At 45.2% G+C, this 56,260-nt stretch overlaps 2 protein-coding genes across 7 annotated transcripts; one reads left to right on the top strand and one right to left on the bottom strand.

Moving 5' to 3' along the window:
* Nucleotides 1-384: 384 nt before the first annotated feature.
* Nucleotides 385-19,517, top strand: ADCY6 (adenylate cyclase 6). Of its 5 annotated transcripts, none has more exons than XM_077170750.1 (22): nucleotides 385-498; nucleotides 5,432-6,281; nucleotides 10,107-10,256; nucleotides 10,642-10,763; nucleotides 10,858-10,969; nucleotides 11,123-11,250; nucleotides 11,791-11,949; nucleotides 12,024-12,165; nucleotides 12,287-12,415; nucleotides 12,696-12,721; nucleotides 12,942-13,089; nucleotides 13,322-13,419; nucleotides 13,607-13,694; nucleotides 13,837-13,953; nucleotides 14,217-14,375; nucleotides 14,676-14,854; nucleotides 15,773-15,808; nucleotides 15,891-16,020; nucleotides 16,331-16,594; nucleotides 17,370-17,574; nucleotides 18,374-18,498; nucleotides 18,715-19,517. In XM_077170750.1, the coding sequence occupies exons 2-22, from the start codon at nucleotides 5,433-5,435 to the stop codon at nucleotides 18,838-18,840; spliced, it is 3,492 nt and encodes a 1,163-aa protein (XP_077026865.1). In that variant the 5' UTR covers nucleotides 385-498; nucleotide 5,432; the 3' UTR covers nucleotides 18,841-19,517. The 5 variants fall into 5 exon arrangements, with proteins under 5 accessions (XP_077026865.1, XP_077026867.1, XP_077026866.1 ...); XM_077170752.1 differs by lacking the exon at nucleotides 385-498 and adding an exon at nucleotides 987-1,049; XM_077170749.1 differs by lacking the exon at nucleotides 385-498 and adding an exon at nucleotides 1,064-1,675 and having other exon boundaries at nucleotides 11,845-11,949.
* Nucleotides 19,518-21,560: 2,043 nt separating this feature from the next.
* Nucleotides 21,561-52,272, bottom strand: SPMIP11 (sperm microtubule inner protein 11). 2 transcript variants are annotated; one of them, XM_077170753.1, is made up of 5 exons: nucleotides 52,139-52,272; nucleotides 24,197-24,319; nucleotides 22,508-22,618; nucleotides 22,225-22,369; nucleotides 21,561-21,760 (listed from the first exon to the last, which is right to left on the bottom strand). In XM_077170753.1, exons 1-5 carry the CDS (start codon nucleotides 52,215-52,217, stop codon nucleotides 21,712-21,714), a joined length of 507 nt encoding a protein of 168 aa, XP_077026868.1. In that variant the 5' UTR covers nucleotides 52,218-52,272; the 3' UTR covers nucleotides 21,561-21,711. The 2 variants fall into 2 exon arrangements, with proteins under 2 accessions (XP_077026868.1, XP_077026869.1); XM_077170754.1 differs by lacking the exon at nucleotides 22,508-22,618.
* Nucleotides 52,273-56,260: the final 3,988 nt, after the last annotated feature.

Here is a 56,260-nt window from a genome sequence, read left to right as displayed (position 1 = left end):
CACACACACACACACACACCTTGGGCAAGGAAGCACAACCCTTTGGGTAAAAGGTATCTGGGGGAGGGACTCTGCATGTTGGCAAGTACTGAGGAGGGGTTCTCTAGAGCAAGTGTGGAAGCCGGCAGCCAGCAGCTTGGAGAGAGTCTCTGAGTCAGATTCCCTGGATCCCCCTCTGGGCTCTGGGCGCAACAGGTTCGCCTGAATCTGGTGCCACAGAGTGTTCCCGGAGGAGGAAAGACGTGATGTGCGGGGAAGCAGGCCGCACACACCTGGCGCCTTGTGGAATGAAATCTTAATTAATTATTAAACTCAGTTCCCGCGGGAGGGAGCAGGGCCGTGGCAGGCAGGCAGGGCGTGAATGGCAGAGTGGGGGCTGGGGAAAGGGAGAGGTCGGGACGAGGAGTGCACGCTGGGCACCGGTTCAGACCGAGGGGACCCCGGCGGGAAGGCGGCCGACCCTCGGTGGGCGGGGCGGGAGCTAATAGCCGTGAGAGGGTGGGTTTGCTGGCGCGCAAGGGGACCCCTGGGATGAGGGTGGGAGGGGAGTACTGCAGGATGTAGGCTGGGGGTGGAGGGACTGGGGGCGGGCCGGGCGGCCCCCTTCCACCCGGGGTCTTGATCCCAGAACAGTAGCCGCTTGTTTTCCCAAGACTGGGGGAGGGATCTGCCGGAGGAGGGGAGGGGGCGCGTGGAGGGTGGGGTCCCATTCTTAGGTCCTACTCAGCCCTACCCAGTTCCTCAGGGGGAGTGGGCAACTCTGCCCCCGCTTCTGGGGAGGGGGAGGGGGTGCCCAGACAAAAGGAGCTTGTGCCTTTAAGGCGGGGAGTCCGGGAGCCGGCGGGGAGGGGACTTCTGGATCCGGGGTAGAGGGCGGCTGCGCTGGACAACAAGGGAGGGGGCGAGGGCCGGACGGACGGCCGGACGGCGGGAGGGACGGCCGGGACGCGCGGGCACCGAGAAGGACCGCGGGACGGCCGGCCGTCCGGCCGGAGCCCGCGGGGGCGGCGGGGCGGGGGCCCGGGGGAGGCGCCGACCCCGGCCGGCAGGTGAGACCGCGGGGAGCAGTGTTAGGGGAAGTGGCTGCGCCGGGCACTCGGGTCTCTGTGGGGCTTGAAGACACCCGCGCAGCTTCTGAGACTTTTTTTTTGGTAGGGGGCGCCGAAGTCTGAGATGAGTGATTTAGGGGGGAGCCTGAAGCAGTTGGGGTTGGCAGAGAAAAATCACTAAGGAGCGAGGGAGGGTCAAGGACTTCTAGGTCCGGGGCTCTAGGCTCCCCACCCTCACTCTCTGCCAATCGCTTCCCTTCCTCCACCCGATTCGAGTTCCCGGCTTGCCCAGGGAGAAAGGAAAGCTATGCACTGGGGGAGGGGTTGCCCTGAGGTTTGTGCAGCGGGGCTGTGGGGTGAGCCTCCGAGTTTGTGACTATGTGCAGGGAAGGGAGAGGCAGCCGGGGCAGAGGTAGGGATGCCCATCTCCTTACTCCAAAGCTTCAGAATGGAGGAGGTGGTGGCGCCCTCCTTCCCCTCCCCCTCTCCCCAAGGCCTGCTGCTGGGTGGGCGCCGGCTGCAGACTTTATTCAGAACAGGCTCTGGGGCTCGACTGAAAAGCTAGAGATGGAATCAGGCGATGGTGAGACGTTTCCCTCTTGCCCTTCCCTCATCAGAGGACCCTTGTGAGTTGGACGAAACTGGTGGGGGTTTGTGTGGTTGGGGGTGGGGGTGGAGATGGGAGCCCTCTTTCTTTAGGGAGACCAAGAGTTGGGGAAGGGAGGAGAAGGCAGCGCTGGATCTAAGATACAGGCACTGGGGAGGCTCCTCCACATCTAGCAAGGCCTGCAATAGAGGCCCATTTCCCAGTGTGTTGGATGGTGCTGGCACTGAAAGGCCCCGCCTGGGCAGTGCCTTCTGCCATGAACTTTCTGAAGTCGTTTTAAATCTCTTGGAGCCTCTTTTTTATTTTTACTGTTTATTTTTTTGCCAAGGAGGACAGAGGCAGAGGTGATCTAGGGATGGGACTGATGGGAGGTGGCCAGGAAGAGGGTTTGGGTGAAGGCACTGGGCAGAGCCATCCTTGGGGCTGGGCGGGCTCCGGACTCTAGGTCTCAGAATGAAGGATCAGGATTTGGGAGGGACTTGAGGTCTGAAAGGCACTGGGCCTTGGACTGCCAGGCAGAAGGGGACACGGCTTCGGTTGTAGGCACCTGTGGGGCCTGGAGCAGCAAATCTATGAGAGACTGAAGAGACCAGGCCCAGGGGAGGAGGAGGTTGGAGGCAGAAGGCTAAGAGAAAATTCAGGAGGAACTCTGGGAAAGGAGGGGGGTGGGCTTCGGTGCTTCGGTTCCTGGGTTCAAAGTGGCAGGGTCCTGGGGCTAGGGAGATTTTGTGGCTTTGAACTTTGCTCTCCCCTATTCCTTTCCCTATCAGCCTGGCATGGGGTACCCGGAGTGCTGGTGGCCCCACAAGTTCTCCAGGATGGCCGGTGCCTGGTATAGAGCCCAGGATGGGATGGTTGTAGCAGGTTGGACAATTATAGAACCCTGATGCTCTCCCTTTGAGAGGTCACAGTGTTAGGGTATATGTTCCGCTGGAAAGTGGCAGCCCCTTCCTCGGTGGGATTGAGCCAAATGCTAGGATGTGCTTTTAGAGGACTGGGAACATGGCCAGAAATAGGTCCTTTGGGAACAGAGGTCTGGGCCAGTTGGGGGTGGGGGTGGGGTAAGGGGTGTAGGAACAGGGCAGGGGGCTGGCGAATGGGAGGAGGCTGAAGCAGAAGGTCATGGGGGTGGGTGGGAAACTCACTCACTCTGGGCTCTGTCCCCAGCAGCTCTGAGGACTGACAGTCGAGGACATGGGGACTGATAGGAGCAGGCGTCTGACTGGCTGGGGAGATGCGTGTTCTTGCTCGTGACTTTCCCATCTTTCCTTCTCTTGGAAACTGGCAGAAGTTTGCTTTGGAAGTGGTGTAGGATGGGGAAGAAGAACTAATAGTTATCGAGTGTGTGCTGCATGACAGGTCCTGTTTTTCTTTCCTCACAACCATTATTAGCCCCATTTTACAGATGAAGAAGCTGACTCAGGGAGGCTGGATAACTGGTCCAGGGTCATGAAACTAGCAAATCATCATTCTAAGGTGTGAAACCTGGTCTTTCTCTGAAGAACATGTTACTAATGAAGTATTTTGGAAAGTTAGGCCATCCTTAACATTTTCCCAGTGCTAGTGCATCTGTCCATTTATCTGAGAAGGACAGATGCAGATAGTGATGTGAAGGGTCTGGGGGCCTGCTACTCTATGGGATATAGAAGGGTGCTGAAAGCGCTTGGCTGAGGATGACCCAGGGATGGGGTGTCAGAGTGTGCAGAGTGGTCTCCAGCCTGGCTTTTCCTTTGTGGGCCTGTGGATATCTGCTTGGAAAATGCTCATCAGGCTGAAATGTTTACTCCTGTGGCCACCTGGGGCAAGTACTGGGTACACTCCCCCTTTTTCTCGAGTGAGTACAAATGTCAGTGCTGCTAGCTCAGCAGGTTTAAGTACCAGTTGCTGGTCAGGTGCAGTTATGGAGGCATGTGGCCCTCATCCCCATATTCTCTGACCTGGACTCAGCTAGGAGACCTGTTGGGGGAAATTGACATGAAGTCATCCCATCCCAGTTAGGGTCATTTCCCTCCAGGAAACCTGGAGTCTGGGGCTAGTTTGGTTATCCATAATCTCTGGTAACTTGTACCAGTCAAATAAAACTGCCATGGGTCTCAGTTCTTTTTTCTTTTTTTCTATTAGATCTGTCCTACATTAACTTCCTAGGGTTTTAGTGAGGATCAGATGGAATTAAGCATGTGAAGGGACCTTGAAAAATTTGAAGTATGGAACATGTACGAAGGAATAGTCTTCATCCATCCATTCATCCCCATGACATTTATTTAAATTCTGCTAGGCGTTGCAGATACAGCAATGAGCAAAACAGACAAAAAATCCTTGCCTTTATGGAGTTGATATTCCAGCTAGGAGAGACAATGAACAAATAAGTAAAATATATAGAGTGGCAGTTGCTGATAAGAGCTATGGAGAAAAATAGAAAAATAAGGCATAAAGCTGGGTAGAGAGATAGGGAGCTCCAGGAAAGGGGGTTTCTATTTTTATAGGGTGTTCAGGGAAAACCTCACTGATAAGGGGACATTTGAGGCGTGACCTGGAGGAGGTAAGGGCGTGAGCCCTGCAGCTCTTATTCCAGGCAGAGGGGACAGCCTGGACAGCACCAGGGTCCCAGGCTGGGGTATGAGGTGTTGAGGAACTGCACAGAGGTTAATCTAGCTCGGGTACAGTGAGAAGACGGAACAATAGATTACACTGCTAGCTATTATTTCATGTTAGCTGCTCTCTACCCATGCCCTTGAACTAGCTAGCTTTCTTTTCTCTCTCTCTCTTTTTCATTTCAGCATATATTTATTGAGTCCCTACATGAGCCAAGCCCAGTACTTGGTGCCTAGCGTAAAGTGTTGCACAAAATAGATATAATCCTAAACTCCCACAAAGCTTAGAGTCTGGGTGCAGAGACATACATAATCAAGGAATTATTTAATTATAATTGTGATGAGTTCCACGGAGGAAGTATACAGGAGGTAAAACAGGACCAAAACTAGATTGGGTGAGGGGGCTGGGAAATCTTCCTTGAGGGAAGTGACATTTAAAATGTGACCCGAAGAATTTAAAAAAAAGGAAAAAAAAAAAGTGACCTGAGGGTGAAATTGAATTTAGCTTGGTGAAGTGTACATAGAGTGAGTGAGTGAGTGTGTGTGTGTGATGGGGAAGGATGTAGAAAGAGATTCCCTTTTGTACAGCAGTCATCTTTTGGCAGTTCAGGCTGAATTCATTTGCAGATGTGATTTGTTTGGCTTGTGGTACTCAGGAAAAGTGTGAGTGAGTTATTGCCAACATTAAAAAAATCAGGAGATGTCATGTTAAAATCTATGTTTTTATTTTTAGCATCTGTGGAAAAATCAGAAAATCAGAACCACTGGGACTCCAGTGGCAGCAGTCTGGTGGTCCTGGGCAGTGTTTGCCCATATTCAGGGTGTGGACTCCAGTTCTTCCTAGCTCCCTGGACCTTGCCTGGGCTGCTGCTCTCCATGACACAGGCTCTTGAGTGTGTGGCGACTAAAAATCAGTGCCTTTTAGGGAAGAGGGGACTTTTTAAGTGAACTGGCCTTGGAGCCGGTCAGAGCTGGGTCAGAATTTTGGTTCTCCTGCTTACGTGACTACTTGGTCTTGGGCAAGTTCCATCACCCTCTATGTCTTGAGCTTCTCACCTGTGGAGTGGGGATTCTGCCATCTACCTCACAGTGATTTCAGGAGGATGATGTGTAGTCAGTGATAACTGCCGGTGGTGACAGTGGCCGTAGTGGCATCATTGATCCCATCTCATTCCTCCCAGCAGCATGTCGTGGTTTAGTGGCCTCCTGGTCCCCAAAGTGGATGAACGGAAAACAGCCTGGGGTGAACGCAATGGGCAGAAGCGCTCGCGCCGTGGGACCCGGACCAGAGGCTTCTGCACACCCTCGTATATGAGCTGCCTCCGGGATGCAGAGCCACCCAGCCCCACCCCTGCGGCTTCTCCTCGCTGCCCCTGGCAGGATGAGCCCTTCATCCGGAGGGGTGGCCCAGGCAGGGGCATGGAGCTGGGGCTGCGGGCGGTGGCCCTGGGCTTCGAGGACACCGAGGTGGCTGTGGCGTCAGAGAGGGCCCCCGACGTGGCACCTGGGAGCAGGCGCTCCTGCTGGCGCCGTCTGGTGCAGGTGTTCCATTCAAAGCAGTTCCGCTCGGCCAAGCTGGAGCGCCTATACCAGCGGTACTTCTTCCAGATGAACCAGAGCAGCCTGACGCTGCTGATGGCGGTGCTCGTGCTGCTCACAGCTGTGCTGCTGGCCTTCCACACGGCGCCTGCCCACCCCCAGCCCACCTACGTGGCCCTGCTGGCCTGCGCCGCTGCCCTCTTTGTGGCACTCATGGTGGTGTGTAACCGACACAGCTTCCGCCAGGACTCCATGTGGGTGGTGAGCTACGTGGTGCTGGGCATCCTGGCGGCCCTGCAGGTCGGGGGGGCCCTAGCAGCCACCCCCCATAGTCCCTCTGTAGGCCTCTGGTGCCCTGTATTCTTCGTCTACATCACCTACACGCTCCTGCCCATTCGTATGCGGGCGGCCGTCTTCAGCGGCCTGGGCCTCTCTACCCTGCACTTGATCTTGGCCTGGCAACTCAACCGTGGTGATGCCACACTCTGGAAGCAGGTGGGTAGTCAGGGAGTCATGCTTGGGGGTGGGCACCAGGCCTGGAGTGAGAAGGGGTCTTGTAATGGAGGGGTACAGGGTGGTTCATGGGTGGGTGCTGGGTGTGGGGATGTCTGGCTGTATTTGGGAGGAGGTGCAAGAGATGGAAGGCCAGGTTTTGGGGATCAGCTTCCATTAGGGATCTAGGGCAGAGGGCACTGCTGAGGGAAGGGAGGATCCCAGGAGTTCAACTACCAGAACTAGCCAGTGCTCTCACCATGGACTGCAGCTCTTTGGCCAAAGTCCCCTATAATAGTGCAGCCTAAAGAGACAAAAAGTAGAGCTGGGGGTGGGCAGCTTCCCACCCCTGCAGCTCCCCCTCAGTGCCCCTGGCAGGATGAGTCCTTCATCTAGAGGGGTGGCCCAGGCAGGAGCATGGAGCTGGGGCTGCAGGCGGTGGCCCTGGGCTTTGAGGACATTGAGGTGGCCATGGCGTCAAAGGGGGCACCCGATGTGGCACCTGGGATGCTTTGCCCAGGTCCGTGGTGGGGCTGAGATGGTAGTGCATGCTGTGTCCAGGCCTTGGCATCTCTGGCCTGAGTGACATCTGAGACTCAGGACTTAGTACCATTCCTGAAAAGCAGCTCTGGGTGGTGATCTGGAGGGAGCGAGCAGGGTTTGGATGGAGTTGGTAAGGGAAGAGGTGCCTCTCCTGTACCAAGGCAATCTGCTAGGAGGGGGACAGTGAAGAGCTGGGGTCAGTTCTCTCTTGAGGTGGGAGTGGTAGAGGGGACTGGACTGTGAAAGAGAGGCCCGTCAAGGGTGTGCTCTCATCCCACCTGGGCACCAGGGACCTGGCAGCCCAGGGCTGCCTTGAGGTTCTCCATCCATGTAGGCTACTGCCTCTGGGTCCTGAGTGGGATGTGAGGTGGGGCCTGGCAGCACCATGCAGAACAGAGAAATAAAGGCTTAGCTGCAGGCAGACCTGGTTGTCAAATGGGCCGCGTTCTTCTCTGTGTGATCTGGGTAACCAACCTCTCCTCTCAGAGCCTTAGTTTCCCAGTCTGTAAAACCAGGGTAAAAATAACACCTACCTCATAAAGTTGCTATTCGGGCCCCACCCCTTCCCAGAACTCGACCTGGCAATGTTCTCACCTGCAGGCAGGGAGGTGGTGGGGAGTGCCCTAGGGGATAAGGACCCAGTGAGGGGGCTTCTGGAAAATCTCTTTCAAAGAGACCCTTGAGCTTGGGAGCCTGCCATGACCTGTCATTTCCCTGCCAGGCCGCGGAGCCTAGGATGAGTACTGTTGGTCAGCAACAGGAGCAGAGACTAGGGCACCTTCCTTCGGGGGCTGTTATGTCTGCAGCCCACCCTCCCAACACACCTGCCTCATGGGCCCTCCATTGGTGCCCTGATTTGGAGGACCCTGTTCTCTGTCTTGCTCCAGGTTTGAGGGAGCCAGCCTCTGCCTTGCCCAAGGCCTGTGGCCCGTAGACCACCCTTGCCCCACCCACAAAGAGGAAGTTGCCTGGGGCTCCTAGGGTGAGAAGCTGGGTGCTCTGGCATGAGGCCCTTCCCTGCCCAGCCTGTGCTGCAGAACAGAACGTACCTTTTTAAAAGTAACTTTATAGCCAGTTTGTTTGTGGACCACGTGCTGCAGGACACTGTCCAACCTCTTAAAGGGCTAGGGTCCTTCTGCCCTTGCCAGTCCCCCAGCTTCTTCTCCAGGTTGGCTATCAAGTTGGAGTTGGGGCCTGCGCTGCCCTTCTGAGGAAGTAAGGAATTGGAGGTGGCACCTCCCTCCACCTTCCTTTCTGGCCAGCCAGGGAGTGGGGGTGCCTCTTCCCTGCTCTCAGCTTGCACAGTGCCCAGAGCTGGGCCCCGTATCTGACTGGGGAGACGTAGCTTCATAGAGGCCAGGGTTGTGCCAGGTGCCTGCCCATCCAAGGGCACCCAGCTCCAGCCTCACCCAGTGGGTCTTGGTAGGTACATTCTTGGGGTAGGTGGAGAAAATAGCCCCCTGCCCCTGTGCCAGTCCCTGGGCCAGGACTGCCTGTTCTCCTCTGAGCTGAGAATGATTCCCGGTGCCCAGTTGGGCCTGTGGGTTTCTGGATTGGTTGGGGGCTTGTAGCCTCCTTTCTAGCCTCCTCGGGCAACCTCCCACCCAGCCCATACACAGAACACATTCAGACACATCAAGCGGGTTCATCCAGTGACCCAGACCCAGCCTAGGGTTTTCTCCAGTCCCCTGGCATCCATTTTTTTCTCACAATTGGATAGTAGTGTGTGTGTATAGAGTTATTTCAGTCTCTCATCCCCCTTCCCCTTCCCTCCACCATGACTCACATTTTCCTATTGGGCTCCTGGGGCCAGGAAGGGAAGTTGCCTGGTTTGCACCCCCCCCTCCATCTCCCCCACTGGGGGCTATTCTTAGAACCCCCCTAGGGAGATAGTATGCCCCTTTCTTCACCCCTGCTGCTGGGAGGGGGCCTTGGCCCAGTCCTTCCTGGGCCTTGGGAGCTGAACTGGGAAGAGAAGCTGGGAAGCCAATCCTAGATAAGTCTGAGCTGGAAGAGGCTAGGAGATTAGGCGGAGCCACCCTTCCATTTTACCCAAGAGGAAACTGAGGTCCCAGAGATTAAGTGACCTGTACAAGATTGCAAGACTGGTTCCCATCTGGCCAGAGCTCAGAACTCCTGGCTTCCAGTTGGTGCTCGTTCCTTCCCTTCTCAAACCAGAGCCCTGCCCCGGCCAACTCTGAGGTGGAACCGCAAGTGCCAGGTTAACCCCTGAGATTCCAGAAACACTGAGGCCAACTTCCCTTAGATGGACTGTCCAGTCAATGCTGTTGACTCAGTTGATGAAGACTGGGGCAGAACACCCCGAGGAGGGAGGTTAGGGGGTGGGGCCAGGAGGGGCTACGTGTCAGGGAAATTATACCTTGAGGGTGGCCTGTCCTGTCCCCAGTTAGGGGGGGCTCTTTTTATTCGCAGAATTGATGACACCGCAGCCTGGGCTCTGAGGCTGGGCCTCAAGAGCTCTGGGAAAATGGAGTAAGAATCTTGGAAACTTGGAATATACTTAAACTAAACAGTAGGATTAGAACACATGCCTTGAAGTCTGACTGTCATGGACTCAAATTTTAATGGCAGCCATTACCAGCTGTGTGAGCTTGGGCAAGTTGCTTAGCTTCTCTGTGCCTGAGTCCCTCATCTTTAAAATGGGCTATTGTTACCTATATCATAGAGTCGTAAGAAATGCATTAGTTAATGTATAGAAGGCACCCACAGAATCCTGGCACATTGTAGGCAATCAGTAAACTAGTTATAGTCATAGCCACAGTAATTCTTCTTCTTCCTATTATTATTATTAAGAATATAAGGTAAGGGAGGGAGGGTAGTGATCTTATTCCCCATTCAGGTTATAGATTAGCGAGCTAAGCTCCTGAGAGGTGAGGTACCTTGCCCTGGGTCACTCACAGAAGGATGTAGAGTTCATTGCCCTGTAAGGAAAGCCATGTGCAGAGGGAGCAGCATTTGTCTTTTATTTAGGGTGTCATGGGCACTGGGCTGGACCCTCTGACCTACCTGGTCCTAGTTGGTGCTTCTGTTCCCAGGAGCTTTAAAGGATCTCTCTTCTACCTGGGAGTGATTCAGGCAGGGAGCTGAGGCCTGGAGTCCTATGGGGAATGGGAGGCATGGATTTCAGGGGTGAGAGGCATCTCAGAAACAGACAGGACACAGGACCCTGGCTTCCTTCCCGAAGGAGCGCTTTCCCTGGTAGCCTGGCAAGCTGTGCCTGGGTGGGGGGCTGGCCACCCATCTGCCTTTGTCACCCTCCTGCAGCTCGGTGCCAACGTGCTGCTGTTTCTCTGCACCAACGTCATTGGCATCTGCACACACTACCCCGCTGAGGTATCTCAGCGCCAGGCCTTTAAGGAGACCCGCGGTTACATCCAGGCCCGGCTGCACCTGCAGCGTGAGAATCGACAACAGGTGGGGGCTGCTGTCTGGGACTGGGATTCCCCCACCCAAATAACTTGCAGAATGAATCTGCTGCCTCATGCGGCTCTATGGAATACAGTGTAAAATGGTTCCCCTAGATTGCATTTTTTCAGAGGCCCTCTGGCATGGGAGCTCCTGTCCTGGGGGTGGGAGGGAGGTAGATCAGAGCTCATCGGAGAGATTGAAGGGGGCTGGCTGGTCAGAGAGCACTGGGATGTGTAGCCGCTGAGGGCCCTAATGGGGGAGCGTCAGGCCACAGTCCAGAAGGGAAGCTCAAGTCTCCAGAAAGGTCTGGGAGGGTCCCTAGGGATGTGGAGGGACCAGTAGAGACTGGAGGGCAGGGAATAGCGGTGCCTTGATGGGACCCCTGGTCTAGGAGCGGCTGCTGCTGTCGGTGTTGCCCCAGCATGTTGCCATGGAGATGAAAGAAGACATCAACACGAAGAAAGAAGACATGATGTTCCACAAGATCTACATCCAGAAGCATGACAACGTCAGGTAGGGTGGGGGTGGGACGATGCCGGGAGAGTTGGGGAGGGTCATCTTGGCATCTTTGAAGGACACATGTGCCTCCATCTCTGCTTGTCCACAGCATCCTCTTTGCAGACATCGAGGGCTTCACCAGCCTGGCATCCCAGTGCACCGCTCAGGAGCTGGTGATGACCCTGAATGAGCTCTTCGCCCGGTTCGACAAGCTGGCCGCGGTAAGGGTGCCAGGACTTAGGGCTAGGGCAGGCCACGGGGAGTGCAGCATCACCTGCCACAGCCTGGGATGGGGGGCAGTCAGCCCTCGTGAGGGTGGTGGGCCCAGCACGAGAATGAAGGGAACCCTACTCCCCATCTCTTGTCCCCTTCAGGAAAATCACTGCCTGAGGATCAAGATCTTAGGGGACTGTTACTACTGTGTGTCTGGGCTGCCGGAGGCCCGGGCCGACCATGCCCACTGCTGTGTGGAGATGGGGGTGGATATGATCGAGGCCATCTCGTAAGCGGCATCCTGCTCTCGGGCTTCTTAGACTTTTGGGTGCCTACCCTTTGATGTGTGCTCCTTAGGAATTTGCCTTAGTTTTGACAGTTTCTGTCTTTGAGATCCATCACTTATTGGGCAAGTGGATGTTTCCCTGTCATCTTCCAGAGACAAGTCTTCCTCCTCTCCCTGGGGGCATTTCCAGGTCACCACCCTTCCTCAGCCTGTGCAAAGATCCCTGTGCACCCTTAGAACCCAGGGAGGGGCAGGGAGGAGGTGAGGTGTGACTTGGGCTGCAGGGGATGCCAGCTGGGCCAAGGTGAAAACAGTGATTCCTCCTCTCCTAGCTCAGTTCCACAAGGTGCTGCCGGCTACTGCCGGCCTGCCTGGAGGCAAACCGTCCTCCAAACTTTGTCCTTGAGCCCCTTGCAGCCTTCTGCACATGTCCAGCCAAGGCTGCGCTCTGGTCCCCCGGCATCTGGGTCTGCCCTTGCCGGCCTGTCTCCAAGGGGTGGGCTGGGGGACACTGCCGGGTGCTGATGGGGCCGCATCCCCCAGGCTGGTGCGCGAGGTGACGGGTGTGAACGTGAACATGCGTGTGGGCATCCACAGTGGGCGTGTGCACTGCGGCGTCCTCGGTCTGCGGAAATGGCAGTTCGACGTGTGGTCCAATGACGTGACCCTGGCCAACCACATGGAGGCGGGGGGCCGAGCCGGGTGAGTGAGGGTCTGGCCCACAGGGAAGGGAGCAAGGCACGAGAACCAAGGCCTCACTCCCTGGCTTCCTGCAGCCGCATCCACATCACTCGGGCCACGCTGCAGTACCTTAATGGGGACTACGAGGTGGAGCCGGGCCGTGGAGGGGAGCGCAACGCATACCTCAAGGAGCAGCACATCGAGACCTTCCTCATCCTGGGCGCCAGCCAGAAGCGGGTCAGGGCCCGGGCAGGGAGGCTTGAGCGGACAGGCGGGGAGAAGAACAAAAGGTGGAGAGGAGCAGGCTGAGGCCTTCTCTGGGCCCTCTTCTGAACCTGTACCCACACTGTCTGTACAGAAAGAGGAGAAGGCCATGCTGGCCAAGCTGCAGCGGGCACGTGCCAACTCCATGGAAGGGCTGATGCCACGCTGGGTGCCTGACCGCGCCTTCTCCCGGACCAAGGACTCCAAGGCTTTCCGTCAGATGGTGAGGGTACCTCACCCCTGCCAGCCTGGGGCCTCTCTGTCTTGTCTCCCTCAGTGCACTATGTCCCCTCCCTTCTTCTACCTACCTTGCTGTAGCTGCCACCTCTGTGATGGTGATTTCTGGTGTTGGGAGCTGGAAGACAATTTCTTCCCAGGGGCCCCAAGCCCCTTGGAGTATATGGTGGGGAGACCTTCAGCAGGGTCTTGGGGCTGGGGGAAGGATTTGGAGAGGATGGTGGTCTGCTCCTGACCTCACTCGCGTACTCTGTCCCTTCCTTCAGGGCATTGATGATTCCAGCAAAGACAAGTAAGTCAGAGTATTGAGGAGGGGGGAAGAGAAGAGGGAGAAGACAGTGGTGCCCTGGGATGGTTTGTGGGGAGTGGAGATCCCCCTCCTTCCTGCACCCTAGGTATGCTGTGTGGGAGCAGGGGCCACACATCCAGCTGCTGCTCCCTCCCTTGGGTGCTGCCCAGGCTCTTCCCCTCTTAACACGGCACTGCCCATGCCCCTGTCTCCCCTCCCTCAGCCGGGGTGCCCAAGATGCCCTGAACCCTGAGGACGAGGTAGACGAGTTCCTGGGCCGGGCCATTGATGCTCGCAGCATCGATCAGCTCCGCAAGGACCATGTGCGCCGCTTCCTGCTTACCTTCCAGAGAGAGGATCTTGAGAAGAAGGTTTGGGGGATACGAAGGCAGGAGGACAAGGGCTGGAGGCGGGGGTGGGGAGCAGGTCCAGGCTTGGACATCGGAGCATAGGTGATGGAGCAGGAGGGGTTTTGGGGTGGGGGGAGCACAGGGCACAGTGTAGATCAATTGAGGCCCCTGGAAGTTGCCTGCCCCTTGCCATGCCTGCCTCCCCTTGGTTGGGGGTGGGGGCCAGCGCCCAGCCCAGCCTCCTCTCCCTCAGTACTCACGGAAGGTGGACCCCCGCTTCGGAGCCTACGTCGCCTGTGCCCTGTTGGTCTTCTGCTTCATCTGTTTCATCCAGCTCCTCATCTTCCCACGGTGAGAGCCTGTCCCCCTGCCTGCCCTTCTGTCCCACCACCATTTGCTGGCATCTTCCTAAACGCTCATAGAGGCCTACGGTCCCCAGTGCCTGTAGTCTTGAGGATGGGACTGTCCAGATCCCATTCCCAGTGGAACGTCCAGATCCACTCAAATCCTGTTTTTTCTGGCCCTGTTTTGCCCCCAGCTCAACCCTGATGCTTGGGATCTATGCCAGCATCTTTTTGCTGTTGCTGATCACCGTGCTGGTCTGTGCCGTGTACTCCTGTGGTTCTGTACGTGGGGGGAGTTCAGGGGCTGCTGGGCGTGGGCAGGCTGGGCTGGAGGCAGGGAGGGGTCACATGAGCAGGTCCATTCCTGTCGGCCTCCCGCCTTGGCTGACACAGTCTCCAGCTCTCTTCTTTTGCCTGCTTCCAGCTGTTCCCTAAGGCCCTGCAACGTCTGTCTCGCAGCATCGTCCGCTCGCGGGCACACAGCACCGCGGTTGGCATCTTCTCAGTCCTCCTTGTCTTCGCCTCTGCTGTTGTCAACATGGTAAAGGCCTAGGGGGAATTCCTCCCTTCTGCTCTGTGCCAAACACTGCTCTGGGCACTGGGGTATGGAGAGGAATAGGAACCACTTTCTGCCCTCTGGAAGCCCCCTGTCCCGAATGGGGTGGGGTTAATTTTCCAGTTCTCCCTCCTCCTTGCTCTCCTCACCTTTTGTCATACCTGGGTGAGAACTTGGGTTCTTGGACACAGTCTTTGTGACTCTTACCCTCTTGAGTAACCCTAACATACCTCACCTCACTTTTGTAGTTCACCTGTAACCACACTCCCATAAGGACCTGTGCAGCCAGGATGCTGAACCTAACACCCGATGACATCACCACCTGCCACCTACAGCAGCTCAATTACTCTTTGGGCCTGGATGCTCCCCTGTGTGAGGGCACCGCACCCACCTGCAGCTTCCCTGAGGTGTCCGAGCAGTGCTCAGGCGGGGGGAGGTCCTAATCAGTACTAGTGTTGACCCTTCTGTGCCAGGCCTGGCGATGGGCACAGGGGACCAAGGAGCTCACCAGCATCCCAACTCCAAAAGCAGCCAGTGCCCCTGGTGTGGCAAAGGGGCTGGGTGTGTGGGTGAAGGATGTTGGGGTTTGAGGCATGTCGGGGGGAGGTAGGTCAGGCAGGGGAGTGCTGGGCTCTCCCTGCACTGGGGTGCCTTGGCCTCTGCCTTCACCAAATGCTATCTCTGCCATCCCCCCCACCCACCCCCAGTACTTCATTGGGAACGTGCTGCTGAGTCTCTTGGCCAGCTCTGTCTTCCTGCATATCAGCAGCATCGGGAAGTTGGCCATGATCCTTGTCCTGGGGCTCATCTACTTGGTGCTTCTTCTGCTGGGGCCCCCGGCCACCATCTTTGACAACTATGACTTACTGCTTGGTGTTCACGGCTTGTGAGTCTATTCTCATCCCTTTTAATCCTCTAGGAGCCTCCTTAACTGTGCTGTGTCACTGTGAGCCTCACTGGTGCCCAGGCCCTTTGTCCGTGACATGCCACCACTCATCCCTGACCTATGGGGGAGAAAAAGGAGATGGAAGAGCTCCCAGCTTAGGACCCCAAACAGTCACCCCCCAGGAAACCCCCAATATGGGAAATCCCTATATCTTTAGGCTAGACATAAAACTTCCCTCTCACATTTGCATGATGCTTTCATATCCACTGTCTTAACCACCTATACGTCACACAGCTGCTTGGTGGCAAAGCCCTGGCTAGGAACAGAAGCTTCTTACTCCTGCTTTGCCTGGACACCACACTGGCTTTTCTTCCATAAAACTTCACCCCTTGTGATGTGTGTCCATAGCTTGATGTGGTAGAAAAAGCCTCTGGAGTCTGCTGGCTTTGAATCCCTGCTCTGCCATGCATTAGCTGTGTGACCTTGGATGGATGACTTAACCTCTCTGAGCCTTGACTTCCTCATCTGTAAAATGGCAATATCAGCTATATCACAGAGTAGTCATAAAGATTATGGAAACTGATATATATTGAGGGCTAACTGCATGCCAGACACTGAACTCAACCTTTTACATGCATTATTTAGAGCTGATCCCTGTTTTATAGATTAGAAAATGGAGGCTTAGAGAGTTAAACAACTTGTCCCAGGTTTCATAATTGATAATTAGAGGAGGCTAAAGTGGAACCTTTTCTTAACCTCTGCTCTTAATCAGTTAATTAATATAAGTAAAAGCCCTGGCCCAATGCCTGCCTTATGGTATGTGCTCAGTAAATGCAGTCTCTTTCTTTCCTTCCATGTTCCACCCACTGACCTGGGAAACACCAGTGATTATGTCTTTTGTGTCTCTCTTCCTGCCAGGGCTTCTTCCAATGAGACCTTTGATGGGACAGACTGGTGAGTGAGAGCTCTGGGGCAGCAAGGGGTTGGACTCCAGATGCCTCCTTCAAACCCTGAGCATGCCTCTGCTTACCCTCAGCCCAGCTGCAGGCAGGGTGGCACTCAAATATATGACCCCAGTGATTCTGCTGGTGTTTGCGCTGGCGCTGTATCTGCACGCTCAGCAGGTGGAGTCAACTGCCCGCCTGGACTTCCTCTGGAAACTGCAGGTGATGGACACTTGGGGGAGGGAGAAGGATCCTGGGGTAGAGCCTGGGGCAAGATGGAAATGCATGTCTAGCTAACCGGCCAAGGGGCAGGCCACCCAAGCCCTCCCTGGCTCCATGCTTCTCTCTTCTCTGTGCCTATCCCTGTCCTTTGCCCTACCCTGTACCCAGCCCTTTCACTCGTCCTTCAGGCCTCATCTCTCCATGCCTTCCTTCCTCGATGTGATTGCCTCTGATACCCAACCCAGGCCTTGGCCGTTGCACCCACTTCTTGTGAGTATTAGGTATTGGATGATGGGTGTGGTGTCCACAGGCAACAGGGGAGAAGGAAGAGATGGAAGAGCTCCAGGCGTATAACCGGCGGTTGCTGCACAATATTCTGCCCAAAGACGTGGCCGCCCACTTCCTGGCCCGCGAGCGCCGGAATGACGAGCTCTACTACCAGTCGTGTGAGTGTGTGGCCGTCATGTTTGCCTCCATTGCCAACTTCTCTGAGTTTTATGTCGAGCTGGAGGCAAACAACGAGGGCGTCGAGTGCCTGCGACTACTCAACGAGATTATTGCTGACTTTGATGAGGTACTTGTCCTGCCGACTGGTGCTGGCAGAGTGGGAGGACTTGGGGATTAGGGGAGCAGGGAGAACTTTGGATCAAAAGGTCAGGATTGGAGGGAGGTAGGTGGCACTAGGAAGAAACAGGGAGATTTAACGGGACCCAGATATATATGAGGAGGGTGGTGGGTAAAGATACAGTGGAGGCAGGGACAGGAAGGGCAAGTCCCAAGCGAGGGGGTTAGTCCCAGTGGGCAGGTCATCATTGTAGGGGAGCAAAGGAGAACATGAGGATGGTTCTGGGTTGGGAGGACCGGGGGATGGGCAGGATAGGTGTCAGGTGGATATCATTGAAGAAGGCAGAGGTCTGTAAGCAAAGCCCCATGAAGCCAAGCCAGCGAGATAGTCCCTTGAATAGAGAAAATGGGAGCAAAATGTGAGGAAGAGTCCTGGACATCTAGGCCAAGAATGGGCCATTCACTTGTTCTGGAGGGAAGTCACTTGCTCACTCTGGGACTTTCCCTAATATCCCTTCTGAGGGTCTGGGTTTGTGAATGAGCTATGAAAACTGACTTTTTAAAGCTGTCTGCCCAAGTCCTGGTGGAGGTTCTGATGGTGAAGGAGGCCTATTTTTCTTGCTCCTTGGTGCTGCACCGACAGCCACAACCGAAAGGAGGTGCCGGGTCACTAAAAGGAGGGGAGCTGTTGAGACGGGGAAGCGGGGGAGGGGGCGAATGAGCACTAGGGCAGGGCTGTGTCTGGCTTCTTTGCCTTGACAGCCAGACCCCCCTGTGCTGTCCAGATCATCAGCGAGGAGCGGTTCCGGCAGCTGGAGAAGATCAAGACGATTGGTAGCACCTACATGGCTGCCTCTGGGCTGAACGCCAGCACCTATGACCAGGTGGGCCGCTCCCATCTCACCGCCCTCGCCGACTATGCCATGCGGCTCATGGAGCAGATGAAGCACATCAATGAGCACTCCTTCAACAACTTCCAGATGAAAATTGGTGAGGGCCTGGGTGCTGGGCAGCCTTTCCCCATACCGCTTCCGGGGAAAGCTGACCGCGCCATCAGGATGGGTTCAGGTTGCCCATCAGGGCTCCATGGGGTTTCCTTGCCTCCCACCTCCCACAGTGAGTCTGATGTTACAAGTAGAGATCATTTATTGAGAGCCTACTATGTGCTAGGCATTGTCCTAGACGTTTTTAAGCACATTTTAATCCTCACATTATTATCCCCTTTTACAGATAAAGAGCCTGAGAAACAAAGAGATTAAGTAGGTTGCCTAAAGTCAGGCATCTAGTAAGGCTGAGCTGGGATTTGAAACCAGGTTTCTTTAAACTCCTATACCTGTGCCCTTGTCTCTGGCTCATCTGACAAAAGGTACTTCCTCTCAGATAAGCTGGTAGACAACAGTAGTTAATAGCACAGTTTCTGGAGTCAGACTGTATGGGTTTGAATTCTGGCTGCTCCACTTACTGGCTTATTTGGCACCTAACTTCTCTGAGCTTCACTTACCTTGTCTGTAAAATGGGGACAATAATAATGAAAAAAAAATGCTTACCAGAGCAGTTGGCTCAGAGTGAGCATTCAGTGGACTAGCTACTGTTGATATAGCTTTCTTGATTCAGGGTAGCTCCTTGGTTGAAGTGTCCAGATCCCCTATTTTTTACAACCAGGAGACAGATGTGTCCCTTTTCTACATTCTTTGCATCCTTGTACATGTGCCAAGAAGAGGGAGGATTCCCTGGGCTGACCCTGGAGCCATCTCCTAGTCTCACTTTCTTGCTGCTCTCCCTACCTCAGGGCTGAATATGGGTCCAGTCGTGGCAGGTGTCATTGGGGCGCGGAAGCCACAGTATGACATCTGGGGGAACACAGTGAATGTCTCTAGCCGCATGGACAGCACAGGGGTTCCTGATCGAATCCAGGTGAGGGGGCTGTGGCAGGCTGGGAGGGGCATGGGTCCAGAGGGCTTCCACAAGTCCCTCTCTGCAGTTAGCTAGGGGAGGGGTAGGGTGGCATTGTTCTGTGGTCGGTGGGGTAGGAATTGGGGAGGGGAACTAGCATACCTAGAGAAGCCCTGGGCCCCTGCAAATGCAGCAGGAAGGATTCCAGGCTAAGTAGGCTCCCCTCCCACCCCCCAGGTGACCACGGACCTGTACCAGGTTCTAGCTGCCAAGGGCTACCAGCTGGAGTGTCGAGGGGTGGTCAAGGTGAAGGGCAAGGGGGAAATGACCACCTACTTCCTCAATGGGGGCCCCAGCAGTTAGCAGGGCCCAGCTACAAATTCAGCTGAAGGGACCAAGGTGGACATTGTGTGGGCTCTGTGCCCACTGAGTGGATCTGTGGCAGCTCCAGCAGGCTGTGCTCAGACCACGCTCGTCTGCCCTCAGCCTGGTGAATGAGGGAATACCAAGAGAATTATGCAAGCGACTTTCTCTTTTCATTGGGGAAGGACTGTTCCCTTTCCTTTCCTCCAGGTTTTGGAGGTAGGGAAGGGGGTGGCAGCAGAGGTACAGGGAGCCCTTTTGTCTGAGAGGTTAAAATGGCATTTGCCATGTGTACCCCTTTCTTGTCTGTCTGGGCAGCAGGCTCAGGGCTGGGCTCTTCCTTTCCCTCTTTTTCCTGGGAATATTTTATACAAAGACTGGGCAGGCATGAGTCGTGCCTATTCCACGCTTGCCTTTGTTATACCTGCATCCCCAGCCCCGGTTCTGGGCACCTTTGCCTCGGCCAGGTCTCCCTCCAGGCACAGGGCAGAGAAGGAAATGCTCTGGGGACTCAGCTCTGCCCATCTTTCAGGGGAATGTTTCAATTTGCCAAATCCTAGTCCCATGATCTGTCCCCAAAGGGGAACAAAGGGACCTCTGATAGCTCAGATTTAGCCCCCGTTCCTACACGGTTCCAGGGAAGGGGCGCCTGGCCTCAGTGGTACTGTGAAGATGCCCAGGCAGAGAGCAGAGGTGTGTGTGGGGATCTCAGAAGATCAGGACCTGGAAGTTTACCTGCAGGTGCCAAAGAGAGCAGGCTGGCCAGGGAGTGGGCGGTGCCAGGCTCTGAGGGACCCCAGTGCAGTCAGGGTCCGGTCACTCTGGTCCAGCCCTCTCGTGCTGTTTGCTGGCAAGGGAGCACAGAGCAGCTCTACCATTGCTTCCATTGCCAAACAGAAAAGGGTCAGGGCATGGAGAAAGATGTTCCTGATCCTAAATCTGTCCTCCCAAGTCTCTGGCACTGGGGAGGGCCTGTGTGTTTGTATAACTGTGCGTGCATGTTGGTCTTTGTGCATATCTGTTTTCCAGGTCTGTGTGTGTCCTTGTGTTCCTGCTCCTCAGCTATCCATCCCAGGTTGCCTCTGTCCCATGGGCCTCTGTCTTCTTGGAATAAGGCAGGGTTCCCTTTTTCAAGGGATGGAGAGAGATGCCTGGGTTGCACAGGAATGGGATGGGGTGTGTAGTGAGAGGAGGGTGGCCCTGGGGAGAGAAGTCCTTTTTGTGCCAAATACCTAAGTGCTGTTTGAGGGCCACGTGTGCAGTATGACTGTCTCCCTGCCTGGAGCAGGGACCCAAGCACGTGCTTGAGCCTAGTGTTCCATGCACTTGAACTCTCTGGGGTTTGGTGAGCAGAGACTTGGGAATTTCTTGGATTCCCCAGCTTGTGTCCTGGAACATGCTGTGCTTTGGGCTGGGGTAGCATGGGCTCCCTCTCAGGACCCATATTGGTACTAGGGGCTGGGACTGGGAAACCTTAAACTGCCTTCTTGGGCCATCAGCCATGTCCCTGGCTTCTCAGTTGAAGCCTGCAAGGGTTGGCAGAAGGGTAGGAGGTTGAACTCCATATTCCCTTCCTTCCTTGTGCTCCATTCCCATAATCTCCTTGGCTCTGGCCTGAATTAGTTGGTGCCTTGGTCTTCAGTCTATACTTATTTAAGCCAGAGGCATTAGCTTGTATTTTGCTTGGAAATAGCTTTGTCTTGGAGGTGACTAGAGAGGTAACAGAGAGAGGTCCCCAGGGTTGCTGGTTTGGGGCAGTGGGAGGGGCAGGTAGCTCTCTTTTCTTTCCTCATGTCCTTTTGACTCCAGCTCCCTGCAGAGGTCTGGTTTCTGACTCAGCGCTGCCTGCCTTGGGGAATCTTCATTAATCAACCAAATGGGCATCGGGCACTTCATTAGCCAAGGCAGAGGAGGGGAAAAAGACTAGTTGGTTCAAGCAGAAAATTGTCTCCTCTCCCCCCAGCTACATCCCTGGATAGGAAGGGACTGCTTGGGGTGATGGCAGGGAGTAAGTAGACCTGAGTGGGGAGACCTCAGCCCTGGGTGACTTGTCTCTGCTTCTTGCCAGGTGGGAGGGGCCTGTCCACACCCTTGCTCCCTGAACCACAGTGCCAGACATGCCCCTCCCGTGGGCTACAACTTCCCCCTTCCTCACCATCTGGGGGGGAAGTCAGGGGTTAGGAAGCCCATGGGCTTTGGTTTTATAATGTAACCACTGTGGGAAGGGGGAGGGTGGTGTATCATGTATTTCAGTGAAATATTTAATATATTTAAATATCAATAAAATCAAATTCTTTGTAAAATTCCTTGTTCTTGCTGTTCTGGGCCCTGGGTTGGGTTGGAAGTGGCAGTCTGTTACAGGAGGCAGTCTCCTACCCAAAGGCTGTGTGGCCCTTTCTCATCTATGGACCGAGGGCTCCCCCTGGCTTTCTCCTTGCCAAGGTGAAGCTGTAGTGTCTTTGGAGAGCATGTCTATTCTAGGCCCCTCAGCATCATGAAGACTGCTGTGTGTCCTCCCAGATTTGTCATTATGACCGCTGCCCTGCAAAAGATCAAGATTCCCCCACCTGCCGGTGTTGTCTCTCCACTGCCCAGCTTCCTCTCAGACCTCTGACTCCAAGGCCTGGCTCCTTCAGGAATCTCTCACATACTGCTATCACAGGAATTTGGGCACTGGAATATCTATCACCCCACCCACCTCGCCACACACATCTCCAGTGCATACAAGTGATTTCTGGTCCAATCTCTTTACTCTGTTTTCTCAATCCCCTTCTCTCTTTAGTCAGTCATTTGAACCAGAATACCTTCTCCCTTTTTTCCCCATTTTACTCTCTGCACAGTCCATCTTGCCCTTCTGCAAACATATCCTGCTCAGTACAGACTGAAGTTTCTGTCATTGAGAATAGAGTGGTCCATAAATCTGGAAAGGAGAGAGAGAATGTCAGATTTAGCCAGGCCAGGCAGGAATGGGTAGAGTCTGGGGGGTGGGGAGTGGCAAACATAACCCCCAAGCCTGGCCTTTTTGCCTCAGTGCAGAATGGGACAGGGTTGGTGATGAGAAAGTAATTCTGCTGCCAATGGATAGTAGTTGGAGGAGTGAGGAGGCAACAGTGATGGGAGCAGAAACATCCTCGGGTTCCCACAAGAATGCTACAGACACTTGTCTTGTGCCTGCTCAGAGGTCTTACACACTTGGGGAAACAAAGACACAGACATGTCTTTAACTCCTTTGAATGCCATCACTGCCCAGATTCTGGAGCCAGCTTTTCTTCGTAATGCCCAAACCTCTCCTTCTATTCCCTAACTCTGGACAGAGATGAAAGAGTGTCAAAGGATTTAAGTGAGGGGAGAAGGTTCCCCCGCCTGAAGCCCTCCCAGCCTAACCTGGTCATTGGGCTTTTGATGAGACAGTGGTGGGGGCTCCGGATCCATGGCGTGGTTTCCTCTGGACGCACTCCTGGCTCGTGGGACCTCCAGAAGCTGAAGTTCTGGGCATCAGTCAAGGGGACTCTGAAGACCTGGTTGGGGACTGAATGTGTTGGGGGAAGAGCATGTTATTACATTTCTTGAAGTTCCCTGCACCTTTATGCCTCCGGGTAGCATAAGTCCCTCCTAGCAACTGGGCCAAACCAGGTGCTGAGAGGTACTGGGAAAATGGTCACCACACCCTGCATCCCTTCCGGATTCCAGCATCTCACACTCTTCATGATCACATGAATCAAGTCTTGGCTCTTCCTGCTGGTATTAAGCCCATTTCCAAGTGAGCTTTCTCCAAGTGCTGATAACAGTGACAAAACAAGTAGTCAACCCACTGGGGAAATGTGCAAGATGGTGTCTACTGGTTCAATTATTTTTCTTTTTTTTCTGGGCTTAATCCTCATTCCCTTCTCTTCTCATTCAAATAATGTCTTCCTTTGCTCACTCCAGGTAATTCTCTGAAACTTAGCAATGATACCATCTCACACTCAGATTCTGCTAGTAGACATCATTTATCAAGTTCCTATTATGTTTTAGATGTTGTATAAGGTGCATTTTAAATTTTTGAAATAATATCAGACTTGTCTAGATGCTTTATTTTTTGTATTTTCACTATTAGGATAAATCTATGTGTATAAAATTTGTATATATATAAAATTTGTATATATATATCATTTTTTGTAAACTTAGAATTATAGTCTAACATTCTGATCTGCTATATATAGTCTTTATAATCATTATTTTTAAAAAATATGTAATACTCCATTGAATAGATGTTACATTTTGGACTTAGCTGTTTTCTTATTGATAAATTTTTAAAAAGTTTTGCTATTAGAAATAACTTTTAGATACTCACCTTGATGCATATGCCTTTTTAATTTCTAACAGTATTTTTAAATTAAGGTTTAAAAATTTGAAATAATTATAGATTCACATGCAGTCGTAAGAAATAATACAGAGGTCTGTGTATCCTTCATTCAATTTCCCCCCAAAGGTAACATTTTGCAAAACTACAATACAGTATCACAATCAGGGTACTGACATATTGATACTGAACAGTTTCATCACTACAAGATTCTTCTCTTGCCTTTTTATAGCCACAGTCCCTACCCATCCCCCCCACCCTTGGCGATCAATAATCTAGCCTATAATTTTGTCATTTTAAGAATGTTATATAAATGGAATCATGCAGTATTGATTCTGGGACTGGCTTTTTTTCACGTTACATAATTCCCTGGAGATTCAAGTTTGTTGCCTGTTATCAATAGTTTGCTCTAGATGCTTTTGAAAATGTAGTATTATGAGAGTTAGAAAACTTTCATAACCATGCAAATGACTATTATTCCCTTTTTCAGACAGTTCAGAGAGGTTGAGTGGTTAAAAGGCACTTGTCCAAGGTCATATGGCTAGTTAGGCTAAACTTGGTTCAGTCAAATTCCAAAGCTAGTGCTTGGTTTAGTACTCCTCACAGCTATAGCAAATGATAGTTTGTAAAGTACTTTTCTAAATTATCTAATTTGAGGTTTGATCTTCACAAATGTCTTCTGATATTGGTAGAACAGGCATTTTCTCTCATTCTTTTTTAAGGAGTGAGGAAGCAGGTTAACAAAGGATAAGTGACTTACCCAAGGGGAGACATCTAAAAAGAAGCAAAATTAGGGCTCAAACCTGGATCTTCTGCTTTCCAGTCTGACCCATTTTTATTTTATCACGCTCACCTCACCATTCAAGTCTATTTTACTCTTTTCTTCACAGCGTCTCTTCCTGGCTCTTACTTTTTTCCTGCCCTCATAACCATGTCCCACCACATCCCAGCTATTTGTTAGGAACTCAGGTATATCAATTCTGCCCAGCATGGTGCCCACTCCAAGCTACTTACATGTCTTTAACGACACCTTCCGCACAGCTTCGTGGTACCTTGTGTGGCTGTTCTGGTGCACAGAATAATTTCCATTTTCTGAGTTAATAGGGGGAAGCCTAGTGGGCACCGGCTCCTTCTGGTCTGAAAAGAGAGCAGACTTGCTCTGAATGCTTGGCATATGGGGTTCTTTGATTCTCTGACTCCCTCGTCCCCTTGCCAACCAGACACAAATCAGAGCTCTCTCCTAGCCACTCACATCTGACCCTCAGGATCTCAGGAGGCAAATTGCAATGCATGTGACAGGGGAGGGAGAGAGGACCCAGGGATCACAAGACCTCCCTCATTACTCTCTTGCTTCTGCCTATCTCCTGGATTTTGAGTGACCTCCTGCTGGAATCAGGGTATTGGGAAGATACTCTGGGCTACTGTAGGTGAGAGAGGACCTTTATCTAGATAGGCACTCCTTTCCTGGGATTGATATTCTGGCAAAGCTTCAATTGGTCTAATGGAGGAAGTGATGTTTGAACTAAGCCTTGGAGGAAAAGTAAAATGGAGTTCATGGGACATGGTAGTATCAGAAAGGACATTTCAGGCAGCAAGCATTAAAGACACCAGAGAGCTTCCTATTGATTTGGAACCTGGAATGCTTGGTGAAGTGAAGTGGGACTGGGGGTGGGGCTGGAAAGGTAGTGTAGTGACTACCTAACAACTGAACCCCCTTCTTATATTTACCTCTTATGAGGCAAAACCTCAGTTTGGAAGCTGAAAAGATTAGCTTTTCCTTACTCAGCTTTTTTTAGGACTAGAATATGGACAAGAGATTTTGGCTAGGCTAGTCAAACACATCTGCCACAGATTTTGAATCAAGGATGAGGTTCCAAAGAAGCGGGATCCATGTAAAGTATTTTCTAATGATGGGAAATGACAGCAGTGAAGTTGCAACTTGTTGCCAAGGCAGTATCCAGGGTCCAGTGTCCTTGGTGCCAGTAGTGCCCACCGCAGTATTGCATGTATTGGAGTCTGAGCCAGACAAGGTCTGTGAGGTGATTCTGAGCATTGTCTCTAGTTATTATCACCCAGGCTACATTCGCTGTTCCTCCCACAGAGAGGAATATATGCTCCCCAATACTTAAGAAATTCATATTCTATTTAATAGGCTACATTTGGCCTGCATCTCAGAATCCTGAACAGGACTGGATGAATTTGTGAAGAACGTAAGATGCAGAAGAGGATGATTCGGCGAGGGGATGCAAAAAAGGAGCTCCCTAGGATGGCTCCAAGATTTCTGTCTTGGGAGATTGGGTGGCTGTTTCTTTCATCTGTTTCATCAATCAAGCCAGGTCCCTTCCTTATTCCCTCTAGCTGGTCTCAGATGCGAAGTAAGATCTAGAGCCTGGATCTGACATCTTCAGTACCTCCATTCTTTTTTCATGGAGTAGCAGCTTTGTCCCACTCAGATTTTTATCTCTCTTGGTTACTAATGCTTGTCAGGAATTGAATGAGTTTGCTGTTGTCACTGTAAATTGTTTGTTGACGATTGCTGACTCAGTCTCTGGTAGAGAGTTGTGATGTGACTTCTGTTCTGGGTTCTCCAGCTCCTAATTTTTTCCCCTTGTTCCTGGTTTGACCCCACTCATCTCGACCTTCCTCTCTCCCTTTTACCTTCCAAGTGACATCTCTGTTAACATTCTGTATTGGGATTATGATACACCATCAGGTGGGACACTATTTGAATCCCCTTCCCTGACAGTTGAGGAGTTGGAGCGGTGGTGGAACTAAAATTCTGGTCAGAGTATGGGATTCTGGAAGCCTGGACCAAACCAGAGGGCTGATGCTTATCTCATTAACCACAGATTACAGCCGTGAAGGGTCAATTCTTGGAAACTGTTATTTGTGCCTGGTCATATGTACCTTGGGCAAAGTGGGGGTGGCAAAATGTTCATGGCCAAATAGATAGAGATGAGGAGAAAGAACAAGTGGGAACTGGACTGGGAGTAATCATTGGTCTGACAGCAGGTGACAGTGGGGGCTCTTTATCTGCTCCCTAGGCCTCAGACTGATTGTCCTTAGGGGTACTGCCAAATGATGTTCCTTATTATCTCAGAGTTTCCAAATAGCAGGCTTCCAGCTTCCCATATGGATGGTTACTGTGTTCTTGGAGGTATGCTTGACAGTTATTACCCACTTGGATACCTGCCTTCCAAATCAAGCACCAGTTGACATATTCCTTGCATCACCTTTTTGCAAGTTGATAGGTATTCTTGGTAATCCATAGCTTCTACAAGTGGCCAAGGTTTAGAAGTTAAATGGGGTGAAGGGCAGTAGGGGACAAGGGAAGGTCAGAATCATGCCACAGATTTCATGCTGTGAAAGGATATGTTCTGGGTGGAGAGATACAATGAGTTCTTTATAGGCAAACTCCATTGTGGCAAGATAAATAAATCCGTCATTTTGTTAGATGAGGCAACAGACTTTCTTCACCCACCCAATTAATACCATGCTCCATTTCATCTTTGATGGTAAGTAGATAAGCAGTGCTGTGAACAACTTCTAAAACCGAGCCATAAATTGGGGGTTGCCATAAGACCACATTTAATGCTTTGAATGGACCATGAAGGACAGATGATGTGGTACAAAAGTAGTTGGGTAGATCTTCCACCCATCCAACGTAATGGTGCAGGTTTCTCAGGACCACTGGGATAGTCACGGAATCTTAGTTTTCCGCTGCCTCTCCCCTTTCCTCTTAGTAGAACTGGGTCTGAATTGTCACAATGTTTCAGGTTGAAGAATGTTCAGAATGGGTCTTCCTTTGTTGTTCCCACAATTCTTCTAGATTATGGCATTTGCCCGGCAGTTCCAGATACTTGTACATCGTGTCAAACATTTGTCTTGCAATTGTCTTGGAGTTGGTTTTGCTGCAAGCAGAGTAATACCACTCTGACTAGAAGTTCATGTGAGATCAGCTTGGGGGAAAATGTTACGATACTGTACCTAAAAATGACTTCTGTTGAGGTCATATCAGATGTTGGGCATTAATCCTTGAAGTTGGATGGAGCATTCAGATGTATTGAAATTGGCTGAAGTGTGTTTGAAAGGTTAGCTTGCACTTATTGTCTTCCTTGATGCAAGGAAATTGCAAGTGCTTTGAGAGAAAGTGGACAGGCTAATCAGGAGCATGAGCCCAGGGAACCAGACCAATACCCAGGGCACAATTTTCCATATGGGGACAGTTTTTTTGCTTCCATGTCCAAATATATCTTCTTTGAAGTGGTGTGCTTGTTCAGGGTTCTGAATACAGGGCAAGTAGATAGGGTATGAAACCATGGAGGGATTTAGTGCCGGCTGAGATGGCTGAAGTGAAGGTGCATCCATGGGTTTTCTAGACTAAAATGCAAATAGCTAATACTGAAGGTGCTTGGCATAATTCTATAAGAGATACATTATTATTATCCTTATTTTACAAATGGGGAAACAGAGGCACAGAGAAGTTTAGCAATTTTCCTCTAGTTACATAACTAGTATATGGCAGAGTCATGATTTTAATCTAAACGGTTTAGCCCAGAGCCATGCTCTTAATCACCATACTAAACTGCCTCATGAGGTAACTTAATCAAGTGTTCTAGGAAAAACCAAGGACCAAGAGGAAACATGAACTGACAGAACAAATCTTTGGATGGACTTCCCTATGCGCAGCCTAAGGGGGCTCCTGTTAAGGGTGTCTACACATCCAGAAGCAGCTTTGTGTTGGGTGGAGGACATAACCAACCTATCATCACCTTGATCTGGAGGCAGAAATGTGGGATATCATTTCCTATGGGGAGCAGAGAGAATTGGCACCTGGTAGACCACCCTGCCAGTGTACTGGACCAGGTCCTGTGGGGAAGGCCAGTGGGGAAAGGCTGAGCCCCTGCGGAAAAAGTGGCCTGTCAGTGGCAGTACAGTCCCCCAGCTTGGAAGTGAGTCTACTTGCCTAGCAGATTGTCCCCAGGAGTAGCATGAGTACCTTCCTCCCTCTAGTTTCAGGTAGTGGGAGGGGATGGTGGTCTGCAGCAGCTACAAGACAGAATGGATGGTTCCCAAGACTCACTTCTGGAACTTGAGTATGTCTATCCATTTGGAAAGGCAGAGGGTCTCGGAGGCTCCTGCCTGTTCCTTCTTGGCTGAATTGGGCCTGTTTGAAAAGTCAGAGCTACACTGCCCTCTGCTGGAATCTGAGAATGGCATTCCCTAGCTGTGTCCTAAAGTGTGGGCTACCAAAAAAGAAGGTCAGAGGTCAGAAGGACCTTGGAGATTGAGCAGAGGATATTCCAGCCAGGATGGGAAAAACGACTCTGACAGGCTGCAGTTAATGAGAACATTAAGATATGTTCAGCTTGTACCAAATACTTAGAGTCCAGCCATTTTTTTTTTTTTAAGAGTTTCATTTGAACTGGAAGTAAGAACGACTCTGAGAACCTGTTATTGAATTTCTCTTGGAAAGGGAATGATAAGGGCAGCAGAGAGCAACTGGAGTGAGGCCCTTTGATGTACAGCATGTCTGTGGCTGGAGGGCAGTCACTGGCGATTCTGGCAGGGGGAAGTTGCTGAACAGTTATCTCAGGAAAAGAACAAGCGGAATCTCCTCCTACCCCTTCCCCCCCCCCCCCCACATTGATTTGCCTCTGAGAATTCTGCCAGTGGACAATGTCCTAAGTGCCTGGACTTGGGCTACATAAGGTCTAGCGTGATCTAGGCTTTCATATAACAAGGCAAGGGAAGTTATTTCAGCAAAGGGCCAGATTAGAGAAAATTTGTCTGAAATCAAGTCATCAAGGGAGTGTCTGGGTATGAGGATGGTGACAGATAGGAGAGCAGGGTTCAAAGTAGGTGGGTTGAGATTGATTCGGCAAAGGAAAGGACAGAAGTAGGGCTCTGATTTCCTGGGCAGGATAGAGCTTCAGTACTCAAGAGCCCAGGACCTAAGTTGAACAAACTCTCAAAGCTGGGCTGAACCTGGGCTGAACTGTAGGGGTAACTAGTGTTAGGATCAGGAAGAGTCAGCCCAGGACAGGCAGTCGTCTACTGGCTGGTGGACGTGAAAGTTCTACTCACTGATCAGAGGTGCTCTTCAGTGGACAGCTATAGTTGATCAGGCTGTTTCAGGCTTGGATGAAAAATCCTTTGAGGCTGTTGAGCACTTTTTGCCCCTCAAGGAGTCTTATGGTTAAAAATATTGCTTTCCTGGTACTCTATCCTTGCAAGAATGTCTTGGGTAGTGGACAAAAATATTCCAGTCATAGGAAATGCATATATTTCATATGTAAGTAGTAACTTACATATGGTTTACAGCCTTTCCCCAGTTATCTATGGTACAATTCTATGTGCTAGTTCTTAGGTACATTACATACATTATTTCATTTAATTGCCATTATTATCTCCATTTACAGGTGAGGAAACTGAGACACTGTGTATTCACTTGGTGTGAGCCCCTAAGCTTGACCAACTTAGGGATCCTGTTAAAGCTGAGCTTCTGGAGTTGAGCACAGGTCAAAGAATGCTCCTTTCTCCACATTTCTCTCTTTGGTTTCTCTATTTTGGCTCTTTCTCTCTCTTTACCAGGAAGAAAAAAAAAAGGAAGAAGGCAGAGACTGGCAGGATGTTTTATTACATGTGTTGACTCACCTCTATGAGTTAACATTATGACTATAATAAAGAAAGCTTGAGTGGGCCTTTTTGAGTAGAATGTTAATACACTCACACCTACTAGGAGAGGAAAAAACCCTATCCTCTTCAAAGAAAGATTGTGAATGACTTAAAAATATCATGATACTAAGAGTGTTAATAATGAAAGATGTGAACATTAATAGGCTCATTTTTTAATAGTTACTTGTAAAGTCCTAGCTGAATAGCCAGGTCAGAATATGGCTGATTTGTGTGGAGAACGGGTTGAAGTGCTAGAGCAGTGGGACAGAAAAGGGTCAAGTCATTCGAGTGAATGTAATTGACAAGGTAAAAACAGTTAGAAAAAAACTGGAGCCAGAAAATTGTTCTGGAGACAAGAGTGAATTACAAATGATAGTTCTGCAAGATTGATTGGGTTATAGAACTAAGGGTGAGCAGAGTTAGGAACTGCGGGTTCCTCGAATTAACGGATGTAGAATTTGGGATTAGAAACACTGGGGTAAACAAGGTGGGCTTGCTAGGAGCCAAATAGGATGCTGTACTTAATCCTCTACCTCTCTTGTGGATTTAACAAACCAGTTCTGAAGTAATAGAAAGGTACGAGTCAAATCCCCATTAAAGTCTACCAGTCCATACCTCTCCCAGCCGATCATTTGTTGCGAGCAACCTCAGCAGCACTAGGATTCAGAACAATCTGAGTTTTGATGCACTTTTATGTTGATATGTTAAATAAGATGAGAACTAAGAGTTCATCTTTTAATTTAGTAACTTGTGGTTTTAGCAATGCATTGGTTACTGGAGTTCTAGTGGGGTTAAGAGCCTGCTTGGAGTGTGTTCAAGAGAGAATGGCAGGAGAATTGGAAACAGCAAATATAGAGAATTCTTTTGAGTGGGGCGGGCAGAGAAAGTGGGAATTTGGGGTTTTATGTAAGACTGAAGAAAGGAATTATAGCATATTTGTATACAAAGATGGAAACTGATGCAAGAGAATGAAAGGAATTATTGGAGTGGTGTCCTTGAGTAGGCAAAAAGGGAAGGGATCTGGTGCACAAGTGGAGTGGTTGATCTTTTTTTTTTCTTTTTTAAACTTTTTTTTTATTGTATAGTATACCATATATACAAAGCAAAGAAATAAGAAAGCAATAGTTTGCAAATCACTCTTCAAAAAGTGGTTGTAGAATCTCAGGTAGGACATGAGATTTTGTTGGTTTGTCCAGAGTGATGCCCTGATGAATCCCAGAGTGACTCGATCAGTGAGTGGAAAAGTATTTGCAAAGCCCCCTTTGGGGAATGGTGAGAATGGGGAGAAATTCAACTTCCTCAAGTTGAATTCTTGATATTCTCACAAGCAGTGTGGACAACCAAAGTGATAGGCTGAGCCCCCAGTCTTGGGGTTTGTTCATATGAAACTTAACTCCACAAAGGATAGGTCAAGTCTACTTATAATTTAGGCCTAAGAGTCACCCCCAAGAGAGCCTCTTTTGTTGCTCAGATGCGGCCTCTCTCTCCAGCCAACACAACGAGCAGTCTTACCACCCTTCCCCTCTCTACGTGGGACATGACTCCCAGGGGTGTGGACCTTTCTGGCAACGTGGGACAGAGATCCTGGAATGAGCTGAGACTCAGCATCAAGGGACTGAGAAAAACCCTAGAATGAGCTGAGAATTAACATCAAGGGATGTTAATTCGAAAAGAACCTTTTCGACCAAAGGGGGAAGAGTGAAAAGAGACTAAGTGTCAATGGCTGAGAGATTCCAAACAGAGTGGAGAGGTTATCCTGGAGGTTATTCTTATGCATAAAATAGATACTACCTTGTTAGTAAAGATGTAATGGAGAGGCTGGAGGGAACTGCCTAAAAATGTAGAGCTGTGTTCCAGTAGCCATGTTTCTTGAAGATGATTGTATAATGATATAGCTTTCACAATGTGACTGTGTGACTGTGAAAACCTTGTGTCTGATGCTCCTTTTATCTACCTTATCAACAGACGAGTAAAACATATGCAATAAAAATAAATAATAGGGGGAACAAAAATGTTAAAATAAATTTAGTAGATTGAAATGCTAGTGATCAATGAAAGGGAGGGGTAAGGAGTATGGTATGTATGAATTTTTTTCTGTTGTCTTTTTATTTCTTTTTCTGAATTGATGTAAGTGTTCTAAGAAATGATCATGATGATGTGTACGTAACTATGTGATGATATTGTGAATTACTGATTATATATGTAGAATGAAATGATCATATGTTAAGAATGTTTGCATTTGTTTGTTGTTATATATTTTTTAAATATTTAAAAATTAATTTTAAAAAAGTGGTTACAGGATAGATCCCAGAGTTTGCCATGGGCTACCATAATGATCCTCTCATATTTTTCCTTCTAGCTGCTCCAGAATATAGGAGGCTAAAGGGCTTGAATATTTTTTTATCATCACAATCAACTTTTTTTTCCTTCTTTTTTTTGTGAACAACAACATATATACAAAAAAGCCACAAACTTCCAAGGACAGCAGGAGTGGTTGATCTTAATAGTTGCATGGACCATTCATTCATTATAATAGGAGATATATGGGCAGAGATGCAGGTAGATGGGTTTGTGAGAGCTTACAGAAACTATCTTCAATTGCTTTTGTTTTCTACGTGAAAGAGAAGGCAAGTTATTAGCTGAGAGTGAGGATGGGAGAGGACATGTTAGAGAGTTGAGGAGAGAGGCAAAGGTCTGAAACAGTCTCCAGGAGAGCGGGAGAGTGCTTGGAATAAGGAAATGTAGTCTGAGTTTAGCGATCTTGAATTTAAAGCAAGGCCAATCAGACTGTTTTTCTCTAGATGGAATAAACTTTTTCTGGGAGTTTGGCTACAATTGGTTATGGGAGTAGAGAGGATGAAAAGAGAGAAAAGGGAACAATAGCTTGAGGGTACTGTGTGGTCAAGGGAGGTTGTTTTTTTCTTTTTTTTTTTCAGTTGCAAGAGATTACAGTACATGTACATACTGATGGAAATGATCTGGGAAGAATAAAAAACGTGTGCTGTGGGAGAGAGAGGGGGATGGTTTCAGGAGCAAAATCCCTGAGTAGGCTAGAGGTGATGGATCCAGTGACAAATGGAGTTAGTTCATCCACTATACCAGAAGTTTAGATGCAGTGGAATGTGAGATGTCACCATGGAAATTCTCTTCCAATGGCTTCTATTTTCTTAGAATAGAAAGGAGCTCACTTTTTCAGCTGAGAAGGCATGCATGCTGGTCCTTTGCTCCAACCTCTCTTTCTGTGGGGTTCCTCACTTTGCTTCTCCGGGGCTGGCTTTCATCTCTTGGCTTCCCTTGGAACTCTCCAGATTCTTCCTTGCTCAAATCTCATGTCAACATCTGCTGGGCTCCAGGTATCTCCGAGTATCTGTGTCTCTGTTCTCCAAGTATTGGCATCTGTGTTAGCTCTGCTCTGATGCTCTGAAGTTTCTGTTGGCTTTGTCCTTTCTGAGGTTTCTCCAAAATGTTTCCCCTTTTAAAAATTCTAGCAAACTATCAAGACCCTAGTAAACTATCAGCTATAAAGACTATAGTAAACTAATCAAGACCGACCTGGAATGGGTGGAGTCACATCTCCATCTAATTAAAAGGTCATACCCACAATTGGGTGTGTCCCAACTCCATGGAGACAATATAATCAAAAGTTTCCAACCTACAGCATTGAATCAGAATTAAAAGAAATGACTGCCACCACAAGATTGGATGGCATGACTTAAATTAAAACATGACTTTTCTGGTGTACATAATAGCATCAAACCAGCACACTTGCTTTATGTGGTTTTTCTTGGTTAGTTTAATTGAAGCTCTATCTATTTTCTTGGTTTATTAAACATTCTAGTTCTTGGGTCTGCTTATTTATTTTTTTGTCACGGATTTTTTTTTTTATCTTATTTATTTATTTATTTATTTATTTATTTATTTATTTATTTATTTATTTATGTTCCCCTCATCTGTTGACAAGGTAGATAAAAGGAGCATCTGACACAGGGTTTTCACAATCACACAGTCACATTGTGAAAGCTATATCATTACACAATCATCATCAAGAAACATGGCTACTGGAACACAGCTCTACATTTTCAGGCAGTTCCCTCCAGCCTCACCATTACATCTTGGATAACAAGGTGGTATCTACTTAATGCGTAAGAATAACCTCCAGGATAACATCTCGACTCTGTTTGGAATCTCTCAGCCATTGACACTTTGTCTCATTTCACTCTTCCCCCTTTTGGTGGAGAAGGTTTTCTCAATCCCTTGATGCTGGGTCTCAGCTCATTCTAGAGTTTTTTCTGAATCCCTTGATGCTGAATCTCAGCTCATTCTAGGATTTCTGTCCCATGTTGCCAGGAAGATCCACACCCCTGGTAGTCATATCCCACGTAGACAGGGGGAGGGTGGTGAGTCTGCTTGCAGTGTTGGCTGGAGAGAGAGGCCACATCTGAGCAACAAAAGAGGTTCTCTAGGGGGTAACTCTTAGGCTTAATTTTAAGTAGGCTTGACCTATCCCCTGTGGGGTTAAGTTTCATATGAACAAACCCCAAGACTGGGGGCTCAGCCTATAGCTTTGGTTGTCCACACTGCTTGTGAGAATATCAAGAACTCAACTTGGGGAAGTTGAGTTTTCCCCTGTTCTCATTTGCAAATACTTTTCCACTCACTGATCAAATCACTCTGGGATTCATCAGGGCATCACCTGAACAAACCAACAAAATCTCATGTCCTATACAAAGTTCCATGTACTTAAGGTGTTCAACCACCTATCTACATAAGTTATATTAGGAGAGGCACTAGTCAAAGTATAAATTTATACCAAATAAACATTTTTTGCTTTAGTCTCACACATTAGTTGAAATTTTAAAATATTAAGTACCATCTATTTTCAGCACACTGCAGTAATGACATTCTTTTGTTCTTCCTCATGCAAAAACATTTTTTAAATTTGTACATTTAGTCACTATCATTACACACTCTAGGCATTCCTAGATTATACCATCTCAATCTTTATCGTCTTTCTTTGTGATTTCATTTATGCCCCAGCCCTCCTCCCTTTATCATTCTCATATGCAGCTTCATTCAGTGTTTTAACATAATTGTATTACAGTTAAGTAATATTGTGCTGTCCATTTCTGAGTTTTTATATTCAGTCCTGTTGCACAATCTGTATCCCTTCAGCTCCAATCACCCATATCTTACCCTGTTTCTATCTCCTGATGGTCTCTGTTACCAAGGAAATATTCCAAGTTTATTCACTAATGTCAGTTCATATCAGTGAGACCATATAGTATTTGTCTTTTTGTTTCTGGCTAATCACACTCAGCATAATGTCCTTAAGGTCCATTCATGTTGTTACATACTTCATAAGTTTATTCTGTCTTACAGCTGCATAATATCCCATCTTATGTAAATGTCACAGTTTGTTTAACCAACTGTCTGTTGATGGACATTTTGGCTGTTTCCATCTCTTGGTAATTGTAAATAATGCTGCTATAAACATTGGTGTGTAAATGTCCGTTTGTGTCTTTGGCCTCGTGTCCTTTGAGTAGAGACAGCATATAGATGGGTCCTGTTTTTTAATCCATTCTGCCAGACTATGTCTTTTGATTGGATAGTTTAATCCATTAACATTCAGTGTTATTACTGCATGGGTAGTACTTTCTTCTACTATTTTGCCTTCTGGATTTTATATGTCATATCTAATTTTCCTTCTTTTTACCTTTACTCATAGTCTTCCTTTCGACACTCTTCTCCACACCTCTCTCTTCTGTCTTCCTATCTGTCTCTAGTGCTCTCTTTAGTATTTCTTGCAGAGCTGGTCTCTTGGTCACAAATTCTCTCAGTGATTTTTTTGTCTAAAAATGTTTTAATTTCTCCCTCATTTTTCGTATATTTAGCATTAGTTGTCTCAGCTCCTGTATCTCATTTGAACTATTGGTTTGTTCCTTTGACTGGGCCATATTTTCAATTATTTGAGCGTGATCCGTTATCTTCTGTTAGCGTCTGCGCATTTAGACAGATTTCCCTGGGTATTGGATCCAAAGGTTTAGAAGATTTTCCTGTGAAATCTCTGGGTTCTGTTTTTCTTATCCTGCCCAGTAGGTGGCGCTCGTGGCACACGTTTGTCTGCGGGTCCCACCAGTAAAAGGTGCTGTGGGACCTTAAACTTTGGAAAACTCTCACCGTCCGGGGGGTTCGCTAGCTGAAGCAGCTTGAGCCGGCCCGGGGTCCGAACGCAGGGAGGGTTGCTGGTCGCCGCAGCCCGGGAAAGAGCCCGTCCGAATTTCCTAGTCGACCGGGCCACAAGCGTGGCGGGAGGGCGCCAGCGGCAGCGGCCCGCCCGGGAGAGTGCACGTTCCCAGGGAGTCACGGGTTTGGAAGGGGCCTCCCCCACCCGTCACCGTTCTCCGCGACCTGGGGATTTCCGATCCAATTCTCTCAGTTGGTCCGGGGGGCTGCGTGTGGTGTGGGCGCAAGCCGCCTTGGTTTCAGGGGACCGCCTCTCCAATTCTCCCAGTCGGCCCGGGAAGGGGGAAGGGAGTAACTCCGGCCGCTTGCCGCCCCGCCCGGTGAGGCCCGCGCGCCTCGGCGATCTCACCCGAGCTGCTTCTCTCAGCCAGCCAGCCGTTCCAGGATGGGGTACGCTGTCTTTTTTTTATCTCTGTTGTGGCTTTGGGCGCTTTCTGTATCGTTTCTACTCCCCTAGTAGCTGTCCTGGAGAAGAAACTAAGATCCGCGCGTCTTACTAAGCCGCCATCTTCTCTCCCTCATTTTTGAAGGACAATTTTGCTGGATATAGAATTCTTGGTTGGCAGTTTTTCTCTTTTAATAATTTAAATATATTATCCCACTGTCTTCTTGCCTCCAAGGTTTCTGCTGAGAGATCTGTGCATAGTCTTATTGGGCTTCCCTTGTATGTGATGGATTGGTTTTCTCTTGCTGCTTTCAAGAGCCTCTCTCTCTCTTTGACCTCTGACATTCTGATTATTAAATGTCTTGGAGTATGCCTATTTGGATATATTCTCTTTGGGGTACGCTGCACCTCTTGGATCTGTAATTTTAAGTCTTTCATAAGAGTTGGGATATTTTCAGTGATAATTTCCTCCATTAGTTTTTCTCCTCCCTTTCCCTTCTCTTCTCCTTCTGGGACACCCACAACACATATATTCGTGCGCTTCATATTGTCTTTCAATTCCCTGAGTCCCTGCTCATATTTTTCCATTTTTTCCCTATAGTTTCTGTTTCTTGTCGGATTTCAGATGTTCTGCCCTCCAGTTCAGAAATCCTATGTTCTGTCTCTCGAAATCTACCATTGTAGGTTTCCATTGTTTTTTTCATCTCTTCTACTGTGTCTTTCATTCCCATAAGTTCTGTGATTTGTTTTTTCAGACTTTCAGTTTCTTCTTTTTGTTCTTTCCTTGCCTTCTTTATATCCTCCATCAATTCATTGATTTGATTTTTGATGAGGTTTTCCATGTCTGTTTGTATATTCTGAATTAAATGTTTCAGCTCCTGTATCTCATTTGAATTGTTGGTTTGTTCCTTTGACTGGGCCATATCTTCAATTTTCCTAGTGTGATTTGTTATTTTTTGCTGGTGTCTAGGCATTTAATTACCTTAATTAGTTTATTCTGGAGATTGCTTTTACTTCTTTTATCTAGGGTTTTCTTGCTGGATGAATTTGTTGTCTATCTGTTCTTTGACATTCTGTTCAGCTTTATCTGGACCTTTAGCTTAAGTTTTGTTTAACAGAAGAGAAATTTTCTGTTCTTGTTTTCTTGTTTCTTGCCCTGCTTGGGTGGTGCCTTCCCCCCCACACACACACTTAGGAGGGTCTGCTTAGACCCCAGCTGGATTTTCCCAGACCAAACTGGCCTCCTATCAGGAGGAAAGAGTCACCTGCGTCGGTTTTCCCTGAGGGTGAGACCCAGCAGGTTGAAAGACTTTCCTGTGAATTCTCTGGACTCTGTTTTTCTTATCCTGCCCAGTATGTGGCGCTTGTCTGACTGCAGGTCCCACCAGCATAAGATGATGCAGTACCTTTAACTTTGGCAGACTCTCCCTGCTGGGGGCATGGTGGAGACAGAGGAGAGGTTGTAGGCTGGTTTTAATGGCTTCAAATTACCAAGCCCTGGGGTCTGAATTCCTTGATGGAGGGATTCCACCTGGGTGGGGCTTCACCCCTGCCTTGGGAAAGGCACAGGCTCCAGATAAGCCCCCCAAAGAGCTCACTTCTGCATATGCCTGGGGCAGTTGCAGCCTGAAAAGTCCTGCCACTGTATCCAGAGGCAGTCAAGCCTTTGTAGATACACAGCCACAAAAACCTGTTTCCTTCTTTTTTCCCCCCTTTTTCTGTCAGTCTTGCCCCCTTGTTGCCGGGGCAAAATGAGCAACCTCTGCTTTGATCAGGTTCACCTAAGCTGGGGGCCTATTTTTAGTAGTCAGAATTTGTTAATTAGTTCCACAATTGGCGTTTGATTGTACCCAGTCCCTGCTGCTGGTAAAGTCCTTTCCTTTCCGCTCTGGGAAGCGGCCTGTGGGGGAGGGGCACTGGCTGCCGCAGCTTTGGGAACTCACAGTTCTGGGGGGTGCTCGCAGCCAGTCCAGCTGGTCAAGACTGGGGTACGCTGTGTGTCTGGTCACTGATGTGGCCCCAGGAGCTGTTCTTTACTGTTTCTGGTTATTTAGTAGTTGTTCTGGAGGACGAACTAAAATGCGCACGTTGTTAAGCCGCCATCTTGACCTGGAAGTGTCACGGATTGGGTCTGCTTATTAATGCCACTGTTTTTACTTCTTAATTCATCAATATTAACTTATATATTTGTTATTTCCTTCTCTCTAATTTGACTTAAAACTGTTCTTTTTATAGCTTCTTTTTTGGGGCTCTTTTTTAAAAAATATTTTTATTGAGAACTCCTCACATGGTTTATAGCCTCTTGAATTGGAATAGTTCATTAATTCAATCTCATTTATGGCCAAATAATATTCTTTTGTGTGGATATACCGTATTTTGTTTCCATTCATCAGTTGTAGGACACTTGGGTTGTTTCTACTTTTTGGATATTATGAATAATGCTACTATGAACATTTATGTACAGGTTTTGGTGTGGACACATGTTTTCAATCCTCTTGGAATTTAGATCCTTTGCCTATTTGTAAGTTGTGCTGTAGATGTTCTCTTTTTTTTTTTTTTTTTAAGTTTTTTGTTATCGTATAACATGTATACAAAGCAAAGAAAGAAAAAAGCAATAGTTTTCAAAGCATGAGAGTTTGTCATGGGCTACCATATCATCATCTCAGATTTTTCTTTCTAGCTTCTCCGGAATATAGGAGTCTAGAAGGAATATATATTTTTTATTATCACAATCGACTTATTTCCTTTTTGTGAAAAATATCACATATACAAAAAAGCAATAAATTTCAAAGCACAACACAACAATTAGTTATAGAACAGATTTCAGAGTTTGGAATAGGTCACAATTACACAATTTTAGGTTTTTACTTCTAGCTGCTCTAAGATACTGGAGATTAAAAGATATATCAATATAATGATACAGCAATCATACTCGTTTATTAAACTCTACCCTCTCTGTATAACTCCACCATCATCTTTAATCTTTCTATCCCACTCTTTAAGGGTATTTGGGCTATGGCCATTCTAACTTTTTCATGTTGGAAGGGGCTGTCAATAATATGGGGCAGGAAGATGGAACTAGCTGATATTCTGAAGAGGCTGGCCCCTCTAGGTTTCAGGACTTTGTAGAGGCTCTTTTTATTGTGGAATTGTAAGAATTTTTTTTTTTTTTTTACATATTTTGGATAAAGTTCTATATCAGATATATGGCTTGCAAATATTTTCTCCTAGTCTGTTGAGTTGTCTTTCTTGATGGTGTCCTTTGAAGTACAAAAATTTTTAATTTTGATGAAGTTCAATTTATCTTTTTGTTCTTGTTGTTATGCTTTTGGTGTTATATATAATAAACTATTGCCTAATTCAAGGTCAGGAAGATTTACTCTTATGTTTTCTTATAAGCGTTTCAAACTCTTAGCTCTTACATCTAGGTCAATTATCCATTTAGAGTTAATTTTTGCATATGGTGTAAGGTAGGAGTCCAATTTCATTCTTTTGCATGTGTATGTCCAGTTGTTCCAGCACCATCTGCTAAAAAGGCTATTCTTTCTCCATTGAATTGTCTTGTTACTATTGTCAAAAATCAATTGACGATAAATGTAAGGGTTTATATCTGGACTCCCAATTCTATTCTATTGATTTATATGTTTATCCTTATGTCATTACCACTGTTTTGAATACTGTAGTAGTAGTTAAAAAAAAAGGTTTATAGTAGTAAGTTTTTTAAATTGAAAAGTGTGAATCCTCCAATTTTGTTCTTCTTTTACATAATTTTTGACTATTCTTGCATTTTCAGATTAATTTAGGATCAGCTTTGTCAATTTCTGCCAGGTACCATTATTTTTGGGCACTACATCACCTCAAGGAATTCTAAGAGTCTAAATTGTGTTTGGAAAAGGATCTCCTGCATACTAACTCACACTGAATTTGACAAACTTTCAGGAATCTCCAACTTGGTTAAAGATAAGGTTATTTAAGTTTGTATTAGTAATTCCTTAAGATGCCCTAGTTTCTTTTTTTTTTGTTTGTTTGTTTTTGTTTTTTTGCTTTAAAACCTTAAATCTGCTTTATTGACAGTAAATATTGTCATTAATTTACAGATTGCCATGCTTGCCCAAAATTACAAGTTTTAGTAATTGTATTAATTTTTCCATCATACTAATGTTACATGATCAGTAACAAAGTTGTGCTCCTTTATAGGAGAAAAGTTTTTATATCAATTATAACTGATATTGCTAATTGACTAATATGAACATAAGCATATAACCATGTAGGTTTATTATTATTAAAACCTAAAAATAGCAGTAGTATTACCCCATTGCTTGAAAAATACCATGATTCATGATTCATCATTGAATCTGAAGCCACAAATACAAAGCTATTTTTTTTCATATTTTAGATATAAGCATTATATGATATATCATTTCAGATTTAGAGTCCAAGAGTTCTAATTTCTTCTGTACAAAGGAAGCCTACATATATTGTTTTAATTTTCTAGGCTACTCAAACAAATACCATGAAATGAGTTGGGCTAAACAATGGGAATTAATTCATTGATAGGTTGAGGCTGGGAAAAAGTCCAAATGAAGTTATCATCAAGGTGATGCTTTCTTCTCTAGGATTGGCATTGTGGAGTGAAGATGCCCTAGTTTCTTGATGTATTTTAGAAAATTAAATACAGACACGGCTCAAAATTATATACAGTAGAAAGTCTCCTAAAGAAACTCCATTTGATAGACTTGTTAGAAAAATTTGCTGTCCATTTCCTCTGAAAAACAAAGTAAAAGAAGCCTGCAACACTCCAGTTTCTGCCTGCAATACACCAGTTACCACCACCATACCTATATACTTTTGCTCCCACAAGTTGAAATGTACATTTACCAGGAGTGAGTTGTGATTTTTTTTCCAAACAATTTATATCAGTTTTACTATGTATATTAGCTAGGGTTCTCTAGAGAAACAGAGTCAGCAGGAGATATCTGTCAATATAAAATTTATAAAAGTGTCTCATGCAACCACGGGGATATAAGAGTCCACGATCTGTAGGGCAGCCTCGGCAGCTCCAATGAAGGTCCTCCACCAACTCAGGAGAGGCTGACTGGCTGAAGCAGGAAGAGTGATTTTTCTCTTCTGAATCCTCCTTAAAAGCCTTCTGGTGATTAGATTAAGCATCACTCATTGCAGAGACACTCTCCTTAGCTGATTGGATGCAGCCAACATGGTCATGATTTAAGTCCATGAAATGTCCCCATAGCAACTGACAGGCCAACACGTGCCCAACCACTTGGCCAAGTTGCCACATGAACCTGACCATCACACTTTGTGGTTGTGATTTTTAAATTTAATAAGTATTATTTAAACTAATAGGATATGGATGCAAAAAAAAAAGGAGCAGTTGTTTTTATAAAAACTAAGTTGAATGTTTAGAAAATTCAAGAAAGGTGAGTCATTGAAAAAAACTGCTGTAGATTTTGAGTTAAAATGGTAGATAGAAGTTAGAAAAACATCACTGTCACAGAAATAATTGATTCACACAAGAACCATCAATTGATAATAAAACTAAGGTGCGTGAAAGTTTGATGATGAACTAAATATATATACATCTCCTCAAAGTATTTCCCCACAAATTATTAATTATGTAAGGAAAAATAGTACCTTTGTAGCAGATACTGGCAAACACTATCTTAATCAACTGGTCAAAGTTAACAAACCAGTAATGGCAGAAAATGATATTATATCCCTATTGATATAATGTACTGAAGACATAATACTGATTATGTAGTAGTCTTGTCAAAAAGTTTAACCTGAATCTAATTATGATAAACATTACAGAAATCCAAATTAAGGAATATTTTCTTGCCTGTACTATTAAAAATGCCAATGTTATGAAATACAAAGAAAGGTAGAAGAACTGTTCCAGATTAAAGGAAACTAAAGAGACATGTCAACTAAATGCAATGCATGATCCTTAATTGGATCCTGGAAGGAAAAAAAAATTTCTCTAGAGGACATTAATGGGATAAATTGCAAAATTGGAATATGGACTATAGCTAATTAAATAATGGTGTTGTATCAATGTTAAAAATTTCCAAATTTGATTTCTGTATTGTGGATTATAAAAAAGTTCTTGTTTTTAGGAAATACTAACTGAAATATGTAGGGGAAAATGTACATAATGTAAGCAACTTACTCTCAACTAGAAGGGGAAAATATATAAGGAGATATAAAGCAAATGTGGCAAAATAGTAACAACTGGTTAACTGAAGTAACAGATTTAGGGAATTTCTTTGTACAAGTCTTACAACTTTTCTGTAATTTTAAAATTATATCACAATAAAATGTTAAAAGAATGGTAGATTGATCATGTTAGTTTATTTCCTTTCCCTTCCAAATTTGCTAAAATGACATCATCAAAATAACAACAATAATAATACTGGCATTAACCTCTAAGGGTAAAGAGAACAAATGGGAATATAATAGCAGATGAGAATACAGTAGCAATGACCTTTTGGAAAATGGAAAGTGGATAGATGGGTGGTAACTAACCTAGCAGAGTGGAGAAAGTTTTAGGTGTCTGCAGTGAGGATACTTCAGGAATTAATCTCAGATTAATTCTTCTGAGAGGCTCAATAGTTAGATGCAATAGTTACTACAGAATGTAGTATAAAGAATGAGCCTGGGAACAGTTAAAACTGTGTATTGCATTCGGCACAATCAGGTAAACCACCTTGCCTATACAATGAGATGAAAGATTTCTCTGAAGGAACTTAATCTAGGAAGCACTGTACTCCTGGACACCAGTCAACAGTGGAGGCTGGCATATGGCATAAGATTGCAAATCTGGTAATTTAGCGAAAATCAAGGTCCTCAAGTGAGATTTTCAGTAATCTCTTCCCTATTCTGATCCCATTATACTAGCAGACAAGCCTATACCCAATCCCCAGAGAAACAGATATAGGATTCTTCCTTGGAGCAATTATAGAAATTAAGTAGAAAGTGTCCACTGAAGTCCTCAATGGGCAACGCCGCCACAGGCTTCTAATCAGTTAAAATCAGTATGGAAAGCCAAGGATCACCAGTTATTCAAGGATATTTATCAATCCTTAAAAAAAAGAGAACAAAATAAAAACATAGGGAAAAGGGCCCAGTGAAAACAGAGATAATGCAGGGAACAGAAGAAAACTTCAAATAAAGAATAATATGCATGGAGAAATGAGAGAAGGTATGAAAAAGGAATAATCAGAGAATCAAAAGGGCTCTGGAAATTAAAAATGTAGTAGCCAAAATAAAATGTTCTAATATGAAAATGTGGTGGTTTTAAAATATGTCCACAAGTTTTTTGATACTCCTCTCTTCAAGAAAGAGTTTCATTCCCCTCTTCTTGAATATGAGCTGGACTTACTGACTCACTTCTAATAAATAAGGTAGAAGTGACAGTGTGTCACTGTGGTGGTTTGGAGCTTGTACCCCAGACAAACATGTTCTTAAACTTAATCCATTCCTCTGAGGGTGAAGCCTTGTAAATAGGACCTTTTGATGTGATTACTTCAGAGAAGGTGTGGCCCAAGATAAGTCTCAATCCTATTGCTGAAGGCCTTATAAGGAAAGTCACAGAGAGAAAAAAGCCACAGAGGGAGCAGCCAGAAGCTGAAAGTCAACAGAATCTGGAAGAGAAGGGAGAGGCCAGGAAAGGCTGCCATGTGCATTGCCATGTAACAGAAAAGCCAAGAGCCAAGGATCACAGGCAGCCAGTCCTAGAATGCCAGTTTTCATGAAGAAAGCATTGCCTTGATGAAGGCTTGATTTGGATTCAAAACTGTGAGCTAATAAATTCCTATCGTTTAAGCCAACCCATTGCATGGTATTTACTTTAGCAACAAGGAAACTAAAATCGTCACTTTCAATGCTAGGTCATAGAAAGATATTGTGGTTTCCTTCTCTCCCTCTTGGATCAGTCACACTGGGAGAAGTTGGCTGCCATATTGTGAGAACACTCAAGCAGCTTATGGAGAAGCCTCTGTGGTAAGGACCTGAGATAGGTCTTGTCAACAGCCAAAGATGAATTGAGGCGCCTATCAACAGCTATTTGTGTTAGCCACCTTGTTAATGGATCCTTCATCCTGAGAGCCATCTCTAGCTTCTGATGACTGCAATCCCTGATGAAGGCAACCACATGAACCAGAACCATCCAGCTAAGCTGCTCCCAGATTCCTGATTCACAGAACTTGTGAGGTAATAAACATTTATGTTTTTTTTTTAAAGCCAGTAAATGACACTCAAACTAGAGCTTTATATCTGAACAAACTATTAATCAAGTGTGTGAGTATAATGAAGCTATTCTTGACTATACGTTTTTAGAAAGCTACTGGAGGATATATTCCAGGAAAGGGAGGGAATAAACCAACAAAGAAAATAGAAAACAGGGAAACTAACTTTGAATAGAGGTCAAGGCAAATCCTAGAACAACAGCTATGCACCAGGATTAGAGAGTGGACAGTCCAACTAGGGTAGGAGACAGGCAGTTTGGAAAAATTTGGAACTGATAGATTATTTGGGTTTGAGTAACTGGAGAAAATATCACTGGACTCTTAACAGACCTGTTGAATTACTTGGGAAAATAGTAACAATAGACACATAGAGAATTAAACAAATGAAAAAAATGGTGGTAATTTTTAACTCCAGGAATAAACAAAAAGTTGAACAACAAAGGAAATATAATCATAGTAACAATACTTGGCTTAGAAGTGAACGATTTTTACAATAGTTGTAAGATTCCAATACTACGACTTTAACCTTGTATTAGTTTTCTATTGTTCCATAGCAAATTATCACAAATTTAGCAGCTTAAATCACCCATTATCTCATAGTTCTGTATCTCATAGTTGTGTTCAGAGGAGTGATATCCTATCATTTTCACAGGTTCCTCTCACATGCAAAGGTAACGGGATTGTACAAGAATGAGGATCATTGGGGGTCATATTAGAATTCTGCCTACCATAAACTTAAAACTTATTTGGGGAAGAAGTGCAGGGTGTGGTATAAGAAAGCTTAATACTCAACTGCCATAGTAGGAAGGCAATGTATAATGACCAAAAATGAATAAATTAATAAATAGGATACAAACACCTTATTTAGAAATAGAAGGTAAAAACCAGAAGAAATAGCTAAAATAGTTTTAAAATGATTTCCTCTGGAGACTGGAGGCAAGGGGGTTAGAGCAGAAGTCTTCTATTTTTTATTATAAGCCTTTTTAGTACTATTTGATCCTTTAACTATGCGTAATATTGTTTTGAGGAAGAAAACAATGTAACTTAAATATCTCTTTTTATGTTAGACATGGGTAAGACAAGTGTAAAATATTTGGGGAAAATTATGAAAATCATTAAAAAATCAGATTGCTGGAATATTATGCAGCAGAAAGGCGAAATGAGGTCCTGAAGCATAAGACATGGATGAACCTTGAGGACCTAACGTGGAGTGAGATGAGTTAGACATGAAAGGACAGATACTGTATGGTTTTGTTATTATGACTGTGGTAAAGGTAATCTCAGAGGTTACACTGTAGAATACAGCAGACCTAGAGGTACATAAAAGCGAGAGATGGGGGACAGGCTACCCAATGAGGCTGAACCTAAATGCAAAGGAACAGATAGAAGTGATGGTAACTAAATAGTGGGGTTATAAGTAACATTACCATATTGAAGGTGAATATGATTGAAAGGAATGTTTACTGCCAAATATCCCACTGATTAAAATTACAATTAAAAATAAGTTCTCGCATGAACTATTTCAAAGGTTTGATAGTGGACAGAGAGTGTTCTAGTTTGCTAGCTGCCGGAATGCAACACACCAGAGACGGATTGGCTTTTAATAAAAGGGGATTTATTTTGTTGGTTCTTCAGAGGAAAGGCAGTTAACTTTCCACTGAGGTTCTTTCTTACGTGGAAGGCACAAGATGGTCTCTGCTGGTCTTCTCTCCAGGCCCCTGGGTTCCAACAACTTTCCCCGGAGTGACTTCTTTCTGCATCTCCAAAGGCCTGGGCTGAGCTGCTAGTGCTGAGATGAGGAATGCTGAGCTGCTTAGCAGTGCTACGTTGCAATCTCCCATTTAAGCACCAGCCAATTAAGTCAAACGTCACTCATTGCAGCAGACATGCCTCCTAGCTGACTGCAGATGTAATTGGCAACAGATGAGGTTCACGCACCATTGGCTTAAGTCCGCAGCAACAAGACTAGGTATGCTCACCTGGCCAAGTTGACAACTGAATCTAACTAATACAGAGAGTCAGTAGTAGCAGGGTATAGGGGAAAACTAAAAATGCATGCTATGGCCAATAGTCAATAGGATTACATTAATAGGACCACAACAATACCTGGGGCAACTAATGGGGAGATGTGTGGAGAGACAAGTGATAAGGGGTAGTTTTGATTTGATAGTTGGTAATGCTGCATTGTTGGTTCTTTGTTGCTATGGCCCAATGAAAATTGTCTATAACTGAGAACACTGCTGATTGTACAACCAAGTGAGGATACTGTTAAGACATGGTTTGTTTATTTTGAAAATTATCCATAAAGCCCAATAGATTGAGGGAGTAAAAGGGTACAATGACTGAGAAGCAGAATGATAAACTGTGATACATTTATATGCGAGAGACACACAATGAACCGAATAAACCTTGGGGACAATGTGTTGTGCAAAATAAGCCAAAAACAAAAGAACAGATATGCTAAGGTCTCTTTAAGAAAATATTTATAAGAAAATTGGAGTCTTGATAGCAGCCACACTTGGTCTGAAGTTGTAAATGTCTTTCTAAATTCTGAGACACTGAGCAATATGTCTATCAGCTGGTATTTCCCTGGAACTTCGAATAACTCTGTGACATCTAATACCAAGAAATGGAGTGCTACAGCCGTGAAAGTTAGCATGGCTATATATAATAACAGTTAAAGTAACTGAAGAAAGAAATCAGGCCTCAATTAGAGTAAAAAACTAATCCAGGGCAGTGCAATGGTGACTCAGTGCAGAATTCTCACCTGCCATGTTGGAGACCTGGATTTGATTCCCAGTGCCTGCTTATGCAAAAAGACAAACACAAACTAGTCTGATATGGCTGAGTCTAAGTATTTAGACATTTTTACTCTGTATTCTGACAGGGTAAAAGATGACAGTGCATGTATTCTAGACCTTCACCTACTATATGAGACCAAAGGCAGAGAGGTTTATTATGTCTAGAACCTAAATTTTTGGCAATGCATAATCTAACTCAACCTGTATGGACAGCTCATTTAAACATCCCAAACTCCTGGAGTCCAGAACAGGCATGAAGCCTTTTAATTTTGTATAGCTTAATGTAATACTGGGATGCATCTCAGATTATGGTGGATTTATAATTAAAAAGTATTGATAATGCATTAAGTAGATATCACCCTGTTATCCAAGATGTAATGGAGAGGCTGGAGGGAACTGCCTGAAAATGTAGAGCTGTGTTCCAGTAGCCATGTTTCTTGATGATGATTGTATAATGATACAGCTTTCACAATGTGACTGTGTGACTGTGAAAACCTTGTGTCGGATGCTCCATTTATCTACCTTGTCAACAGATGAGAGGAACATATGGAATAAAAATAAACAATAGGGGGAACAAATGTTAAAATAGATGTAGTTTGAAATGCTAGTGATCAATGAAAGGGATCAGTAAGGGGCATGGCATGTAAAAATTTTTTTTGTTTGTTATATTTTTCTGTTGTTTTTTAATTTCTTTTTCTGAATTGATGCTAATGTTCTGGGAAATGATCATGATGATGAATATGCAACTATGTGACGATATTGTGAATTGCTGAGTGTATGTGTTGGGAATGTTTGTGTTTCTTGTAATTTTTTTAATTAATAAAAAATTTAAAAAAAAGTATTGATCGAGTCCCTTGAGGGTCCAAAGGGGAATGGATATATATATATGGAATTGTTAAAATTTCTCATGTGGTAAACTCCAGGTATCTTTGCAACCACTGGGGACTCCCAAGAAAATAGGCCAAGCCCTTGATTTTGAGTGCTGCCCTTATAAAACTTATTTCTGTAAGGAAGAAGCTAAGACTACCCATAATGAGGACTAAGAGTTGCTTCCAGGAAATCTCTTTTGTTGCTGGGGTGAGGCCTCTCTCTCTCTCTAAGCCCAGCTCTGCAAGGAAAATTGTTGCCCTGCTCACTGTGTGTGACATGACATTCAGGGGTGAAAATCTCCCTGACAACATGGGTGTGGCTTCCAGGGATAAGTCTGGCCCTGGTACTGTGGGATAGACAATGCCTTCCAAACCAAAAGGAGTAAAAGAAGTGTAATAAAATAAGGTATCAGTGGCCAGGAGAGATCAATTAGTGTCCGGAGACTATTCTGGCATCTACTCTGAGGCAAGCTTCGGTTAGATGGTGCTAATTGCCATGGTTTGATAAACCCCAACCAACATCAATTCTCTTGACTCTTTTTTTTCTCAGAAAAAACCATAATTTATTTAACTATTTCCATATTTTGAGACATTATACTATTTACCATGATAAATAATATTGTATGAACATCCTTATGCATAGTTGTATTTGTATGTTTTAATTCCTTTTTAGGATTCCTAGAAGTAAAATTACTGGGTCAAAGAATATGAACAAATTGTTTTCCCAGAGTGTTGTACCCTTTTATGCTCTCTCAGCTATGTCTATCTTTTTTTTTTTCATTCTACATATATAATCAGTAATTCACAATATCATCACATGGTTGCATATTCATCATCATGATCATTTCTTAGAACATTTGCATCAATTCAGAAAAAGAAATAAAAGATAACAGAAAAAATTATACATATCATACCCCTTACCCCTCGCTTTCACGGATCACTAGCATTTCAAACTAAATTTATTTTAACATTTGTACCCCTTATTATTTAATTTTATTCCATATGTTCTACTCATCTGTTGACAAGGTAGATAAAAGGAGCATCAGGCACAAGGTTTTCACAATCACACAGTCACATCGTGAAAGCTATATCATTATACAATCATCATCAAGAAACATGGCTACTGGAACACAGCTCTACATTCTCTTGACTCCTAAGAACACCTAGGGCTTGAACTGAGATTCTATAAAGGTTTCGTGCACTAAGTTTGTTTTCCTGGAATCTATAATTCCTGGAAGATTCCTAGGTCAGATAAATCCTGAAACCCAGAGGGATCAACCTCTCCAAGATTATTGATTGATTAAATCTCCCTATCCTTTAGTGTCAACACCCCTTCTCAACAAGAAAAAGGCAGAAAGGGCATTATCTAAAGATCCCTATAGATTGGGAAAGGGGTTAGAGGAGGAGGAGGAGGTATAACAAAGAAAATTGAATTTAACAAACAAGTATGTCTGCTGATCACTATATTAATATTCCATCTAGCCTCCAGTGTTTTGGAGCAGCTAGAAGGAGAAATCTGAGTTGGTGGAATGGTAGCACATGACAAACTCTGGGATCTGTTCTGTAACCACTTGTTGAAGTGTGCTTTGAAAACTATTGCTTTTTCTTTCCTTTCTTTGCTATATTTTACAACGAAAAAGTAAAAAAAAAAAAAAAATCAGATTGTTTTGCAAATGTCTCACTTCACTTTAAACCAAACTGGAAATTGGAGACGATGCATTTAGGAGAAATAAAGGACAAGGCAGTCATCAGTAGCCACATTTTCAGAGAAAAGGAATTGACACTATATATGAAAAATCGGTGAATGAATCTACATTTATATGTAAGTTAGAAATAAAATATGTATGTACATTTTCTTGATTCCCAAATTTAAAATTTTTAATCTTTTAAAATTAGCTGACCAACTATTAGTCTGTGTTAAGAAGGATTCTCCTGTAAGTACGTTCAGTCATATAGGTTCAGTATTCCTTCTAACCTCATGTTCTAGATCACCAGTTTGGCCAAGCTGCTTGCCTCTGATACCCTGCCATTGGAAAGAGAAAACATGGGTAAACAGATCATATCAGGATACCTCCCTATCACCCTGTTAGGGCCTCTGGTTTTTATAAGAAACCTCACTGCCTCTGTCCTATCAAGAGATTAATCACAAATGAGATCCAGGTCTCTTCAGATTGATACCAAGTCTTGTTTACCAGTGCTTATGTAGCTCACTAGATCAGGCTGTGTGCTCTGCTCACTCATGGTGAGGGAATCCATCTAGTTGGAGGAAGTAGGGTTGGTGGAGCCAGGAGAGGCATACTCTTGGTCTGGAACGAGGGAAATTTGTGGGTTGGGTTTATACCTCTCCCCAAAGAGTGTGTTTCTCTGAGAGAGGGTGGAGAAGAGCTCTCATTTCATCTTCATTTGGAGATAAGAATAGTCTCATGACATATTGGTCCCAGTTGAGGCAGAGTCAAGGGGGGAGGGCTGGTATAGAGCCATTAAGGGACTTCTAGGGTCTAGCAGTGGAAGCTTTGAACAAATATTACCTTGGAGCTGGATATGTAAAACAGACCTTCTTTGATGGAATCAGAAAGGGGACAGAGTGCTTAATGGAGGCCTATTCAAGATCAGTCCTTCACAATCTTTCCATTCTTGTCTTAACTTTGTGCTTCCCAGTCACCCCTGCCCCTGCCCCAATATGATTTTTGCTTCAGCTCCTGTCCACATTTAATTTTCTTCACCGGTGTTCTCCATTCTGCCTGGAGTACCCTTTTTGCTTCATTTCTGGGCTTTCAAACAATTAATCTTTTAAGACCTAACTCAATTGCCACATTTCTTACAAAGTCTCCCTTATTTCCTGTTTTAGTTAGTTTTTCAAAATAATTTATTTCATCACTCACCCTATAAATATTTATTAAAGCTCTGCTATATGTGAGACACTGCTAGGCCCTATGTATATAATACAGATCTGATATTTAATCACTGTTCCCTAAAAATCCTTCAGTGGCTGCCTATAAAGTTGAAGTGCTCAGCATGACTAATGGTATGTTCAGTTATCTGGCCCCTGCCTAATTTTCAAGGCTTTCCTCCCAACACTTCTGTACTTTACCCTTCATCTGTTCCCAAGTACACGAAGTTCATATATTATGACTCTTGGGTATTTGTTTCTTTGTCTATGCTATTTCCCTTACTGTACTTGAACTTTCCCTGTAACAGTTCTGGAAGCATTTTTTTTCTATGAGGCTTTCCGTAAGGGATTTCCCTATTCTCATTCCAAATTCAATAGTATCAAGAACTTCCTCTTTTGTGGGTCCATAGTATTCCATGTTTAATTTGTTCATAGACCAATTTTTTTTTTTTGCATACTTATCTTCCTTATCAGATAGGCAGCCACTTGACAGCAGATGCCTTATCCTACCATCTTTGTAACCCCATTCACCAGCATAAGGCTTGGCACATAGTGGGTGCTTAATAAAAACTGGCTAAATGAACAAATTAATATGTTCATTCAGTTGAACAAACTGTGTGCCTTAATAAGGACATTAAGTGACAGGAGAGGAAAACTGAATGGATACTTTCTACTCCCTAATTTTACGTAATGTAGTTGTTGGTCTTGAGGGATAAATCTCTTCACTTTACTAGGAAAAAAAATGACTAGGAAGTAGCTAAGAAATAGCTAGGAAAAGAAAGGGTCTTTCTAATCTAATCCTCCTTCTACTCTATATTCCTCTTACTTGTTTCTTCAGTTATGGCTCTCTTTTTGCTCCGAAAGGAATTTTGATATCCCAACAGACATAAGTTGAAGAAGGCCATCTCAGCTCCTCCCGGTCCTCTTCTGGAATGTCCAGGCTGGAGTACTGGTCTCTGTGTTTGGTAACCATGGTAATGTCCTGAACAATTAGCATAATTGACACACCCTTTGTCTGATGAGGCACAGATTTATGGGTTCACAGTGGAGCTGGAGTGGGAGTAGGCTCAACAAGTTTAGGCAAAGGAGGAATCAAGTGCCAAAACCACTTGATTTTGGCCCAGCCTTATTTATTTATATCTTAAGCTTCAGTAGGTAATAAGTAGAAAGAGCACTGACCTGCACTCATGTCTTAGTTTTGCCACATCTTTCATATCAATAAAATTTACAATGAACTTTTATACATATTGTAGAGATCCAAGGCCCAGGCCCCCCACTCCATATTAAGAATAAGTTATTGCTCCTTTTATCTACCATATCAATAGAAGAGTAGAACATATGGAATAAAAATAAATAATAGGGGGAACAAATGTTAAAATAAATTTAGTTTGAAATGCTAGTGATAAATGAAAGCAAGGGGTAAGGGGTATGGTAGGTATAATCTTTTTTTTCTCTGTTATTATTTTATTTCTTTTTCTGTTGTCTTTTTATTTCTTTTTCTAAAGCGATGCAAATGTTCTAAGAAATGAATATGCAACTATGTGATATTAAGAATTACTGATTATATATGTAGAATGGAATGATATCTTAATGTTTTGTTTGTTCTTAATTTTTTTAAATTAATTAATTAAAAAAAGATAAAAAAAAAAAGAATAAGTTATTACATGTAGCCACCTAAAATGACCAGGACAGAATTAAAGTTCATAAGATTTCCTGGGAGTGGGGTAGGTGGAAGAAGAGTTTGAGATAAAATTTGAATAAATTAACTAAGCCTCAGTGTTTTATTCTTTTTTATTTTAAAAAATGGCAATGATGATAACAATGAGTCTAACTTATTTCAAGTAGTGGTGTTGTGAAGCCACATGCTGGTTTGAGAGAGCGGCTTGTTAAATTTTTAGGAATTTTGAGAGCTGATTATTAAGTCACTATTAAAAATTAAATTATATAAATTTACAAATGAGTATTTTACCTTATATATTAAAACTGAATTAATTATATTAAAAACAAAGGTAATAGATACTCACACTCACTGCTTCCTGGTTATTTTATTAAATTTTGCTATTATCTATGCTTGTGAAGTTATTTACATCTTTTGTATCTATATGGAAAAATATGTTTAATGGTGTGCACATCTTTTCCAACTCCATGATCAGTGATGTCACATTGATTGCTTGAGATCAACCATGGTGGGAGAATTTACAAAAAACAAGGGCTTAATTTACTACTGGCTTGACTTAAAATGATAGAAAAATATTAATAAAGCATATTAAATTTAAGTGTTTTATGTCTGTACTGTTATATTGCTACAAGCACAAAAAACTAAAGAAACATTCTTCCAGTATTAAAAACTATTATCCAGTTCAGCAAATAAGTTTCTCAAGTCACTGACAAATTAATGAAGTTGACATAAATCATTATTTCACTTTCATCTCACTGATTAATGTAAATGAATATATCAACCAACATTTACACTACACTCATCAATTGCAACCATGGTTTCATTTCATATTTGCTACCAAACTGTGATTCAAGAGTTTGACAAAAGTCAACAAAAGCATCCTGTGAGAATTAGATGTGTATTGGAAATTTGCAATGAAGAATATCGTATACTTTATTTTTTATAAATTGTGTGCTGCACATCTTTATATCAGTAAAAGTTACAATAAACTTGTATGCATATTGTAGAGACCCAGGGTGCAGGCCTTCCCCCCCTCCATATTAAGAATAGGTTACTAGGGTACACGGGTAGTTCAGTGGTTAGAATGCCCACCTTTCATGCGGGAGACCCGGGTTCGATTTCCGGACCATGCACTCCCCCCCCAAAAAATAAATAAGTTACTGCACGTAGCTGCCTACAATGACTGGGACAGAACTTAAAGTTCAGTGATCTTCGGGGGTGGAGTGGGGACGGGGGGTGTGTGGAAGAACAATGGTATTGTAAACCAAAGCACTGATCATTGTTGACAACAAATCTCCAAGCTCCTGGTTCATCAGACCCTGTTGAAACTGTTCTTATAAACCCTTGCACTCTTTGTGGAGTTCTTCCATTTCCTGACTAGCCATCACTGGGAAGAATCTTCTGCTTGTAAGTTCTAATAAAATTCACGTCTAACTCTGTGCCCGATGTGTCCTTCTGTCTTCAGGCAGCCCTGATCCAAACCCTCCAAAAGCTGGCTTGGAACATGTATATACACATACACATTTTTTTTCTGGTTAGCTAATTAATCATTTGCCAGCACATAGACACCATGGATGACCTCACTGAATGTGGCATTGGGAAGATATGGGCAATAACACACCAACTTTTCAAATGAGACTATATGAATTTTGGGGAGAAACTGTTTTAACAGTAGTAAATGGTAATGTTTGACACAACTAAAATTTCTCATTTTTAAGCACACTGGAAAATAGGATGAAACGGTGACATATGCTATAATCCTGTAACCACCAAGATTAGCTTAGTGAATAGGAAGAATAGTCCTATAGGTGTGATTTTCAGGAAACAGAGTCTTGACAATAAACATATATTAACACCTACTCTATGCCAGATGGTAATGTCAGAATGAAGAGGTGACACTGGAGATTACACAACTACTTAAAAGAAGAGCTGAGATTTGAATCCAAGCTGAACTAAAAACCTTCTGTTAGCGATTTAACTATCGCTGTTTCCTACTTTCAAATAATTACATCTTCAGTCTAAAAATATTTCCTTTCTCTGATTTACAGAGGTCTCCCTCTTTAGTGAGGCAGGGTAGCAAGTCATTAGTTAGTAGCTGCATTGCCTGACACCTGACAGATAAGGGAACTTTTCCCTGAAAGAATGGTACACTTAAGCAGGAGAGCAAATTCAAAGCATTCATTAAAATAGATTCGGTGGAGAATCAAATACAGGTCAGAGACCTATGTAAGAGTGATGAGAGAAATACTGTTGGTGGTTTCAAAGACAATACACATGACTAAACAACTAAAAAAGTGCTTATTAAAAAAAAAAAGCCTGTGATGGAAGCTTGAAATCATAAACTTTTAAATGTTATAATCGGAAGTAAATCATTTAAATCTTCCTGACCCTCCATTTCTCTGAAGTAAAATGGAACTAATAATAACTGTAGGAAGTATGTGGCAGAGGGAGCCTGAAATGGAAGGAAATACTTCTGAGAATGAATTATAATCAAACATACTGAGGACAGCAGCTGCTGCATCTAGAAGTGATGGGAAACCCCAAATAATACAAACACAAGACAAAGAATTCTAATACTGTACAAATTTAATTAAGGTAAATTCAGTATGGTTCCAGAAAAGCAGGAGCACATGAGGCAGTTTGCCAGAACTAGGGAATTAGACTTGATTTTAAAATCTACACTTATTAACTCTGTGGTGCAGAGCAAACTCCTTGATATCTTCGAGCCGTTTATTGTAGAGTGTTGTGAACATTTATTTGACAAAGATTTATTGACTACAGAGTTGGAGTAGTTAATGGGGATACAAAAAAATAAAAGGCATGATCCTTCCCTCTAATAATTTCAATACAACATAATAAATACTACAGTAACAATGATAGCAACATCTATTGAATGTTTCCTTTCTGTCAGGTATCATCAAAAGTGGTTTTCAATGCATTTAATCTTCACTTAATCCTCAAAATTTAAATCGTAGGTTGTATATAATTTCCATTTTATAGAAGAGGCTCAGAGGATCGAACAGCTATCAAGCCTTGAAACTGTGATATATCTTGACAAAGCGCAGGAACTTAAAAATTTGTGCTTGTGCGGTGTGATGGAAGCGTACGAGGCTGAAAGAGCATCTTTAGTTTACCTGCTTTGCAAAACAGAGATTAAAATATTACTAACTCTTGTGGTTGCGCCGATTACAGTGTCTTCTTAGTTCCGGATCACCTTGTAAAGCTGCTTTTAAGATAGGCTGTATTATCTTACATTGCTACCAACAAAGT

Source organism: Tamandua tetradactyla, chromosome 7, assembly GCF_023851605.1.
Source record: "Tamandua tetradactyla isolate mTamTet1 chromosome 7, mTamTet1.pri, whole genome shotgun sequence".
Lineage (NCBI taxonomy): Eukaryota > Metazoa > Chordata > Mammalia > Pilosa > Myrmecophagidae > Tamandua > Tamandua tetradactyla.
Note: the sequence above shows the minus strand (reverse complement) of the source record. Positions and strands in the feature narration are given on the sequence as shown.

Excerpts from the sequence above, each read along its gene's own strand:
- ADCY6 (XM_077170748.1), top strand. The coding sequence starts at position 1,428 with ATGTGCAGGGAAGGGAGAGGCAGCCGGGGCAGAGGTAGGGATGCCCAT. Across the intron at positions 15,809-15,890 it reads ACCTTTGATGGGACAGACTG|CCCAGCTGCAGGCAGGGTGG; the intron begins GTGAGTGAGAGC and ends GCTTACCCTCAG. Across the intron at positions 16,595-17,369 it reads TTATTGCTGACTTTGATGAG|ATCATCAGCGAGGAGCGGTT; the intron begins GTACTTGTCCTG and ends TGTGCTGTCCAG.
- SPMIP11 (XM_077170753.1), bottom strand. The coding sequence starts at position 52,217 with ATGGCCTTCTTCAACTTATGTCTGTTGGGATATCAAAATTCCTTTCGG. Across the intron at positions 24,320-52,138 it reads AGCCATAACTGAAGAAACAA|ACCAGAAGGAGCCGGTGCCC; the intron begins GTAAGAGGAATA and ends CTCTCTTTTCAG. Across the intron at positions 22,370-22,507 it reads GAATCCGGAAGGGATGCAGG|TCCCCAACCAGGTCTTCAGA; the intron begins GTGTGGTGACCA and ends CAACACATTCAG.